Raw genomic sequence first — 72,089 nt, 5'->3', positions numbered from 1 at the left:
ACCAAAAACACTAAGAAACCTTGGAAGCTTAAGCCTTGATCTTGGAGAAGTTTCCCTAAGGTAAAAGTTTCAAAACTTGACTTTTATATAGTTTTTTAACCATAGATCTTTCTATAACTAACTATATATGTTGTTAGGGGAATTGGTTTAAGGTTTTGAAAGTATTTTCAAGGTTCTAAAGCTAGTAGAAACATCAAAACCTAAAGCAAGAATAGCAAGAGGTAAAAAGTTTACTTTTTAGGGTTGTTTTTCTATAGTTTTTTTTAAGCATTATTTTGTGTATTTAAAGCTTAAAGTTTCTTATCGAATATGTAATAAGGTTATGGTAGTTTCTTGATAATTCTTATGATGCTTGTATGTTAATATTGAAAATAGGGACCCAAAATCCCTAAGGGTTTTGTTGAAAACCCTAAAACAAAAAATACAAATTTTGAGTCGTGACTTCCAGGGGGTCAAGCTTCTAATATATACTGATTTTGTAAAACTAAATTATACTGTAATGTTTTTTAGATGGATTACATGAATTTCAGATTTTGAAACACTAAAAAAAGTTTAGAAATGAGTGAGTTAAGGTATTTCAAAGTTTAGGTAAAAACCATTTTTATTGTATTCTTAATTTCAGGACCAAGTTTGGACAGCCACTGTACGGGAAAATTAATACATTTTTTGCTAAGATTTGGTGGAGATGTTCTTGGCATATTCTAGTATGCCTATGAAAAATTTAGCAACAAAATACAGAATAGTATCAGAGCTATTAAGTGCCAAAGTTTTGAAAAAAAAGTAAGGACTTGAAAATAAGATCATTTTTACCTCAATGTTTGAAAAATGTTTTCACAAAAAAAAATGATCATTTTGACCTAAGATTTTACAGAGACCTAAATAGCATACCAAAGATTGAAGTGGGAAATCTTGGTAATAATTGTGTAAGTAAATTTCAACTCAAGACCTAACAAATTATGTAGTTAAAAATGTGAAAAATGAGGTTTTCACACTTAGTGAGAATTATTTTTATTCTTTCTAAAAATAAAAGATTTAATTTATCTTTAAATTTAATAAATTAAGAGAGGGTTTAAAACCCTATATTTTGAGAAAATAATTAAGTAAATTAATTATTTAAACTTGATTAATTTACTTCGGAGAATTAACTAGTCAACATAAGTAATTATTAACAATTATCCTAATTAAGTTAAAATTAGGTTATTTTCTAAAAACAATTTTTAGAGATTAAAACCTTAAGAAAAATAAAAGAAAAATTAAGAGATTATTTTCTTGAAAAATAATTGAGGAATTTAATTAGTATTTTATGGATATAGTTCTGGCTAAAATATCTTTTATATATTTAATCGACTTGTTGAAAGTACGGGTTAATAGCGGAACATTTAAATAATAAGATTTTTATCGGATTATGTGAAATACTATTGCAATACCCGAGCCTAGGTATCGAGACCATAGGATATGTCTCGCCGAGACTTAGGATTTAGTCTCAAATTTTTGCATATGAATTTCTTGAATGGGTTTAAAACCAAATAAGGATCTTTAATCCTTACATATGATTTTGAAAATGACCAAACTGCCCAAAATAATAATAATGAATTATGAATGCCATAATTAATCTGAGTATACTGTATGGATAATTATAGTATTGGCTAAGCATAACTAGACCGTACATTGAAGGGTGAAATCCTTCGAATAGCTAAGGACTCCAAGTAAGTCAACTTCTATTGTGTGGCTACAACATGAAATGACTAGTGTTATGTATGTTAGTATAGAGACACATGCACATGTATACACTGCCATAGAAGGTTTACATAGAGACATTAGTCTAGTTGGTGCTAATTCAATGCCCTAGGTAACTTGATGGTTACCCTTGTGGGGTATTTACTTTTGGATAAGTAGGGATGCCCTAGGTAACTCGATAGTAACCCTTGATGGGGATAATTATTGGCTGGATCTTAGTGTTGAGACTTGGTTCTCCCCTATTGATTAAAAAATATGTTGGAGGGCATAGTACGACCGAATTGTCAGAAATTGTTGAGCATTAGTCTCGAATTATATTGTGATATATTATATTTGTTTGCTCTAGGATTTTCATAGTGCAGGGATTTATTTGTTTATCTGGTTGGTATTTGAGCATGAGTTGAGTCAGTTCTACAGACAACCCACATGTACATTTCGCAAAGATATACCAAAACTTACTGTAAGTATTGTCTTTTCATATTCTTTCCTTAACATTCCTATATTTACCTCGATTCTATAAATTGTAGGTTATAGTTGATATACTTGAGATAGATGACCCAGTGACAGATAGCTTACCCATGATCCCTATGCCTAGGATTAATTACTATAGACTTTTTAACGATGAGAATCCTCGATGCTTCGAGTAGGATCAACGACATCGATGTGTCATTTGGAAACAGACACATTACAAGATAGAATTCTTTGATAGGACCAACAAAACCAAGTGATGGGAAGTGCGATATGTCGACACTTGTTTGAGAGGCTTGACACATATATGGTGTTGTCATAGACATTGGTGGTGGGTTCTCAACACATGGGATGACTTTCGTATGCAAATCGAGCTAGCGTTTGGGCCATGGATTGGGCTATCACTGTGGTTGATAGCATACCTTGAGGCAGGGAAGTAGAGGTAGAGGAGGATCCCGAGCAGAGTGACTAGGATACTGACATAGAGCTTGATACGTGGATGGATAGTATAGATTAGGTTATGCTATGAGAGTTTTGTTGATACGTGGATGAATAGTATAGATTTGGTAAAGAATTTGCAAACCTACTAGGTTGTAGGACTTTTGTATAGTTGTAGTAGGTGTATGTAGAAACCCAGGTGTATGCAGTTCTGCTAACTATAACTTTATGGCATGATCTGTCATGATCATTTGGTATTGCTAGGTTATATCCCTGAATGTTGTGACTATCTATGTTGATATTAATTTCTTGCCTTTATGCGCTTAGGAGCTTTTTTTTATTTTAAATCAAACAAATGGAAAGAACAAGAGCTCTAAGTGGAAGGGTGCTGCTGGCTGGGGCCAGGCTGCGCCTGCCGCTATAGCTCCAACCCAAGCTGCTAGAGTTTGAGAGATAGCCGAGTAGATGAATAATCTGCAAAGGCTAGTGGAGAGGTAGGGAGCCCAAATTTATAGAGGGAAAAAGAGACAGGAGGACTTTGATGCCCCCTAAGCTTAAAGGTTTAATACCCTTTTGGGACGACTCCTCATGCCACCCAATAATGCTCAAAACAACAATGTACCACCCTCAAACAAATAAATACCACCTGAAAACAATGAAGAGCAGAACCTTGGCCCGCAGGTTGTCATTGAGCAACATGCACTGCCAGTAGAAGCACTAATAGCTGTCCGAGTGAAACTTGTCTTAGAAAAGGTTCGGTATCTAGAATCCACCTACGGTTGAGGGGACCATTGACCCATCAGTGGCAAAGGAATTGATCAGTATCTTGGAAAGGATATTCGACTTCATTGGAACTACTGAGAGAGAGAAGGTAGTTTGTGTGACCTATATGTTGAGAAAAGATGCCAGCATATGGTGGGACGCAACCAAGAAATGGCATAATGTTCCCGAGATGGAATGGTCAGAGTTCTTGACCTTGTTCAATGCCAAGTACTTCAGTATGGTAGGAATACGTTCGAAAATTCGACCAGCTGTTTATGTTCGCAAAGAACCAGGCGAACACCGAAGAGAACAAGATCTGGAGTTTCATGAAGGGCCTGTGCAAAGACATTGCCAAGTGTGTAAACACTGGTAGGACTGACCTGGAAACGTATGCCAAAGCTGTTGAACGGGCTCTTCACCAACAGTCTTGGGTCACGTCGGACAAGCAAAAACCACAAAAGAACGAAGAGTGGAGGTACACTCCTAACAACCCTGGACAGTTTTAGGACAATCAGAATAGGCCAAGAGGAGCGTTCAACCCAAGGTTTGGCCAGAACTCGGGGAGGACAGACAATCCAAGAGGTTGAAGGCCGAATGCTAGGGGAGATACGAAAAGAAAAGAGGGACCTCCCAATCAAGCAATGGCTAGTCCCAACAAAAAGCCCAGACGTGAGTTTGAACAATTACCATTGTGAAACAAGTGTAACTAACACCATATGGGGTAGTGTGGGGAATGTTATAACAGTGGAAAGTCAGGGAACTTTGCTAAAGAGTGCTGAATGCCAGTCAAGGGCAACAAAAATGACTAGCAGAAAAAAATTAGAGCTCTACCTCGAGTTTATACGCTTACGTAGAGCGACAAAGGAACTGGACTATCTGTTATGGTGTCAGGTCATATTTCTATTGCCCAAACCTTGGCATATGCATTATTGGATACTAGTGAATCACATTCTTTTGTTTCTTCATCCTTTGTTGAAAAATTAAATAGAATGCCTGAGCCTATGCCTACTATTTGTGGTGTATTCTTGCCTTCGGGAGAGGATATGCTAGTGCGGACATGGGTTAGAGTCGAACCAGTTTGGGTAGTAGGTGGTGAGTTGGTAGTGGATCTATTAGTCTTGGATCTACACGAATACAAAGTCATATTTGGGATGGATTCATTAAAAAAATATGGAGTCGTTGTCAATTTCAAGCGCAAAAAAGTGGTCTTCACCCTAGAGAGAGAAGAACCATTCGAGTTTAAGGGTACAACAAGAGAAAAGAAGTACCCCATGATTTCTGCGATGAAGGCGAGAAAAATGTTGAGTGACGAATACATCAGTTTTCTAGAAAGCATAGTGGATAAGGATAAAGAGACGGGTCAACAACCTTCTGATGTACAGATGTATTTCTCGAAGTTCTCCCAAAGATTCCACCAGACCGAGAGATCGTGTTTGAGATAGAGCTAATTTCGGTAACTGCGCCGATCTCAAAGACTCCCTACAAGATGGAGCAAGCTAAACTCAAGGAGTTCCAATCGTAACTGGAAGAGTAACTAGACAAGAAGTTCATAAGGCCAAGCCATTCTCCGTGGGGAGCCCCGATCTTATTCGTGAATAATAAATATGGCTCAATGAGAATGTGCATTGACTATCGAAAGCTAAAAATAGTGAAGATCAAGAACCGATATTTTAACGCCCTACTACCTTAGAGTCATTACCATGTGATTTACAAATGTACCATTAGCTCGCTAATCGAGTTTTTAGGTTGAAAAGGGTAATTAAATCAAAATAAAGACTCATTTGACGAACGTTAATTATAAAAGATTTGGATATTCATTAAAGTCATAAAAGTTATACATTGGGATCCCAAAATACTGTTTCAAAAATGTATTACAATTCAAAAGTTTAAATACTATCGACCTAAGTGACAAAACCAACTATTTACAGCATATCCCGCAAAACAACCCCGGCCGTGGCAGCCAGGTAGGTCGAACATGTACACGTCGCTCCACCCTCTCAAACTCATTGTTCATTGACCTTTCCATTGCCCTTACCTACACCATTAAGAACTTGTGAGAGTTGAGTCCCAGCAAGAAAACTCAACACATAGCATATAACAAGTCAATTCAGTAATAAACAACTTAAAAAAATGGTAGATTAAACATAAAACAACCTATGCCGACCCAGGTGCTTTACTAGGCACTGGGTTCACGGTCTTCACCAAGCGGGTGAATACAACACCCTTAGAGGGTCTTGCCCTAGTGGCCTACACTCAGCGTGCTTAATGCAGATCCTAGGCTTTGTCGTCCTCGACCTTCACCATTCCCAACCTTCGTAGTTCCCGGACTTCGCCGTTCCCATCCTTTGCCATTCCCGACCTTCTTCGTTCATTCACAATCATGCACAACATATCATAACAAGTCATAACATTTACATAAAACACTAAGCACAGATATTCAGGCCATGCCCTGCTCTATGCGCACAAACAATTTTCTAAACTTTTGTCCGAGTGCTAGCAGTTAGGCAAGCAAGCATCACATTTGAGAACGATCCTCTCCCAAGCCCTTGTGGTAACCTAATCACAACCCACAAATAACATTCTCATTACTATTCGATTCCATAATTGAACCCTAGAACGAATCCCGTGCCCTCGGGACCTTCAATTTCCCCCACACGGGGTGGTGAAATTGTCCCCTGAACCTATGCCATAAAAATACCAAATTAAGGTCCCTAAAAATTACCTAGCGTTGTGGCACCACCTAGGGCCCCCTTCCCTGGATCATCCCAGCGCCGTGACTCGGAAGAATAGCACCGCGGCACTCCCACGCGAACCCAAAAAAAAAAAAAACTGGGTTTTTCCACCATTTCTCCAAACCTAAGCTTGCCCAAAACATTCCCCAAATGTAACCAAGTTCCAACTGGACCCAAAACTCTAATAAACAACATAAACAACAAATATGCATAAAAAAAACCCAAACTCGCATCCAAACTCCAAATCACTCAATGGTTTAAAAAAATTCCTAAAAACTTAAACCACACCATAAATTCCCTTAAAATTCAAAGGAACCCTTACCTTAAGGAGGAATTCAACCCTAGGCTGCCTCGCATCACACTCTAAGCTTAAATCCTTAGATTCACAAGCTTAGACTTCACAAATATCATGCCAAATTCCAGTTTTCAACAATAAAACCCAAACTTTCAAGAACAAGTAAAAGACCCAAAACCAAAGATGAAACCTTACCTTTGTCTCCAAATTCGAAATTCGTAGATGTACATGGCTGTAAATCCCTTTATACAAGTTGAATTCACTCTCAAATTCTTCAAAAACTAGAATCTTCAAGCTTGTTCTTGGCCTTTGTCCTTCTAGAGCTCTTAGGAACTAAGTGAGTGTGAATGGGAGTGTAGAGTCCAAGAACTTTACTTAGCTAAGATAGATAGTAGTATGATAGTATTTATAGCATTATCTTTGTTACTATGGATTTTTGGTTCAGACCGGGAATTATTTGGACACTCATAGTAGTACTTATAGATTTTCTAAGTTTAATCTATAGTTTAAGAATATTAAGTATAACCTAAGGTTTGTTTAAAGTGACTGATATTAAGGATTATATTTATTATATTATAAGGTTTAGACATCAACCAATAGGATTTTAAACACATGTTATGAATGGTGATTAAGGATTAAGTATTTTTGGGGATTAAATCTAATAAGGAGTAAAGTTTGAATGTTACAGGGTCAGTCAGCAGCTTTGAGTACGTTGAGGGCTTAGTCAAGGTTGTTTACTCCATTCAAACTTAGCTAAAAATGTGTAATTTCGTGTTTAAATATTCAGCGTGTGCCGATATATCGCAGATATAGGGGGCGATATATCGCAGCACGTAGATACGAAAAACACGAATCGATGCACGGTCGCCTCGGGCATACTGGCCCAGGCGATATATCGCCTATAGGGGGCGATATATCGCCTCCTTCAGCATATGTTCAATTGTTTTTGAATTCTTTTCCTTTCAGCCATTCAAACTTCTTCATAAGTCCAGCATCTTTTGAGCGAGTCTTCAGCCTCTGCTGAACGATTATTCAAATGATTTTCACCTAAAAAGCCATTATTTTTATTCAAGTAAAATCAAGATCTTTTCATCTCCAAACTCTATAAATAGGACCTAGTACCCAGCCATTATTCACCATTTGCTCTAAGTTCAGAAGCTGCTAGTGTTAAGTGAGTGTGAGAGTGTAAACACCTGGTTTGGGGAAAAACTATAAGCTTAAACATCATAAGCTTATCAAACACTTTGGGAAGTGAGTTCTATAGTATTTCGGTGGAGGTTAGATTGATCTTGCAAATCTTTGAGGTAACCAAAACTCTAGTTCCTTTCTGTATTATGTTTCCTTTCTCTTAGTCTTCTACTCAATTTCCTAACCTCATTCTTATTTTGGTTAGGGAATCCAAGTTCTTAAGCACTTAAGTTGTGGTAAGCATATTTTCTTTTAATGGTTTAGTCTTCCTATTCTCTTTCATTTCATCTCTTTCCTTCTTTCAACTCACTCTTGTTCATTATGGTTTTAGGAGTGTTCCAAAAGTCCCAACTCAGTCCATTATATCCCGGTAACTTTGGTAAGGAAAATAGGCTAGAATCTATATGTTTATGTTTATGCTATTTTATGTGTTATGTTTTCATATGTTATGAATATGTTATTGATGTGTATGTTGTAGGCTTGGGCATATGCCCTATTTGACTAACAAGACCCCAAAAAGATTGTGGGCATAAGCCTATTTAGCTGGTAGGACCCCACTAATCTCATGGGTATAAGCTTGTTTAGTCTATGGGACCCCAAGTAATAATGGCCATTATAATAAGTGAATTATGTGTTATGATATGTCTTTACGTTATTATGAAATTATGTTTATGTTTATGACTATGTGTTAGATTTTTCCTTGCTGGGCATTAGGCTCATTCCTTTCTGTTTATGTGCAGGAAATAAGCTTTAGAGGTGGAAAGATTCGTGACGCTTAGAGGATGTGTATCGATGGTGAATGGAGTCAAGGGGCCGAGCGTTATTCGATTCGAGGATGTAGTCTTGTTTATGTTTTTATGGTTTTAAATGTATTTTCCACATTTTCTATGTAACTCTTTTTAGTTTTTAAGTTATTTTTGTTTTAAAGACAATGGGTACCCATATCCTACTTATTTTATGAAAGTAAACTTTGTTTCTACAAGTTTCTGATAAATTATGGTATTTTCGCAAAAATGTAAGTTTTATGTATAGTTTCGTTAATGGTCCAAAAAGTCTAGAGTAGTGGGTCATTACAGTTGGTATCAGAGAAAACGGTTCCTTCGCATGAAGTTCTCCTCGATACACATGCTCAAAGCTCCGAATCGGACCGCCAAGTAAGTGTTTAAGTTACAAGTTACAAGTTACTTTGTCTATGTGTATAGCTAACAACTTTAGTGTTTATGTTTCAGTTAAAAATGAATGGAGCTTTAACCTACCAAGATATCCGAGCCATTAAGGCCTTAAAAAGAATAAGGGAGCCAAGAAACACCATAGGAGCCTTAGAAAGGATTACACGAAGGTTGCTTTTGTTTCACCAAGCAATAGGTGGCCTTCAAGAGGCTAAACAAATAATGCTAAGATCAACGGAACAATATGTATTAGTGATTAGGTTGTTTAAAGATTTCCATCCTGTAATAGCAGCCTTAGAAGAAATATGGGAAGAAATGAATGATGAGGATGAATCACCATTAGCAATGAGATACTACTTCCTCTTAGTTAGGTTCACCGCAAAATTTGAATTTCAATTCACCAAGGAGCAAAAGAATAGGATTCTCACAAACCTTCCTAGAGGGCATTTTGATGCTCATGATAATGATGACTATGAGGCTATAGATGATGATATGTTAGATGACGGATCGGATGTAGAGGATCCCGATTTTTAGATTAGTAGTTTTTATTTGTTTTATTTACTTTTATGTTATGATTGTAATAAGTGAAATTGTTTTCCAAATGAATAAACATGCTATTTGAATTTCATGTGTGAGTTTGAAATTTTTTTCACAATCATAATAAATACTAAATAAAATGAATAATGACTGAGTTCGGTGAGGGTGGATACGAATCAATGAACCTGGTTTCCTTGTTGAGAGTTAGGGGGCCTTAGTAGTGGGAACGATTTTACTGATCCCAGCCCTCCCTCAATATGGTTAACTTTGGAACAAAGATAAGTTTCGAGCCTGAGAATTAAGTCATATAGGATTATTAGAAACACACTTAGAAAATAAAGATGACTTGTTTTTCTAAGTATAGAAACCCACTCTAATAATAAATAAAGACCTATATAATTTTTCATAAAAAGTCATAATAAATAGGTCCGAGATATGTTTGTTTTAGAATAAGCTTTTGCCTTAGAGCCTATTAGGAAAAAAGTTCTAACATGTTTCTTTTAACTGTTAGAACTCTGCTACGATGTCTCTCCGAAGATCTGCTCGCACCAACGGGAACGCTTCCAACGATGTTCCAGCGACCAATGCGGTCCCTACCGTTCGCCGAAGGAGAGTGCGTGTTACTGCTCGCCGCAATGCGCCGGCACAGCCAGCTGACAACACTGCAGAGATTGCCAGACTGCGACAGCAAGTTGAGGAACTTCTGCAGCAACAACGCCAACAGGCTCAATCTCAGCCTCAGCCTCCGCCACAGCCACAGCCGCAGCCGCAGCCACAGCCAATGGCCCCAACACCCCAACAAGTTGGTCCGTATGGGGGATGGCCTATGACGAACTACGCTCCTTATCCTGTACAGCATATGGAGCCAGTGTACGAGAGGTTCCGCAAGCAGCACGCTCCGAACTTCGAAGGGACTACGGACCCCTTTGAAGCAGAAGAATGGCTAAGGAATGTGGAGCCGATCCTAGCCCACATGAACCTCAATAATGCTGACCGCATATCCTGCGTCTCACCTTTACTCAAGAAAGATGCCAGGATATGGTGGGATTTGGTCCAGCAATCCCACGATGCTGCCACTATGACGTGGACCCGATTTGTGGAGCTCTTCCACAAGAAGTACTACAATTCAGCAGTGCTTGCTACGAGAGTTGAGGATTTCACCAATCTGAAGCAAGGGAACTTAACAGTGGCGGAATATGCTCGTCAGTTTGATCGCTTAGCCAAGTTCGCGGCAGAGTTAGTTCCGACCGATTATCTGAGGGTGAACAAATTCGTAAGAGGACTCCGACCAAAGATTGAGATGGGGGTGAAGCTAGCAAACCCGGGAAACACTTCATATGCCGACGTTCTTGAGACGGCAATTGAAGTAGAAAGGTTGCAAGCCAACGTGAGCAAAGAAGAAGCCAGCAAGCCGGAACCTAGGCAGCAGAGCCAACCTCAGGCCAGTCGGAACAACAATCAGTCCAGCAACAGTCAGTCCAACAACAACGGTAACGGACAGAAGAGAAGGCATCCTGACAACAAGCAAGCCGACAACAATAAAAGGGCACGACCAAGTAATGGGGGAAATAGGTCGGGCTACGTGGAATACCCGCCATGTGCCAAATGTCAGAAGAAGCACCCCGGAGAATGTCGTGCCAACACCAAGGAGTGTTTCAACTGTGGTCAAGAAGGGCATCGTAAAAGAGACTGTCCTCAGCAAAATCCGGAAGGAAAGAAGGACGAAAAGATGGTTCCTGCTCGGGTTTTTGCTTTAACCCAAGGAGAGGCGGATGCTAGCAACAAGGTGGTCACAGGTCAGGTTTCCATCCTCAATAAATTATGTCATGTATTATTTGATTCGGGAGCCACCCATTCGTATATTTCGTTAGGAATGATAGATAAACTAGACAAACCTAGTGAAAGATTTAGAACTAGGTTTGCAACCGAGTTGCCTTCGGGCAAAGTAGTTCTATCATCACGAATTGTACGAGGCGTACCAATCAAGATTGAGGACAAGGAACTAGAAGGAGACCTGATAGAGCTGGTGATCAAAGACTTCGACGTCATACTAGGCATGGATTGGCTAGCACGGCATGGCGCAACGATCGACTGCAGACGCAAGAAGGTGACATTCGATACTCCTGACGGCCAGAAACTGTGCTTCATGGGACAAGCTTCAGGACTACGCACACCGTTAGTATCATCTCTCAAAGCTCAGAGAATGATGGAGAAAGGATGTCAAGCATTCTTAGCCAACATCACGAATGTGGAGAAGGAGACATCACTCAAAGTTGGAGATGTTCGAGTCATACAAGAATTTCCAGAAGTTTTCCCCGATGACTTGCCAGGATTGCCGCCAACTAGAGAAATAGACTTCACGATAGAATTAGTACCGGGCACCGAGCCTATCTCTAAGGCACCATACCGGATGGCACCTACGGAACTCAAGGAGTTAAAGACGCAGCTACAAGAACTCCTAGACTTGGGTTTCATTAGGCCAAGCCATTCACCATGGGGAGCTCCGGTACTATTCGTGAAAAAGAAGGACGGAAGTATGCGCATGTGCATAGACTACCGTGAGCTGAATAAAGAAACTATTAAGAACAAATACCCGCTACCTCGGATTGATGATTTGTTTGATCAACTCCGAGGCGCGACTGTATTCTCTAAGATCGATTTACGGTCCGGGTATCATCAGCTCAAGGTAAAGGGGGAAGATATTCCTAAGACAGCCTTTAGGACTCGTTATGGACATTACGAGTTCTTGGTTATGTCTTTTGGTCTTACTAACGCGCCAGCCGCGTTTATGGACTTAATGAATAGGGTCTTCAAGGACTACTTGGATAAATTCATCGTTGTGTTCATCGACGACATTTTAATTTACTCCAAGGATGAAGTGGAGCACGAGGAACACTTGAGGATAATTTTGACGCGATTGAAGGAGCACCAACTCTACGCGAAGTTCAAGAAATGCGAGTTTTGGCTCTCACAAGTGGCGTTCCTCGGGCACATCATATCGAAAGACGGAGTTGCAGTAGATCCATCGAAGGTAGAGGCCGTGAAAGATTGGCCTAGACCAAAGAACGCGTCGGAAGTAAGAAGCTTCTTAGGGCTAGCAGGTTACTATAGAAAGTTTGTAGAGGGCTTTTCTAAAATAGCCACTCCACTCACCAACCTGACCCGGAAGCAACAAAAGTTTAACTGGAATGATAAGTGTGAGGAAAGCTTCCAGTTGCTTAAGGATAAGCTTTGCTCAACACCAGTACTTAGTGTCCCAACACCCAACGACAAGTTCGTTGTCTACTGTGATGCATCAAAGTTAGGATTGGGATGCGTACTGATGCAAAATGACAAGGTGATAGCCTACGCGTCACGTCAGTTAAAGGAGTATGAACAACGCTATCCAACTCACGATATGGAGTTGGCAGCGGTGGTCTTTGCGTTAAAAATCTGGCGCCATTATCTTTACGGAGAACGGTGCGAGATTTATACGGACCACAAAAGTTTAAAATACTTCTTTACTCAGAAGGAGCTTAACATGAGGCAGCGCCGGTGGTTGGAATTAGTAAAGGATTACGACTGCGAAATCCTATACCACCCGGGGAAGGCAAACGTAGTTGCTGATGCACTTAGCCGAAAAAGTTATGGGAACTTAGCAGCCTTATTCGGAATAGAAAAGCCACTACAACAGGAGCTTATCAGTACCGGAATAGAAGTGGTTGTAGGCAAGCTGGCTAACTTGTCTATCCAATCGAATCTGCTAGAAGACATACGGAATGGTTAGAGACATGATGCTTCGCTAGCAACGTGCATGGATGCAGTCAGAGAAGGCAAGACTACAGATTTCTCAATATCCAGTCAAGGTTTATTGAGATATAAGGATCGGGTATGCGTGCCAGACGATCAAAGTATTAAGAAGACGATCCTAGAAGAAGCGCACAGCACCCCATACTCGGTTCATCCAGGGTCTACCAAGATGACTCATGACATCAAGGCAGTCTATTGGTGGCCAGGGATGAAGAAGGACATAGCGGAGTATGTATCTAAGTGTCTAGTATGCCAGCAAGTGAAAGCGGAGCATCAGCGGCCTGCAGGATTATTGCAACCGCTTAGCATACCAGAATGGAAGTGGGACGATATAGCCATGGACTTCGTAACGGGTCTGCCAAAGACGAATAAGCAGCATGATTCCGCTTGGATAGTCATAGATAGACTAACCAAGTCGGCTCATTTTTCTTCCTGTTAAGACTTCATATACGGCAGACCAACATGCAGACATCTACATCCAGGAGATTGTACGATTGCATGGAATCCCCAAGACGATAGTGTCAGATAGAGGATCAGTATTTACGTCAAGATTTTGGAGAAGCTTACAGCAAGCTATGGGTACTAAATTAAGCCTTAGTACAGCTTTCCATCCTCAGACAGATGGGAAGTCCGAGCGTACGATTCATATTTTAGAGGATATCCTACGCGCATGTGTACTTGATTTCAGAGGATCGTGGAACAAGTACTTACCACTGATCGAGTTCTCATACAACAACAGCTACCAGTCAACGATCGGAATGGCACCTTATGAGTTGCTATTTGGACGAAGGTGCCAATCACCGTTGCACTGGGACGAGGTAGGAGAAAGGCAGCTTCTAAGGCCCGAAGCTATTAGACAAGCTCAAGAAGCAGTAACGCTTATTAGACAGCGTATGCTGATTGCTCAAAGCCGTCAGAAAAGATATGCGGATACCAAGCGACGCGATGTGGAATTCCAAGTTGGAGATCAAGTCTTCATGAAGATATCTCCTATGAAAAGTGTCAAGCGGTTCGGAAAGAAAGGCAAGCTTAGTCCCCGATTCATAGGTCCTTTTAGATATTGGACAAAGTGGGAACAGTTGCGTATAGACTAGCCCTACCGCCAGCACTAGCCGATAGTCACAACGTCTTCCACATCTCGATGTTACGCAAATATGTGTCAGATCCATCTCACGTCCTCAAGTACGATACGATAGCACTCCAGAAAGACTTAAGTTACGAGGACCGACCGGTTAGCATCCTAGATAGAGGGATGAAGTAGTTACGGTCTAAGAGCCTTCCTATAGTCAAAGTCCTATGGAGCAATAGTTCTGAACGTGAGGCAACGTGGGAGTTAGAGGAGGACATGCAAGGCTGGTATCCGGAGTTATGTGATAAGTAAATTTCGAGGACGAAATTCTTTTTAGTAGGGGAGAATTGTAGAGTCCAAGAACTTTACTTAGCTAAGATAGATAGTAGTATGATAGTATTTATAGCATTATCTTTGTTACTATGGATTTTTGGTTCAGACCGGGAATTATTTGGACACTCATAGTAGTACTTATAGATTTTCTAAGTTTAATCTATAGTTTAAGAATATTAAGTATAACCTAAGGTTTGTTTAAAGTGACTGATATTAAGGATTATATTTATTATATTATAAGGTTTAGACATCAACCAATAGGATTTTAAACACATGTTATGAATGGTGATTAAGGATTAAGTATTTTTGGGGATTAAATCTAATAAGGAGTAAAGTTTGAATGTTACAGGGTCAGTCAGCAGCTTTGAGTACGTTGAGGGCTTAGTCAAGGTTATTTACTCCATTCAAACTTAGCTAAAAATGTGTAATTTCGTGTTTAAATATTCAGCGTGTGCCGATATATCGCAGATATAGGGGGCGATATATCGCAGCACGTAGATACGAAAAACACGAATCGATGCACGGTCGCCTCGGGCATACTGGCCCAGGCGATATATCGCCTATAGGGGGCGATATATCGCCTCCTTCAGCATATGTTCAATTGTTTTTGAATTCTTTTCCTTTCAGCCATTCAAACTTCTTCATAAGTCCAGCATCTTTTGAGCGAGTCTTCAGCCTCTGCTGAACGATTATTCAAATGATTTTCACCTAAAAAGCCATTATTTTTATTCAAGTAAAATCAAGATCTTTTCATCTCCAAACTCTATAAATAGGACCTAGTACCCAGCCATTATTCACCATTTGCTCTAAGTTCAGAAGCTGCTAGTGTTAAGTGAGTGTGAGAGTGTAAACACCTGGTTTGGGGAAAAACTATAAGCTTAAACATCATAAGCTTATCAAACACTTTGGGAAGTGAGTTCTATAGTATTTCGGTGGAGGTTAGATTGATCTTGCAAATCTTTGAGGTAACCAAAACTCTAGTTCCTTTCTGTATTATGTTTCCTTTCTCTTAGTCTTCTACTCAATTTCCTAACCTCATTCTTATTTTGGTTAGGGAATCCAAGTTCTTAAGCACTTAAGTTGTGGTAAGCATATTTTCTTTTAATGGTTTAGTCTTCCTATTCTCTTTCATTTCATCTCTTTCCTTCTTTCAACTCACTCTTGTTCATTATGGTTTTAGGAGTGTTCCAAAAGTCCCAACTCAGTCCATTATATCCCGGTAACTTTGGTAAGGAAAATAGGCTAGAATCTATATGTTTATGTTTATGCTATTTTATGTGTTATGTTTTCATATGTTATGAATATGTTATTGATGTGTATGTTGTAGGCTTGGGCATATGCCCTATTTGACTAACAAGACCCCAAAAAGATTGTGGGCATAAGCCTATTTAGCTGGTAGGACCCCACTAATCTCATGGGTATAAGCTTGTTTAGTCTATGGGACCCCAAGTAATAATGGCCATTATAATAAGTGAATTATGTGTTATGATATGTCTTTACGTTATTATGAAATTATGTTTATGTTTATGACTATGTGTTAGATTTTTCCTTGCTGGGCATTAGGCTCATTCCTTTCTGTTTATGTGCAGGAAATAAGCTTTAGAGGTGGAAAGATTCGTGACGCTTAGAGGATGTGTATCGATGGTGAATGGAGTCAAGGGGCCGAGCGTTATTCGATTCGAGGATGTAGTCTTGTTTATGTTTTTATGGTTTTAAATGTATTTTCCACATTTTCTATGTAACTCTTTTTAGTTTTTAAGTTATTTTTGTTTTAAAGACAATGGGTACCCATATCCTACTTATTTTATGAAAGTAAACTTTGTTTCTACAAGTTTCTGATAAATTATGGTATTTTCGCAAAAATGTAAGTTTTATGTATAGTTTCGTTAATGGTCCAAAAAGTCTAGAGTAGTGGGTCATTACAGGGAGAGTGTTTGAACGTGTATGGCTTTTCATCAGCCAAGGGTTGTCTAATTAATGCCCAAAAGACCATTCTACCCCCTTCCTCTAACTTAGTTCTAGGCTAACCCTTAAGGGTATCTAGGTCATTTCACCGTTTTATAAAAAATGCAACCTTTTTATTATTTTTTTCAGTAACAACTCTAACCTCAAGTTACTAATAGCTACCAATCTCAATAGATACAAAATACCATATTTGTGACTCTCTGCTAAGACTGGGAGACAAGATCTCCCAATGATGAAAACATCGCACATAGCTCAGAATCATATTCTCAACGGGTTCAATTTACAAAAATGCCCACGGTTACCAAGAATGAGGCTTTAAACATAGATAAATTCACACACACATTATTTACATTTATGCCCTCAACGGGCCAAAATTACAAATATGCCCCTATTAACAAAAAGGGACCCACATGCATATTTAATTTACCTAAACATGCATTTCTAATCATATAATCATTTAATCCACCTAATAACATAATTAAATCAATTATTGCCCTCCGACAGGTTAATCAAGGCACTAAGCCTTATTAGCAAATTTGGGACGCAATAGGTATCCATTGCCAAGGATCGATGATCTTTTTGATAACCTGCAAGGAGCGTTAGTATTCTACAAATTAGACCTGCGATCACGCTATCATCAACTCAAGGTTAAAGAGATGGATAAACCAAAGACAGCCTTCAGAACGCGCTACAATCACTACAAGTTCCTAGTGATGTCCTTTGGACTAACCAATGCGCATGCATCATTCATGGATCTCATGAATTTCATATTTCACGAGTCTTTGGATAAGTTCGTCGTCATGTTCATTGACGATATTTTGACATAATACTTGAAAAGCCAAGAAGAGCATGCAACGCATATAGAACTAGTCCTCAAGCATTTGCAAGATGAAAAGCTTTACTCAAAGTTTTTGAAGTGTAAATTTTGGCTAGAGAAAGTTATTTTTCTCAGGCACATGGTGTCAGGAGACGGAATTTTGGTAGATCCCACCAAGATAGAAGCTGTTAAGCAGTGGATGTTATATTATTTCATATAATATAATGTTAGATTAAATAATGTGACAAAATGTGATTTGTCAGACAAATGTGATTTGTCACACCTTGTAACATATTATTGAGAGTCACAAAAACTTAGACACATGTGTGAGCCCAAATGTGACATATTTTGGAGATACAAAACCAGTTACAAATTTGTAAATCCCAAATATTACCCAATAATGTGTATATTATATGTTATACATTTGAGATTGGATTTTACAAAGCCATGATGACATATGGCTATTGGAGACATGTTTTTAACTCCCAATAGGTGTTTGGAGGTTACAAAATCATGTGGGAAAGGATTCGGGACGTTTTGGAACGTTTTGGAAAAATGACTTTTTTGTGCTAAAAATGGCCTGTGGCCGCGGCCATTCAGTTTCAGTGGCCACAGCTTGGGGGACAGAAGCCAATGGTCGCGGCCACTGAAAAGTCCTGGCCGCGGCCAGTGAGGCTGACAGCCTATATGTTTTTTCAGTTTTTTCCAAATTGAACGGTTCTAACATCCCAAATAACTCCCAAATCTCCATTTTAATTCCATAAACATCCAATTAAACATCGGTAACAATCATGGGGGTTGGTGGAATTTGAAATTCAAAGGGATATCTCAAACTCTATAAATAGGAGCGTAATGCTCAATTGTAAGACACATCATTTTCTATCCACAAAGCACTTGGCTGGAAAATACACCATAGAGGCTTGATAATTCCAGAGAGCTATTTCCTAGACAGATCCCTTAGTGCTTAGAGAATAAGGGGAAATAAGCTTTTGGACAAAGGTTTTGAACCTTGTTCAAGTTGGTGATCCCCACTACTCTACACTTTGGTTGTGTGGGAGTTTGTTTTTTCATTGATCTTTTCATTCTGTTGTTCTTCTTGTATTATTATTGTGTTGAGTTTGTAATCCTCTTCTTCTATTTCTATTTACATATTTATTGGTGTCTTTTGTTTTAGGGTTTTAGTTCTTATAATTCTCTTCCTTCTCTTATTTCTATTTACTTGTATTTTGAGCAATTGAGTTGTAATATTTATTTAATCAATTACCTTGTCTATTGTAATTTTTGCATAGAGTTGTATATTGGTTTTTCCATATTTCCATTGAGCAATAATATATATTCTCTAATAGTGGAAACCTCCGAAAAATGCTCATGAGGTTAGACATTTTCTTGGGTTAGAGGGATATTACTGGCAATTTGTGGAAGGATTTACCAAAATCGCTGGACTGATGACCGCCTTCACCTGCAAAAATAGTGAGACTTCATGGTGTACCCAACTAAATTGTATTTGATCACAATAAACGTTTCACCTCGGCATTCTGGGATAAAATCCAAACGAGGTTGGGAACTAAACTAAAGTTCAGCACCTTTGTCCACCCACAAACAGACGGTCAAAGCGAGCGAACAATTCAGTCCCTGGAAGATATGATAAGAGCATGCATGATCGACTTTCAAGGGTTATGGAATGAGAAGCTTCCACTGATAGAGTTTGCATTACAACAACAACTATCATGATTCCATCAAGATGGCTCCATTTGAGGCTATGTACGGAAGGAAATGTCGATCACCAATTCATTGGCACGAGGTTGATGAAAGAAAGTTTCTCAGATTGGATGAGTTTGGTCAGGTTACCGAGGACATCAGGCAGATAAGGCAACGCTTGGAAACTTCGATAGATCTACAGCAAAAATATGCCAACTGATGCAGGAGACCCCTAGTGTTGCCCAAAATATTTGCATGATGACGTGGCATGTTTAAGAGGCACATGAACAACATGTGATTGGTTATTAATGAAGGCCTAGGACCAGCGACCAGAGTATCAAGAGGAAATTAAAGCTACTCGATAGGCATAGATGGATATGATCAGAGCTACTCGTTGAACCGAGCCTCAGAAGCCATTATGAGTTAGATATTCCCAAGATATTTGATTATTTCTATATGTAATATCATTATTTCTGTTACTATTTTGGTATGCTTGTAACGCAAGTCAAGGACGAACCATAGGCCCATATGTACATCCTTGAGCTTATAAATATGACTCATGGGATTCATTTATTTTACACACAATATTTTGTATTTAGAAAGAAATAGTGAGTTTATACACACAATTTGTAGCTATCCTTGAGACTTCTGAAACTCAGTAAACCCTTGTTTGCTGATCACCAGTTTTTGGGGTTTTTACATCAATAAAATCACTAAGTGGAGGTAGGTTACAAATCTATGGGGCTGAACCACTATACTTTTTTTGTGTGGTTTACATTCTTGCATTCAGCTCTATAATTCTTATCACTTATTGTGATTCCATCTCGTTGACCAAAATAGGGGTCAAAATTTTGGCGCTCTCATTGAGAGTTGAGCTTAAGAATTCCAAGAAAACAATGGCGAAGAACTCTAGGAGAGCGGATCAAGCTAGATAGACATTAGAAATAGCGGAGGACGAACCACAGGTGGAATTGGAAGAGGAGGAGATGGACTCTGAAACCTTGCCAACAACTTTGGGAGTGTTATAGGATGAGTTAGCAACCTTAAAAGCTAACCAAGAGAACGTGGTTGAAACTATGGTAATGCAACAAATGGAGATCGACTGACAATGCCAAGAATTGAACGAACGATAGGGAGATGTGGATCGTCGGCAAAGAGACACTACAACAACTTTCTAGTTGGCTCGAGGAGAGCCACCTGCTCCACCTGCACCAACCTCTTAGCCAAATCTACCACCAATCCCTCACCCTCCTCAATATTCACAATCAAATCACCCCTAATATCCTCCAAATCCACAAAACCCAAGGAGTCAAAGTGACCGGAATAACATCTAGTTGCTCAGCAGGAAAGGCAGAACCGAAATCCTGATAGGAATAATGAGCAGTCACAACCCTCTCATGCTGGTCGAGGTAATACGCAAAAGCATAGGCAGAATAGGGACGAGCAGCGTCCTAGAAGCCCTAGACGTCAAGTAGCTGACGAATAGAATCCTCCTGGCAGGGGACAATGTCCCTAAGGAGGCAAGAGGCAAATGGACTGAGGCTCTGTAGTTCGAGATCCCCCACGATAGAGCAATGTTTGGGGACCCAACGACCAACACAAACCTCCGCCTGTTTATCGAGACAAAAATGAGAGAAGAGAGGGGGACAGTGCGTACAACAGGTCGCGTACTCATAGGTCACAGTTATGAGACGGTCATGATTACAATGAAGCAGACTCTAGTTATAATAGGAGAAATAGTGGTCAACAACAGGAGGAAAGGAACAGGCAGCAAAACCCTCCTCCGATGGACAACCGACCAACATGCCAGAACGTTGGGGGCATCCCAAACAACCCAACGTCTTTGACCGACTAGGTGAAAGCGAGCAGAGGCGAAGGGATGAGGACCTAAGGGACGTACATAATGGCCAACGGGAAAGGCACGATGAGTATGCCCCACTTGCGGTGGCCGCTCCTGCCCCTGCTATAACAGACGTTGTTCAGGTTCAAATAGATGCCCTGAATCAGGCTATTCAATAGGTGGTCGGGAGTAAAATGTCCCATATTGAATATCACCGGAGAAAGGACACCACATTCATCAACAAAATTACTATGGCAAAAAGCCCAAGAAAATTCAAAATGCTAGCACTACCCAATTTTACTAGAAGAGAATGTTGGGCTTTTATGCCCTAATTAAAATCGAATTTCTTTGTAATCTCATTTTTTTATCAATAAAAGAATAGAAATAATTTTTTGACTTGGTTAATCACTCTGCTCACATGTTTTATTTAAATGATTATTAGTTTAATATAAACTTCTATTAAATCCCGACCACATAGCTAATCATATTTATAGTGACCTACTCATAATGGAATATAAATATTATAATATGTTCAAAATAAGTTAGTCCTAATATTAGTTAGTGCACAGGATTTACATTGACTTACCAATCTACGATATGATCTACTTACACATTGCAGTGTTATGCTCTTTCCTGTTCATTAGCAAAGCAGATAAGATTGGATATATTTGTTACAACAGACAGGACCTATATTGACAGTATATAGGATAGGTAAACATAACGTTATTTTATATTCTAGTCATATCATATAGTTGATCATAGGTCAATTCAATCTCAATTATGAGTGGTTAGTATTCTAATTAATTATATTATTCGAGTTCTTTGACTAGTTCGTTACCAGCTTACACTACGGACTAGCCCATACTTACATTTTGGGAACTTGATAGTATAATTTAGTGGGAGTTTTAATCATAGATATGAACATCTATAGCTTTTGATGAAGAAGTGAAATGATGGTTTGCTTTTAGTTTGGTTCAAGGTGTGAAATGATAGAGTTCTCATTTATGTAATTAATATTAGTTTAATGAAATATCATTTACAAGGAACTAAGTGTTTTACGGATAAAATACAATGACGGGATAAAATGGTATTTTAGCCCCATCTCATTGTAGACCGTCTATAGAGGATTGAGTGACAATTATGGTTAATTAATAACCTATGTATATTTCTTATAGAGCGTTCTATGAATTCAAGAGTGTAATTCCGAGTCATTAGTGGAGTCACGAGGAATTAATAAGTTAGTAAATTTATTTGTTAGATTTATGATAACTTATTGGTGCTTGATTTCATGGGCTCGTGGTCCCCACTATACCATGGATAAAATCATCTAGATATTCTCAATTAATTGATTTAATTATCAATTAGAATTATCAAAGTTGACGAGGTAAATTTTGGATAGTTTCATAGAATTACACAATTTAGAGAAGAAAAGAGAAATTAGGGAAGATTTATTAATTAAGATAAATTGGTATCTAAAGTATTAAATAATTTTAAATCAAGGTGAAAATTATAAATAATTAATTCAATAAACGATTTGAATAATTATTTAATTAATTAAATCAATAGAAAATAATATAGGCCTTGATTTTAAGTCTGATGGGCTTATAATCAAATGGGAAATTCCACGGGCCTAAAGCCCATGATAATTTCGACCTAGGGCTGTTAATTGACTATTATTTTATTGATTTTTTAATTAAATAAATGACCTAATTGAGTTTATAAAAGGAATGATAAGTGAGAGATGAAAACACAAGCATAAGATTTATGAAACACAAGTTTCTAATAGGTTTTAGATTCTCTCTAAACATAAGTCATTTTCTAAGCCTTGTTGTTATTTTATCTTCTTCTCTCTGTATATGTCTCATGTGTTGAGAATTGCCCACTCTAGTCTAGGTGATTCTAAGGATACTTTGGAAGGTTGTGAAGAAAATTGAAGATCGTTTTAGTTTCTTGGTAGTACTCTGGGAAAGAAAGGATACAAGGGTTAGAGAAATTTAAGGATTGACTCATTCATTCCACTGCGTATAATGTAAGTATTTTTATCATTATTTCTCTTTTAATTCAATTTTAGAAACATGTTCTAGGTTGTCTCATATTAACTTGTTTAATATTTGATCTACATGAAATTAAATAAAGATCATGTATAAGTTTCCCAACAGAGACAACTCAATATCTCATGTGAATAAGTTTGAGATACAAATGGACATCAATAAAGTATCCAAAGATGATCAATGCAGGATCTTTCATGCTGCTTTATCCGATGCTGCCTAGGAATGGTACTTCAAATTTTCATCGGCCAGCATAGTTTTATGGGAAATGTTTGTAAATAGTTCTATAGATAATTTTACAATGGTCGGATACATCCAACATAGGCCAATCAACTGGTCGATATAAGACAGAAGAAAGGATTGCTGCTCAAGGAGTACATCCAGAGGTTTATGCGAGTCGCTGCTCGGGCCAAGGCTGTTGGAGATGAGGGAAAGATAATGGCCATCACAGTTGGTGTCCAACGCCAATCTCCCCTTTGGAGCAGCCTACGGAAAAATGGATTCAAGAGCACTCAAGAATTTATGGATCGAGCAAGCAAGTACATCAAGCTGGAAGAGGTTATCGCCAATGAAGGAAAGTCCCCAAAGGCCAACCAGAGCAAGAAGGAAGACTCTACCAAAGCCGCTAATTGGTCTGGCAAACCCAACGACACTAACGACAAAGTTAATAATAAGAATGGAGGAAAAAGGGCAAATATCTAACAGACAACATTTGATAACAAGCACCACAAGCAGAACAGATATGAGTTGAGGTTCACTAACTACACGACCCTGGTTGATAGCAGAGCCGAAGTGTATCAGGCCAACCATTCCACAGTCCCTTTTATGAGACCAGCCCCGATCAGAAAGAACATATCCAAGAGGGACACAAACAAGTTCTGTCTTTTCCACAATGACTATGGTCATGATACAAACGAATGTAACCAGGTGAATGATGAAATCGAGTTCCTTATACGACAAGGACATCTGAGACGATATGTACAAGCAAGGGAAACTCTCAGGAAGGGGCTAATAGAGGGAACGAGTAGGCACCTGTACGCCAATGCTCGCCTCCCCTGCTACCAACCCCAATTGCTGGTACTTTTCTAACTATCTGCGGGGGACCGCATATATCTGGTGACAGTGGTAAGGCAAAGGAGAGATATGGCAGAACCCTACGTCACGAATAGGACATAGAGATGCAAAATTTTGAGGAGCAAAATCCAAAAAATGCTTGAATAGAGAAAGAGGTTATAACTTTCTCTAAGCTGGACGCACATCATGTCCGATTCCCTCACTCGGATCCTTTAGTCATGGATGTTAAAATTGCCAACATGATGGTAAAACAAGTGTTGGTAGATACTGGAAACTTAGTAAACATTCTATTCACGTCTTCACTAGAAAGAATGAAACTTTTAGCGCAAGACTTAGAACCATGCAACCAAACCATCTACGGTTTCTCCGGTGACCGATTATCACCAACAGGGTCAATCAAACGTCCGGTCATGGCAGGAACGACCCCCCAAAATAGGACATTACTCACTACTTTTATATTAATTGATTGTCCATCCGCGTATAACGCCGTGATAGAAAGACCCATCTTGATAGATTTGTGAGCAGTAACTTCAATCTAACATCTGGCCATAAAGTTCCCAACTGATGCTGGAGTTGGGTGTGTGTTGGGAAATCAGCGTGAGGCCAGAGAATGTTACAATACCTTGATCACAAAGTCAAGAAGGGGTGGATCGGGGAGAGGAGCAGAAAAAAGGTTGCTAGTGCTAAATGAGTCACAAGCCCAATCATGTGAACAAGTCACCAAATAGGGCGTTGCCCAAAGTGAGGTTAGCGACTTAGATCCTCACTTTGGGGATTTTGAGGAAAGAATTAGACCCATGGAGAACCTTGAGGATGACCAACTAGAAGAAAGGATCCAACCAGAGTTTTGAAAGTCGGTAAAAACTTAGAGACAACAATCAAAGAAAAGTTGGTGGAGTTTTTAAGGAAGAACCAGTAGATCTTTACCTGGTCGCATAAAGACATTGTAGCGTTCCAAATTTGCTAATAAGTCTTAGGGCCTTGATTAGCATTTCGGGAGGGAAATAATTGAATTAACTATGTTAATATGTGAATTTGATAATTATGTGATTAGAAATGCATGTTTAGGTGAATTAAATGTGCATGTGGGCCCTATTTGGCTATTAGGGGCATATTTGTAAATTTAGCTCGTTGAGGGCATAAATGCAATATTTGTGTACATTGTGATTGATACCACGAGCGAGTGGTGATATATTTGTGTTGCACGATCTAAGACGGTCCTAGGGAGGAATTTAGCAAGAAAGCCATAACGGGGTCGAATACCCAACTCGGGCGGAGCCTAAGGGTATTTTGGGAACGTAATATGTGTTTGGGATTTATCGAGTAACGGGTAGTAGTTAAGTAATGATTTGGAAATGTCGGGATTAAAGGAGGATTTATAGGAACACTCGAGGAATTAGAGGGACATGGCTAATGAAAAAATTTCCCTTGGTGGCACTTGAGGGATAAGGATAGGCTTAGGGGTATTTTAAACTTTTTTGCTAAGGGATAGGCTTCTATCTAGGCAGCTTGGATTCTAGGAGTGGTTAGAAACAAACAGAAAGAATTTTCTTTCTCTCTCACGTGTAACTCTCATTCTCTCTCTCTTGGGTGTTTGTGAATTTTTGAGGAATCTTGATGATTTGGGCTGAAGAATTGGTGGTTTGCAAGCTTGAGGAGTTGAGGAATTAATTAAGGCCGAAACTATCTCAAAGGTAAGAATCAGAACTAGTTTTATGTCGAATTTCTCTATTTTGTTGGAGTTTTGGGGGGGTTGGAACCTAGATAATTGAACTTGGATTATAGTAGGATTTTGTTTAGTTTTCTTAAGTTTATGTGCTGCTATAAGTTTGGTATAAGTGATTTGGGGTTGAATTATGGCTTTAGCATAGGATTGGGTCAATTTGCAGGGGATTTAGAAGTCTGAAAATGGAGGTATTTTTTGCATTTCAGGCTCGAGCCGTGGCCCTGTTCCTTAGGCGTTGCGGTCTGCTTGAGTTTATAGGCTAGGGGATTTCGGAAAAAATTGCCCAAGCACTGTGGCGTAAGGTTTGGGTACGGCAGCCTGTGTCTCCCAGTAGAGAGGCATTCTTTCCTCTGACTTGTGTGTGCCACGGCCCTTAAGGGGGGCTGGGCCATGGCTCGGATGCAGAAATTTGGCAGTTTGAGGGTTTTTAGCTTGGGAACTCGAATGTTAAGGCTCAGGAAGGATCCTACTTCCTGGTTTAGTAGAATCCAAGGTCTTGGAGGCTAGGTTAATATTGGTTTAAGACTTGATGGATGGTTATTATGAATTCATTATGACTAGGTTTTCAACGAGGCTTATATTAGAGGACTATGCTCGGGATCACATTGACTCAGATAGCTCGGAACACAGGTAAGAAAGCTGTTGTACCCATAGAGCTACATGGTGTGTTGCGTTGTATGTGTTTATATCGAACAAGTGGATGTGATAGATTGGAAAGATTCGGGAGCGGCATGAGCCGGGAGAAGCAAGGGGTGGGAGAGACAAGATCCAGGAGCTGCAAGAGCCGGGAGCGGTAAGATCCGGGAGCAGCAAGAGCCAGGTGCGGCAAAAGCCGGGAGCGGCAAGAGCCGGAAGCGGCAAGAGCCGGAAGCGGCAAGGGGTCGGGATCGGCGTTAAGCTGAATGCAAACCGCCAGGGTGAGACCCTCTAAGGGTGTTGTACACACCTATTCGGTTAAGACTGCGAACCAGGTGCCTGGAAGCGAACCTTGAGCAGAGGAGACCGCTGTCGTGATATTATACTGCTAAGTTGTTATGCTATAGTGCTTATGTGTTGATATATGGCTATGATGCTATATTGTCGTACTTATATGCTATTATTCTTCTATGATGTGATATTGTTGTGTTATCGTGCCATTGTGTATTCCCATAACAGTTTATAGATTGTTTATTACCTCGAATTAAGTATTTTTTTTGTTGAGATAAATGATAGTATGTTGTGCTTTGAGGTTCTCTTGTTGGGTCTTGGCTCACGGGTGCTCTGTGGTGTAGGTATTGGTAAGGAGATCGATCAACCATGAGTTAGAGGGTATGGAGCGGTGTGTACATGTTTGGCATACATGGCCACCACGGCTGGGGTATTTTGAGGAGCTGGTTATAAATGTTGATTTTGTCGCTTAGGTCGACTGTAAAGTAACTTTTTGAGTGTAAATATGTTTCTAAATAGTATTTTTTTTTGTATCCAAATGTAGCCCTTACATTGATTTAATGGAATGACCAACCTTTTACACCAAAATCTTATTTGAACGAGTTTACATTTTAATTAACTACACTTTTTGGTCTAATACCTCGATTAGTGAGCTAGTGGCAAATTTTAAAATCACATGGTAATGACTCTAGGGAAGTTGGGCATTAAAACTTGGTATATAGCATGCCAAGGTTTATGGTTCCTGGAAAATTGACTTAACATGTATGCTCGTTGCCAGAGACAAGCTCGACTCAGGGTCGGTTGGTATTGAGTAAAATATTAGTCTAATTGCTTATTTGAATGGCCTTATCTGCTTGCTACTATAGGGAGCATGAGAAACATATATATTTGTGCTTGATATTCTTATTATTTGTGGCCATTATGTTTGTCTAGTCTTGCTTGGGAGTGGTTTCGGAAGGGATTACCATATTTGATGTATTGAATCATTGATTGCAGATAGATTTAGAAGTTATGCATCAGAGATAGTTAAGTGGTGCAAGCATTGTTAATGTGGTGGTTGCAGATAGTAGTCGGGGCCAAAATCTTCCAATAGCCCTCTGGGATTGGCAGCAGGTGGTTAAGACAACGGGTTCCATCCGGGAACGTCACTCCGTGTGTTTCTACGACATTGGCATCAGTTCTGGTTCAGCCTGAGGGTGGAAATAGGTGGAAATTGTTGTATGAAAGATTCTAGAGGCACTATCCTCTAGATTTTTAGGGGGATTTAGATCCATTTAGAGCTGAACACTGGATGGGAATGGTTAGCTCCATCCTAAACTATATTGGAGCAAAAGGCAATGATAGAGTGGCTTGTGCCACGTACATGTTACGGGAGGATGCCCAAACATGGTGAGAGGTTGTATCCCAGACCCAGAATGTTGTTATGATTGGTTGGGAGTAGTTCAGACAATTGTTCAACGAGAGGTATTATGGTGATGCAAACTGAATTGCGAAGACCAATGAGTGTATGAATTTGGTTCAAGGAGATAAGACGGTAACAGAATATGTCAACAAATTTGATGGGTTAGCTAAGTTCGCATTTGATTTGATATAGATAGATGTAGCTTGAAAGAAACGATTCATTCGAGATCTAAACCCTGGGGTGGCCCATATAGTTAGGGTTGCTCCAATTCATGAGATTTCCACCTATCCTCTGGCAGTAGGGAATGCCCTTGCCATAGAGGACGCAGGAGGTGTGATATGGAATGAGGGTGCCATGGGGAAGGAAACTCAGGCAATGGTAACCCCATTTGTAGGAGCAGGTAGGGGCGGAGGACCGAGTAGTCAGAATAGAAAGACCCCTGATAGTTCTACCACTGTTGGTCCTGATGTGAGGGGTCATAATGTTCAGGGCAGTCGCCAGGGCGGCTATGAGGTCTAGAGAAGTTATCTAGTGTGCGTCAGGTGCAGGAGATGCCATTTGGGAAAATGCCCAGCGAAGACATATTTTCTGTGTGGAATAGCCAGGCACATCATGGATCATTGTCCGGAATTGAAGACAGAAGAATCTAGAAGTATAGATAGCTCGACCTTGGCTCGAGAGTCTGCCTGGAGGCAGCCAGAGCCTAGAGCTGGTTCCTCGGAAATGAAAGGTTGGTCTTCTAGTCTTGTTCTTGATATTGTGTTGATTGAGTTCAGTATTACATACCTTTTAGTAGAGATATAGACATGGGATACCTACCGTATGAATAGAATATTGTGGGGCAAGAGATTTTGCGTTTGATAAAAGTTGGTAATCTACAAGGAATGAAACAGAGTAGTACAGGCAGAAAATTTGTAGTAAGAATTGGTTGGGATTGTATATGATGGCCTTGGTATAGTCCTAAATATGGATTAGTTGGCAGATGAGGGACAATTATGGATTGTTAGAGAGAATGGTGACTTTCGAGTGAAAGAGGAGCAGACTCGACTTTGATTGCGAAATGTCTAGCCATGGTGGTAGGTACCACTAGGATTATGTCAGGTAGATCGGAGGGAAAATGGATGGGTCAGTGGAATTTAAAATGGGTGTAAAAGGATTTGTCAAGATTGATGTCATGACTAGGAGATGGAGTGTACTACAGGAATAAGGCAAGAATAAAACTAGCACTAGAAACATTGTGAAGAATGGTGTTAATTGAGTAGCTAGAATTAAAGGTTCAGTCAAGGGAGTTTCTTAACTTAAAGGTGATCAGACGGAGCATCTTACAATAGGGCATATTAATACCATGGGTTAAGGAGAAGGCCAAGTTTGTAAGAGTACATACTGTATATGGAAGCCAAATAAGATAATTGCTAAAAGCAGGTATCTACTGCTGAGAATGAAGGATTTATTTGGATAAGTCATATGTAACTCAGTCAGGAATGACTTGGACTACTTTAAGTTAGAACAGAATATAAAAAATCCCTGAATTGATATCACCGAGGATGAGGAAGTGGGGATTATAGGTAAAATTCCAGAAGGAATAAGTTTCGATTTCTCCAGATGATAGTTAAGGTTTACCTAATGGGAAGTGATGGTATTGCGCATGAATCAACTAGGATTGAGACCACAAGGCAATTATTAAAGAAGCACTTTAGGGGATTAAAAACACGGTGAGACCGGTGAGGCACCACGACTTCTGTCTAAGACGCCCTTGGGGAGTTTTATACCCTCAATTGAAGTAATATAGAAATCTAAAGTTTGTTTGAATGGATAGTGGTGTGATGGATTCCCATAGATGGGGATAAGGGGTTGATTTGCACGTCGTGGTATGAGGGTACACACAAGACAGACAAGTACAGGAGGACGGCATAGTGGACACCGTCCTTGCTCGAAACATGGGATGTTAGTGTGGTGCATCAAGGATTAAGGTGTGCCCTTGTATACATTGGAGGAGTGATTGTCTATACCCTATAATAGATGAAAGGATAAGGACATAGATGTTCTACATGGGATGTCAAGTTGACAAGTGGTGCTGGTTAGCCACAGTGAGGGTGGAGAAATGATGGAGATTTATCCGAAGCCTATGATTGATGAGTAAGAGATACACCTCTAGAAGTAAACAGTGAAACACCGGAATAAGATTTTGTAGAAATGGTTAAGAATTCAACTACTTTAGCACATATGAGTTAAGATATGTGAATTGGGTGAGAGATCTGATGGGTACTGGTACTGAAGATAAGACACGGGACACGCTTTGGGTACTGGTACTGAAGATAATGCTTCAACATCTTGAACAAATATCAGATGAAGCTTAATCCTCTTAAGTGTTCTTTTGGAGTTAGATCAGGGAAAAATTTGGGATTCATAGTAATCTCATGAGGAATCAAAGCTAATCTCGAAAAGATTCGAGCACTGATTGAGATGCAGTCACCAGCCAAAGTTAATGATGTATGAAGCATGAAAAGGAGAATCACGACTCTGAGTAGATTCATATCTATGTCTACGGACAAGTGCATCCATTTTTTTAATCTTCTTAGAGGAAACAAAAAGTTTGAGTGGATAGAGGAGTGCGAACAAGCTTTTTTGGCACTTAAGGCCTAGATGTCGCGACCGCTCATTCTGTCCAAGCCAGTCGACAAGGAACTTTGTACATCTACTTAGCCATAATAGAGTATGATGCCAATGCTGTTTTAGTCAGGGACAAAGACAACATTCAAAAGAAAGTATACTACATAAGTAAAATGCTAGTGGGAGTAGAATTACGCTATCCAGCTATAGAGAAATTTGCTTACTGCCTGATATTAGCATCAAGAAAATTACAGCCCTACTTTCAGGCTCATCCCATAGTAGTTTCATCCCATAGTAGTTTCTTACCGACCAGCTACTTTGGAAAATCTTGCAAAAACAAGAAGCCACTAGTTGACTACTAAAATGGGTAGTTGAGCTAGGGAAATTCGAAATTTCTTATGCACCACGGGTAGCCATAAAGGGTCAAGCCTTAGAAGACATCGTAGCTGAAGCTCAAGACCAAACTATAGAACCTGAAGCTCAAGACCAAACTTTCGCCTGGAGACCGTTCATAGATGGGTCATATAATGAGCATAACTTGGGGGAAGGATTGATTTTAATTACCCTTGAAGGGCATCGGTTTCACTCTACAATAAGATTCAACTTTACTGCCTCCAACAATGAAGTCGAGTACAAAGTAGTGCTCGCAGGTTTGAGACTAGTAAAAGATATGAACACAAAGTCATTAGAGATATACAATGATTCTTGGCTAGTTGTTAATCAAATCATTGTAGAATATCAGGCTAGGGGTCTTAAGATGGATGCATATCTAAACAAGGCAAAAGAGTTGCTGACACAATTTGAGAAGTATACTCTACAGCAAGTACCTCGTGAGTAAAAATCCAACGTCGATGCATTAGCCAAACTAGGAAGCGCCAAAGATGCTGACACTTTGAGTATAGTACTAGATGAACGTTTGACAACTCCCAACATTCAAGTAGAAGAATCCTCCCTATTAGTACAAGTGTTCGACAGGTGGATGACTCCATTTATTCAATATCTCGAACAGGATGGTTACCTATAGACAAGAATAAGGCGAGGACACTACAAAGGAAATCGGCGTGCTTTATCTTGCTTGATGGAATTCTATATCGACGAGGATATTCAATGCCTTTATTGAGATTTATTTCCAGGGAAAAAGCTAAGGAATTGATATGAGAAGTACATGAAGGGTTCTGTGGAGATCATGCTAGGGGGAAAAGTTTGTAAATAAAGATTCTTCGACAAGGATAAAACTGGCCTACAATGATCGAGGATTCTATGGAATTTGTTAAGAAGTGTGATAATTGCCAAAGATTCTCCAAGATACCCCAAGCAACCCAAAATGACCTTAAACAGAAGCAAAGCCCATTGTCATTCGCAGGTTGGGGAATAGACCTGATCGGATCTTTGCCCACAGGAAAAGGGAATGTCAAGTACGTAGTAGTTACTGTTGACTACTTTACAAAGTGGGTTGAAGATGAACTTCTCAAGACAATCACGACCAAGAAAGTGTTGGATTTCGTTGTCAAAAACATTGTATGCCGATATGGATTGCCGAAGAAGAATATATCAGATAAAGGCACACAATTTCACAGCGACCTGTTTACCACTACTACAAAAAAGGCATTTTAGGACTCGCACTTTTTAGGACTCACGGGGCGCGAGTCCTCTATTTGAGAGCCTGAAAAATTGAGATTTTTAGGAAAGAATGTTGTGAACCCTAAAAGAATTGACACAAGCCCTAAAAGAATGGCCGGAGTAAGTGGTGGCGCCAGCACTCCACGGTGCCCATTAGGTCGAATTATTTAGTGGGTTTTCAAGCCCAAGATGCAAGGAATATGGTGGTGGTGGTGGTGGTGGTGGTGGTGGTGGTTCATCTTGTGGTTGCTCGAGGTGGCTGAAAAGTGGTCAGAAAGTTTGGGAAAACCCAAAATCATAGAAACTTCGATTAGCAGTTTAAGGGCCTTAAGTCGCGCTTGAGGGGCTAAGCTCTAGGGTTGGAGGTTTCACAGGGCGACGCATGGCGATGGGCGGTGACGGCAAGGTGGCCATTTGGCCTTGGTAGAGACAAGCTAGAGAGAGAGAGAGAAGGAGCTTTGGGAGAGAGAGAGAAACGAAGAGGGAGAGAGATAGTGATTTGAGTGACTTTTGTGTTTTTTTTTTATATTATTGAGTGATTTGAGGGATTGGAGGAAATTTGTGATTTTTTAAAATTCAAACTTTTAGGACACACATAAGTTTTTAGGGCTTGCACCATGTGTCCTAAAAAAATTCCTTAAGGACTCGCAATGAGTGTCCTAAAAAGTCCAATAGGTGTTTGTTAACAAAAAAAATTCAAACTTTCAGGACACGCATAGTTTTTAGGACTCGCTCCGCGAGCCCTAAAAGAAATTCTTTATGGACTAGCAGCGCGAGCCCTAAAAAGTCCAAGAGTTGTTTTTAGGGCTCGCATCTAGGTGAGTGCCCTACAAAGGTGTCCTAAAAGGGTGTTTTTGTAGTAGTGTACCGATTTCTGCTAGTGGCATGGCATAACGAAGAGTTTTTCATCAGTTTCCCATCCACAAGCCAATGGACAGGTAGAAGTTGTAAACAAAACTCAGAAGGAAATGATAAAGTAAAGGCTCGAAGAAGCAAAGGGAGTGTGGCCAGAACAATTGCCCGAAGTACTCTGGTCGTATAGAACAACACACCGAATAACAACAGGCCATTTGTCGTTTTGGCATACAGATATGAGGCCATGTTACCAGTTGAGTTAGATCCACCCTTGCATAGAAGAATAACACACGACCAGAATATTAATAACCGGTTATTAATGGAGTCTCTGGTCTTAGTTAAAGAAAGGCGCTAATAAGCCCGACTATGAGTTGTAGCTTACCAGCAAAAGGTCGCTCGATATTTTAACTCTAAAGTACGCGAAAGAAATTTTGACGTAGGAGACTTGGTACTTAGAAGGGTTTTTCTCAACACTCACGATCAGGTTGCTGCAGTACTTGGACCAAACTGGGAGGGTCCGTATCAAATTGAAGAAATTCTTCAACTAGGGACAGACAAAATTGCTCGCTTAAGCAGAGATCTCGTTCCATTCTATTGGAATGGAGAACATCTGTGCAAGTATTATCAGTGAACACTTATTTTTAAAGAAGTGTTTTGTATTAATTTACTTTTTACAAGTTTTTGAACAACGGCTAGTCAGTTAGATGGTTGGTCGCTTATAAGTGTAAGATCAATTTTTGATCACTCTTATGGACACAAATATTTTTCCATTTTTTACGAGAAATAAAAGGAATTGTCCACAGCTAGTTATTCTTGCCAATTATTGTATTTATTTCAAGTATTTGCTCATTACGTGTTTTGTTTTGCTATATTATCATTGATTGTTTATAAGTACGCGAGCAGTAATGTTCGAACAAGTATTGTTCAATGGCAAGTGACCGAGAACCTTATCATCCTTGATCACTTGGGGGCATATAATGTACTAAGTGAGCAAAGCATATTTTAAACGTATGTAAACACACGAGAAAAATAAGGGAAAGCATACTACGACACTTAGAGTATTTTTAAAAAAATTTAGCTAATTTTTTAAGATAATAAAGTGTTATGCTAGGTTCGGTCATACGAGCAGATATTATAATAGCAGTTGTAATATCAAAAAGAAATATCTTTACACCGGGAGCAATTCTTCATGGATGTAATTAAAATACTAGAAGTAAATAAAACTGTCATAGACAGCAAATTGTCTTAACACCGCGAACAGTCTGTTCAGGTGTTCAAGTTACATATAAATTTTCTATGTTTAATGTGTTCCTGCGGGGGGGGGGGGGGGGGGGGGGGTCCTGCTGAGGTTACTGGTCACAGTCGTTCCAACTACTTCTTCTTCGGCTCTGTCAACTTGTGTCGCGAAGGAAAATTCAAGAGACTCCGGGGCATTCTTCTCCTCCTCCAAGCAAGCAGCAGACCAGACAAGCTCAACTTGTTTAACCTGCTCAAGAAAGAAATCAAAGTTCGCACTTTGATTATTCTTTTAGATCATTTAGTTTGAACCTCTCCAAATTACTGGCATTTTGCTCTTCAAGTAGTTTGACCTAATCCTCCAGTCTGTTGGCCTCCTTCATGTTGGTGACCAGATCTTCTTGCAGCTTGACTGCCTCCTTATAGTTGGTCTCAGAGGCTTTCTTTTTTCCTTAGCAGCGACAACCTTAGCAAGATCTTCTTTTCTCTTCTTCAGCTCCTCATTCAAAACAACAGCTTTGTCCTGGCTTTGGCCTCCAATGCCTTGACATTGGCCTCAATCTCCTCAACGCGACACCAACTGTTATTCATGGCCAAAAGACCCTACAAATAGTTGAGAAATGAAGTTGTTAGAGTTAATAAAAGGAAATGTTGTTTGACCAAAATAAAATACAGGAAAGAAACTTTCACTGATTACTTCATTGAACCCATGAGCAAGGACCTGACTGGGTCTCATCAAAGGGAGAGAAGCAAAGCCCTCTTAGCTGTAGCAGTGCCTGGACACATACTGGAGTTTATCAATTTTTGAGCAAGAGCTGTTGTTCAACAATTGTGTCACCAAGGATCCTCTCGACTGGTCAATGGAAGGCTCAGTGCGAGGATGAAGAGGAGGAGTTGTTCTGGAAGGAGTAGGAGCTCGAGGGTCTTCTAGTCGAGCCTTTTTTCTCAAAGGTTCCCCACTGACCTTTCTGACATCTTTTCTATTCGACTTCCTCGAGCTAGCAGATTTTCCCCCAGAGGCATAAATGTTGAACGCAACGTTTCCTTGCATGACTACAAGAATAATAAGAACGAGTAGATATATCGAAAAATAGTGTTGCATGATAAGGAAGCCAACCAAAAGAAATTCTATGTACTATACCTGAACTACAATTATTGGCCGCTACATGATCTAAGGAACTACAACTACAATCATTATCTATCTCGAAGAAGTCCAAGCTAAAACTACTGATAAAAAATTTAATGTTGTCGTCCGCATCAAAAAGATGATAACAGATAGACAATTTATCTAAAAGTGAAAATTTTGTACCGTTCTCATTGGAGGATTCAAATGTAGGACCAACATATTCAGGTAATTTTTGTTTCCCCTCCCATGTTGGGGAGAGATATTTACTGGTCGGACATTGGGGTTAGGCTCTTGTATTGTCACCCCCGTTGGACAACGCCTTTGGGGTTGTGATACATCTTTTTGCTGTTCAGGGTTTTCTTGTACATCAGTACCATCTCCGGCAGCACTCCCCATGGTCGATTCCCTCACCACTTGATGAGGTTTTAGAAGGCCGACCAGCCTCAAATTGCTTGTCGTGACCATCTCCTTGAAGCTTTTTTCTATATGCGTCATGTTGGCCAAAGCCGCAACCCTTATCTCCATCTCTGGAGTGGCTTCTGGTCGGCACCATGGACCTAGACATAATGCAGGCCGACTAAAGACAGAAAAAATAAAAAGCTTCTAGAAGAATGTCGAACAGAGACTAAAGAATTTACCTCCTCGCGTGAAGGCCATGTTATATGCGACCAGATCATTCATGAGGAAGTACTTTCCCACATTGGATTTATAGGTTATATCACTCAAGAATGTGGAAGTGGAAGAAGCCCGTGTTACTTTGGTTGGGGTTGGATTTGAGATCAAACAGGTAATTAATCTCGTGAGGGGTAGGCATAGGCCACGTTTTATTGTTGTACAAGATGTAAAGTGTTGAAAGTACTCTATATCCGTTGGGAGTTATTTGAAATGGGGCGGCCTCGAAATAATTAGCTACTCCTCAGAAAAAGTCGTGCAAGGGTGGAATTACCCTCGCTTCTTTGCGATACCTCGACTAGGTGCTAAATGCACCTTCGAGCATGCTTGCCCTCTGGTTCGGTGTAGGCTTGTGTAGAGTAATCCCAAGAAGTCCGTACTTCTTGGGATATTTTTCCACCATCCTGGCCATTATGACGCTTGGAGGGGCGATGTACCTGGGTACCTCTGCTCGTGGACCTTCATGTGGATGAGCCCTTAGGTTGTATTTTTTGTGGTGCAACATTTAAAGGTTAAGGGTCGCTTGAAGGACCCTCATTGTTTGTTGTTGGATGGATGGTAGGTAAATTAGTGGTTTTTCTTTTTCTATGGGCTGTGTGTTTAACACGACCCCTGTTTGGGTTTTTTTTTGGAGGTTCTCATGGAAGGTTGGTCGAAGGAATCAGGGGTGGTGCCAAAGGCTTTGGAAAAGGTAGAGAAGTTTGTTCCTGATACTTGAATAGAAGAGCAAGCAGATCGCTACCTATTGGTCTCTCACCTCCCCAGGGATCATGCATGAATATCTGAGAAGAGCAAAGGGGAAGTGAGAATCTACGACTAATAGAGAAAGTAGAAAAAGAAAAGTAAGGATAGCATTGTTCATGCATAAAAGTTAAGCTTTTACACGACCAGCAACCACCTGATAAAAACACAACAAACATGCGAACAGGTTGGAAAAACAGATCAAAAAGTGAATATGGAATGTTTTTTCGGAAAAGCTTTTCAACTCCGCAAACGGGCCAAAGAAACCCAGTTTTTCTGAAAACCCAAAATTGAATTTTCACTTCGATTTTGGACCTGAAATTAGTGTAAATAACCCCCAATACTCTTTCTAAACATTGTTTTATGCACTACATTGCCTACAATGCCTATTTTGTCATAGTGTTTCTAGTTGTTTTTTGCCTAAACCCGATTTACCCAGAAACTCATCATGAACATTCAAAATCCAGTTTTGAAAATAGACATATCATGGCCAAAATGTATAAAAAATGCTACAAAGACATGAGGATGGGTTCGAAAACTTACTTGGAGCACATATTGTAGAAGAAATCACGAAGGTTTTGCTCGAAGACGCCTCGAATGACACTGAAATATATGGAGTTCTTGGAGGTTTTTTATGAGTGTTCTTGATGAGAGAGAATAATCATATAAAAATGAAATAAAGGAAAGAGAGTGGTATTTATATCGGTCAAGAGTGTCTGATGATATTTGAGGGTTTTTGCATGGGAAATAGCGATAGCCATCGAATAGTTTCTAGGAAACTAAAATGGTCATGATTACTTTCCTTTTCGAGGGAGTAAGTTCAGTTGGATGTGACAGGTCAGCGGGAATGCTGGTCAAATAAGTTTATTAAATGCTGATCGCAATAAAATAAACTTGGGGGGAAAATGTTTTCCAAAATGTATGGATGATGACGTGGCATGTGTAAGAGGCACATGAATAGCTCGTGACTAGTTATTAATGAAGGCCCAGTTGACTAATGACAAGAGTATAAAGAGGAAATTAAAGTTGCTTAATAGGCTTAATGAATATGCTAAGCAGGAGCAAAAGAAAAGGTGTAGATGCATACGACCATAGTTGCTTGTTTAACCTAGCCAAATTCTTAGAAGCAGTTATGAGTTAGATATTCCCAAGACATTTGATTATTTTTATATGTAATATCATTATTTCTGTTACTATTTGGTTATGCTTGTAACACAAGTCAAAGACGACCCATAGACCCATATGTATATCCTTGAGCTTATAAATATGACTTATGGGATTCATTTATTTTACACGCAATATTTTATACACAGAACTTGTAGCTATCATCGAGACTTGTGAAACTCAGTGAACCCTTTTTTGCTGATCACAAGTTTCTGGGGATTTTACATCAATAAGATCACTAAGTTGAAGTAGGTTATTACTAATCTCTGAGACCGAATCACTATAATTTCCTTGTGTCGTTTACATTCTTACATTCAGCTCTTTAATTCTTATCGTTATTCGTGACTTTGTGTCATTGACCAAAACAAGGGTCAACACTTTGCGTTTGAGGTTGGTGATAATGTTCTGGCAAAGGTAGCTCCGCTACGAGGGGCTATGCGGTTCGGGAAGAAAGGAAAGCCTAGCACAAGGTTCGTTGGACCTTTTTAAATCATAGAGAGGATTGGGGAAGTAGCTTTCCCTTTTCTCTTATGCCCGCCTTGTCTAAGGTGCATGACGTGTTTCATGTATCCATGTTGAGAAAATACGTGCACGATCCCTCGCATGTACTTAACTATGAGTTGATGAGCATTGATCCTCAACTCGTCTATGAGGAGAAGCCGATGATGATACTAGACCGAAAGGATAAAGTGTTGAGGTACAAGACCGTAACATTGGTAAAGGTGCAGTGGTATAACGACAACATAGAAGTTGTGACCTGGGAAACAAAAGACAAGATGAGGGAGTTGTATCCTCATTTGTCTTAAGTTTCGAGGATGAAAACTCTATAAATTGTAGGCATTGTAACGCCCTGCATTTCGGGTACCTTTAAACGACTCGGGTCGAGATTTTTTTCCCTGAGTTAAGAATATTATTTTAAATAATATTATATTTGTATGTAATTTATTTCCATGAGTTATTTCTAGCCATGTTATGAATTGTATGATTAAAAGTCAAGAAAAGACTTTCGGTCTTAGATAGACACAAAAACCCTAATCGAGTAAAAATCTCAGAAAATAAAATCATAAACTATGGCAAAAATATTTTGGGCATAAAATACATGCATAAAAATTAAAGTTTGGTCAAAAATAATAAACCTAAGAGGAAATAGAAATTTTAGGGCAGTTTGTGTTAAATGTATAAATTTTTGCCTAACTGTGGAATTTTATTCCATAAATGGACCTTAGGTTAAATTGTATTGTGTGATTAATTAAATTAAATGTTAGAGACATTTAATTTAATTATTATGTGTTATGTTTTTTTTAAATAAAACTTTATAAGAGTGAAAAAGATTATAGAAAATTGATTTAAGCTGTAATCACATCAAATTAATGTCAATGACACAGTGACATAAAGTAAAAACACTTAAGTGTTTTAGATATATATATTTTTTGTCTAGGCTCTTCCACCCTCCCCAAAACCGAACTCCCTCTTCTTCCCTCACTCTCATCTTGTTCAAAAAATTTCTCTCAAGTTTTCTCACCATATTCAACTACCAAAAATACTAAGAAACCTTGGAAGTTGAAGCCTTGATCTTGGAAGAGTTTACCTAAGGTAAAAGTTTAAAAACATGACTTTTATAAAGTTTTTTAACCATACATCTTTCAATAACTAACTATATAAGTTGTTGGGCAAGTTGGTTTAAAATTTTGAAAGAGTTTTGGAGGCTCTAAAGCTTGAAGAAACATCAAAACCTAAAGCAAGAACAACAAGAGTTAAAAAAGTTTACTTTTTATTGTTGTTTTTGTATGGTTTTTATTTTAAGCATTATTTTGTGTATGTAATGCTTAAAGTTTCTTGTTTGTGATGTAATAAGGATATGGTAGTTTCTAGATAAACTTTATGATGCTTAAATGTTGATTGTGAAAATAGGGACCCAATATCCATAAGGGTTTTATTGGAAACCCTAAAACAAAAACAAAAAAAGGTTTTTTGAGCGTTGACTTCCAAGGGGTCAAGTATCAACTGTATAAATTATTTTGTAAAAAAAAATTATACTGTGATTTTTTTGAGATGGATTATATGAATTTGAGATTTTGAAACACTCAAAAGCGTTTAGAAATGAGTGAGTTATGTTATTTCAAAGTTTAGGTAAAAAACTATTTTTTTGTTTCTTACTTTCAGGACAAAGTTTGGACAGCCACTGTATAGGGAAAAACACCGTTTTTACTAAGATTGGGTGGAATTTTCTTACCATACCGTATTATGCCTCTATAAAATTTTGTGTGTTACCAAACGGTTTGAGTGTTATTAAGTACCAAAATTTGAAAAAAATAAGGATTTGAAAATAAGGTCATTTTACCTTAATATTTGAAAAATATTTTCACCAACCAAAAATACTCCTTTTGACATAATATTTTTCAGAGACCTAAATGGCATATCAAATATTGAAGTGAGAAATTTTGGTAACAATTTGGTAAGTAAATTTCAAGTTATGACCTAACAAAGAAAGTAGTTAAAAATGTGAAAAATGAGGTTTATACACGTAGTAAGAATTATTTTTATTCTTTCTAAAAATAAAATATTTTATTTATTAATAAATTTAATAAATTAAAAGAGGGTTTAAAACCCTATATTTTGAGAAAATAATTAAGTAAATTATTTCTTTAAACTTGATTAATTGACTTCAGAGAATTAACTAGTCAAGATAAGCAATTATTAATGGTTTTCCTAATTAAGTTAAAATTAGGCTATTTTCTTAAAATGGTTTTTAGAGATTAAATCCTAAAGAAAAATAAAAGGAAAATCAAGATATAAATTTCTAGAAAATAATTGAGGAATTTAATTAGTATTTTCTAAATATAATTCCGACTAAAATCTTTTATATATTAACTTACATGTTGAAAATACGGGTTAATAGCGGAACTTTTAAAGAATAAGATTTTTAGCGGATTATGGAAAATAATTTTGCGATACCCGAGCCTAGGTATCGAGACCATAGGATAGGTCTCCCCGAGATTCAGGGTTTAGTCTCAAACTTTTGTATATGAATTTCTTGACTGGGTTTAAAACAAAATAAGGATCTTTAATCCTTACAAATGATTTTGAAAATGACCAAACTGCCCAAAATAATAATAATGAATTATGAGTGCCATAATTAATTTGAGTCTACTGTATGGATAATTACAGTATTGGCTAAGCATAACTGGACTATACTGTTAAGGGTGAAATCCTGCTAAAAGTTAAGGACTCCAAGTAAGTCAACTTCTATTGTGTGGCTGCAACACGAAATGACTAGTGTAATGTATGTTAGTATAGAGACACATGCACATGTATACACTGTCATAGAAATTTTACATAGAAACGTTACTCTAGTTGGTTTTGACTCAGAAAATATGATCGGTAGAAATCCGTCATATCCTAGACGGCTGATCCCTGTCACACTGCTTGTTTGATTTTATTAAGTCCAGTTCACTACCACGACTAGTGGCCAAGAGGAGAGGATTGCTGGTTTAGACCTAGGGTCACCAAAATGAATGGGACCTAGGGGCCTCCATGCTTACTTAATCATTGAATGGTTAGAACCCGAGCAAGTGCTCTAATAAATCATTCCCGAATAGCAGTGATGAACATTGGCCATTCAGTGATATTGCCTAGAGAAACTAGGGTTTGCCAAGTTTGAGTGAGGTTGAACACCTTAGGGGTAATTGCTCACTAGTACCACTGATTAACACAGAAGTCTCTGTAAACCCGTGTAACTTTGATTACACTCTTCAATAGTATCAATATCCTAGTTAACTTGATGGTTACCCTTGTGAGGGATCTACTTTTGGATAAGTAGCGATGCCCTAGGTAACACTACAGTTACCCTTGATGGGGATATTTATTAGCTAGGTCTTAGTGTTGAGACTCGGTTCTCCCCTATTGATTAGCAAACATGTTGGAGGGCGTAGTACGCCCGAATTGTCATAAATTATCGAGTGTTGGTCTTGAATTATACTGTGATATATTATATGTGTTTGCTCTGGGATTTTCTAAGTGCAGGGATTTATCTGAAATAGTTTGCCATTTGTTATGAGGCGTAACCATAAGTTTTCTAGGACGCTTTTGCCTTCTTGAAATTGATTGATTAGGGTATGGATGGATCCTGAACCCTAATTTTGTTGACCTATTGTTATCAGTGGTCAGTGACTTGGTCAGTGACCACCAATCTTCTCTACATACTTTTGTTTTGAAGTTGAAATTACAAAGTGTTTTCACTTACCTAGTTGTTCCCTGTTGTAGGTAAGAACAAGGGCAAAGCAGAGCAATGAGCGTTGGAGTCTACTTTGTGGATGTACATGTGGATCGACCTTTTGGGAAGCTATTTTATTTTTCGAAATGCTGTTTTATTTTCCAAAACAAGGCTTGTTTAACTTTTCATAAACTATGTTTGAATTAAATATTAGTATGGCCATACGACTTTAAAAAGTTTTCTTATACGGGATTTTGAGATATTTCCTTAAATGGAAACGTTTATATTTCCACATTATTGAGTCTTAAAAATATGGGACGTTACATTTCCACTGTCATTCTAGGGCTATGCCATTCAATGTGCAATGTACATATTGAATTTCGTTCCATCCATGTCTATCAAGAAGACACCGTTGGAATTAAGGAATGGTACTATACCTAGTTTACACCATTTTCATATTTAGGGGTTTCCAGCACACGTGCTAAAAGGAAATTCTAGAAAGCTTGACTCTTCTATTGAATTGTGCATGTTTCTGAGATATTTCAAAGTGACCACAGGTGGTATAATCTATAGTCCTAAAGAAAATAAAACATTTGTATTGAAAATTGTTACTTTTCTTTACTAAGTACAAAAATGAAAATGATACTTTTATAACTAAGTATAAAAATATTTGACAGATAGCTATAAATAAGAATTCTTAACTCAACTAGGAAACTATTTTCTTATAATTCAAACTCAGATAAACTCTAATAAAAATCTTTAAAATATATGAAAGTAAAACTACAATTAATTTCTAATTATATGAAACATGTTTGGAATCATGCAATAATCTAAAATACAAGCAATGAAGCAACAGTTCAGAAGATGCATATTAAAAAGTTTAATCTATTAATTACCTGTTCTACACCTTGAACTGAGGACCTTTCCTTTCGGGAGGCATCACCATGTTCAGCTTCAGCAGCTAAACTGTCATGGACGTCCACAACATCCTATTAACAGTGGCAAGCATGAGAAGTAAAGGCAGTGAGAATATTTACAAAAGCAATTCATAGGGCTTATAATAACAGACCAATTTCAAGCCAAAAAATATTCTAAATGTTATTGCTGCAGTGCAGGAAGAAAATCCACAATAGCAAGAATTACTAAGGGGCCACAAATGACAAAAGAAACAAGCTCAACCTTGTAACTGCAGATTAGTAAAGGCAATGACAATTAAGATAAAAACAACACAAAAGAAACTACCATAACCTGATTCGAAGGAGAATCATCTATGAGCCCTATCTTTTCATCATCTGCACTATTGGTTTCGGTTTCATGGTTTGGTTTCTCTACACCTTCAACATTTTCATGCTTAGCTTCATCCTCATGTTTGTTTTTCTCCTCAGTTTCTTTCTTCTCTCTCTCTCTTCTTTTCTTTCTATAAGCATTCCTTCTCCTCTGCCTTCTCTATTTGTTCTTTATGCTCTGAGGTGAAGAAAAAGTAGAGTTATATATTTCCCATAAGATGCATGCAACATGAATGCATCTTAACAATGTGCCTTACTATTATCATTGTGAGAGATACGAAAAAGAGAAAATGAAAGAAAAATAAGAATATGCACAGTCTCTATTTAAATATATTTTGTGACATTCTGAAACTTTCACAAAACTTGAACACAAATGTTTCCTTGTTCTCAAATTTTAATGCACTCTAGTTATGAAATATAAAATTGGTAAAATATATGCAGTAAATTGATTGCCAATTAACAAGACTCCAGCAATCATCCCTTAGGGGACATCCGATAAAATTGGAACGATACAGAGAAGATTAGCATGGCCCCTGCGCAAGGATGACATGCACAAAAAAAGACTCCAGTAATCAAAACCATAACACAAGAAAAAGAAAATGACAATTTGTTCTTCCTTATGATACTACAACAAGTAGATGCAGCTGTTTCGCATATGTATATGTAGAAAGAAAAAATTCTAACACTGTACAATTTCCAGTTCTCGTGCTGCTCAAAATAAGTTGAGCTTTCTATGGGTTTGGAGAAAAATAAAAACATGAGAAGCCTATTACTTACACATGGAAAAAAATAAACTTTGAAATGTACACCCCCAAGACCCATACTTATTTTTCATTAATACAAAATATTACTTCATTGAGCATTGGACTAGTTAAAGCAGATTAGAGAAGACACGTATCTAGCTCAAAACAACAATTCAGTAAAATGATCTAATAATTCTATATTACATCCTACATCCACGCCACATTTAATAAAACATGATAATCAGAGAAAAAAAAAGGCTCATTATGATTGAATTCCCATTACTAATTCAATGAGATTTTTTTATCCCTGATCAATGACATAGTTTCTTCTAAAATCACAATCCTCTCCAAAGAAAGAACTCAAAATATAAGAAAAATAAACTAGGGAAATGGAACATGGAAGGAAAAACTAGTTCTTGCATCTATACAAGTTATTAAAGCAATAAATTTAAAGCTACTTACTGCATATACCATCATTCACTCTAGAAGAGAATAACACTTTAGGAGCATGCCCTGCATTTTGACAATAGAATCTTCCATTTGGACAAGCAGATGTTCCTACAACCCACCAAACAAATATGCATAGCATTTATCAAAATTAGTAAATCATAAAGACACCCAATAGAAAAGTATAACATTTCACCAAACAATGGAATGAAAAAAAGGGAAAAGAAAAACCAAATGAATGATATACAAATTACAGTAAAGTTAGCAAGTATAATAACAAAAAAAAACCCATCCCCATGAGAAACCATATACATCTTTCACCTAATATAGATAAATAATCAAATTCAGTAATATATAGGAGAGGAAGATAATACTAGGCTCGTCGGTGCCATCGGGGCAATCGCAGAAGTTGTCGTTGAACTGGGTTTTGGTGAATTTCTTGGATCCGTCTTTACATTTGATGGAATCAAAAGACTTGTAGTATTTTTCATCTGAGTAATGAAGCCAACACCGTCAATAATCAATCATTCTTCTCATCATGTTGATCCCCATCCCTGCCATTGAGCCCGCATCTGAGACGAGGAAGACCACAAGCCCAGACCCACACCTCTTCCCCGTCACCGTCGTAGCCTTGCCGTAAATTGATCGGGACTAATAGCATAGGATCCTCAGTTTGTGAGAGAAAAAAAAGTGAGAAAGAGAACCATTTAAGATAAAACAAAGTGAGTCCTAAATTGTGTTTTTTCAGGACTCTCAATGAGTATCCTAAAAGATCCATAAATATTTTTAAGGACTTGCATTTATGTGCGTGTCCTAAAAAAGTGTCCCATAAAGGGTATTTTGTAGTAGTGTCTTGTGCATAGCTGCTTGAATGGATTATGAGATATGGAAAATGGACGTTAAGACCATTTATATGTCTTAACCAGAAGGGTTCAAAATAAAAGGTAAAGAGCAAAAGGTTTACAAGCTTCTTAGGTCCATGTATGGACTTAAAGAAGCTTCCGGATCTTTGAATCTGAGATATGATGACACAATCAAAACGTATGGTTTTGAATAAAATGTTTTCAAGTCTTGTGTCTATAAACAAATCAAAGATGACACCATGGTATTCCTGGTTCTTTATATTGATGATATCCTACTGATTGGAAATGATTTAGGAACATTGACAAAAGTAAAGAAATGGCTACTCGAGCAATTCCAAATGAAATGTTTGGGAGATGCAAACTATGTTTTAGGCATCCAGATACTTTGGGATTGACAGAACAAAGTTTTGGCTTTGTCTCAAGCTACTTATATAGATAATAGATAAGGTACTTGAGAGTTTTGGTATCCAGGAAGGATGATATGCCAACCCATCATGGAATTATCCTATCTATGAGAAGTGTCCTAAAACACCTCATGAAGAAGAGGATATGAGACAATATCACTATGTCTCAACAGTAGGAACTATGATGTACGCCATGTTGTGTACAAAACCTAACATTTGTTATGTAGTAGGGATGGCCAGTCGTTATCAATCCAGTCCTGGATTGAATAATTGGATAGCAGTAAAGAATATTCTCAAGTTTCTTCAGAAAACTAGAAAATATATGCTAGTATATTCAGGTGGTAACCTGAACCCCACTAGGTACATTGATTCTAATTTTCAATCAAACAGAGATAGTCAGAAATCGACTTCATGATCAGTGTTCACACTTGGTGGAGGAGTTGTGGTATGGTGTAGTATTAAACAAACCAGTATCATAGATTCTACCATGGAAGCTTAATACACAATGAATTGTGAAGTAGCTAAAGAGGTTGTGTGGCTCAAGAAGTTCTATTTTCATCTGGAAGTGGTTCCAAACATGGATAAGCCACTAGTCCTTTACTGTGATAACAGTGGGGCGATAGCTAACTCGAAGGAGCCAAGGAGTCACAAGAGTGGAAAGCATATCGAGAGGAAATACAACTTGATCATTGATATTTTTCACGGAGGAGATGTTACAGTTATGAAGATAACTTCAAAACATAACCTTGTCGATCCTTTTGCTAAGACTTTGTCTACAAATCTTTTAAAGGTCATGTTAGCAATATGGGTTTGAGGGAGATGCCTCATTTGCTTTAGGGCAATTGGAAGATTGTTGGGATTAGTGCCATTTAAAGTGTATGTATTGAACAATGTCTTATGAATTAAATAATTGAAATGAATTTTTGCATATACTTATTGTTTATTATTATTATTAGAATAATATTATATGAATATCAGAGGATTAAGATTATAGGGAACAAATTTAAACAGTTCGTAGTAAAAAAAAGTTTTATGGAATCTTTGGATTAAATACTAAAAGTATGGTTCACTAGTATTATGAATACATGTAATATATATCCGGATTATTGATGTAGTAGGACATCGTAGTGGAGGTACTTTGTATAAAGTGGTTATACATGAACGGGACCCGATATGTTATTAATACTTAATAATATTGGTTACTTTATAAGTATTAATTTAACATATCAATAAGATGATCATATAAAAATTGATCTTAATCTTGAAGTTCCTTGAGTTCCTTAATTCACTCGTTATGGTGTGTCACAATGATCAGGCTGAAAACTTTTATTTTGGGAACTCATTGATGTAGATGGCTGGGGACATAATATAGAGATATGGAATCTATACATTTTCCAGAGGAATTGAATAATGGTTCTCTTAAGGGTTGGCTTTTGAAACTGAAAGGTTATTGAGCTCAAATTCATTAATAAATTTATGAAATAACCTTCACTAGTAAAGTTAATGGTGCCTAAGGAAACAATATATATAATTATAAGAGTGCAGTCTCATATTTTTAGTGGAATGATATTGAGATTATTAAATTAAGGTTATTATTTTATAGAGTTTTAATTGATAATCTAAATTTATTTGAGCTTGAAATTATAGGTCCATAGGCCCCTGAGATGACTCTATCAACATTATTCAAGGTAAGAGTAAATTGGGAAAAATCAAGAAAATGACATATTTGGAAGAAAACATTAATACTTATCAATAATGAGCTTACACCTTGCGAGCCTACATTTCTAGACTGTTTATTCATTCTCGAATTTTCAGTGCAAAAAGAGTCAAATATGTAATTGAGATAAAATATTTAATTAATGTGGAAATTTTCTAAATTGGCATTTTTTTAATTAAGGCAATTTTCGAAAAAAAATATTTTTTTAATAAATAAAATGGCGATTTAAAAAATTTCATTTAAATAATTTAAATAATTATTTTTGAATTAATTAGTTTTATTATTTAAATGTTGTGAAAATATATTTATGATAATTCAAATTAATTTTGATTTTGAATCAATATTTATTCTTTAATTAATATAATAAGATAAGTTATCAGGTTTAGATATTTTTGAATAAATATATTATTAAATAATATTAAAAGAAAATGAAGCTACATGCCAACCACAGTCCAAAGGTTGTAGTTGGCGTGTACAAAAATAACAAGATCAAGATTGGATGTTGATATTTTTCTTTTCTTCTATTTATTTATTTAATAATAGATTTATAGTTTGAATTTTAAAATTTGAATTTAAGTAATTACTTTATAAATGTATCAGAAATATAGTATGAAAAAAATATATGTGATACATAGAATATTCTACAAAGCAAAATTTCTTATCTTTTAGTAATATTTCTTATCCCTGAAATTTGTCTCAAACCTAATATTCCAAGATCTCATGTGTTGAGAATATCTTGTGGATCAGAAATATTTTCCTACTGTTACTTTATGTGCACCCACACGTCTTGAGATGTAGAGATACTTCTTGGAAGATCTTGGTCTAAGTATTTTAAAGAATGTTTTGGATTGAATGTTCATCGAAGATACAAAAAGATAGCGAGGATTCTTGATAGTTCTTCAACTGGTAAATACTCATCTTTTTCTTTGTTTATGATTAGAGTTTTGCATGTTAATGGATCTGGTTATTTAAAGTTTGTTTAAATAAATTTTTTTGAAATCCCTGGGCCCAACACTCCCTTGGCTCTGCGAATATGGTAAACCAGGTACCAACACTAATTTCACTATGTATTTAACTAATGCTAACTACCCCCCACGTGGTTAAATACATCCTCCATCGCTAACCTGAATGATATTAGTGCATAAAGTTCTTTTCAGTTTGAACTTTATCTTTGTGAAAATACTATAAATATTTATCGAAATGATGTATTCTTAAAAGATTGAACCAAGCATGCATAATGATAAAATCAGTAGTATCTCACACACCTCTACCTGATTACTCATGGGTTTCCCACTTTGCACGCTCAACACTATTATGGCCTTATGCTCATACTCTCTTGAGAGGCGAATTCACCTCTTTGTTCATATAGGTGATATTCTTACAACATATTTGCTTCCTTTAGAGATGAATATTTCTCTTCAAGTGAATTTCATTAAAAGTCTTTGGCTTAACCCTCATGTCCGGTAGAAACCAACATTAGCTTATTCTAGATGAGACTCTAATTTGTTAATGGTGTCAACTTTTCCCTTATCAACAACTTGTTCTTACCCTTTGAACTCTACACTTAATGTATAGAAGCTTTGAATTGGGTTTCCATCATTGGGGAATCTATTTGTCAATAAGTTTTAATCACATCCTTCTATTTGTGGAGTTAACCAAATCACTTCGTAGAATTTTGGTAAATGGACCCGTTAAGTTCTCACATGATTTGACATACGATATTCATATAACTCCTTCATCTATCAATTCTCCCACGTACTCATGTCTACTCATGTCTTAGACTTATATGTCTAGACTTCCCATTGTATATTTTATTGTAAGCTCTAATCAATGTGGCTTGATTATCATATTGTATAGAGATTGTCAATACATCAACTGCAGCTAAAGGCATCTCCATCATGAGATTTCTAAGCCATTCGACCTCTTTTCTTGTTACTGCTAGAGCTAAAAACTTGGACTCCATGGTTGAGTGACATATACATATTTTTTTCTTTGATCCCCAAGAAACCGCACCGCCACCAAGGGTGATGTAACGTCCCAAAACTCCTAATAAAATCAAGGGTTTGGATTAGTGTGTCGGGAGGGCACGTGGAACAAATATGTGGATTATATTAATATATAATCAAGTATGTGTGATTACGTGTATGAAATGTGTTTAAAGACCCACTTTTGTTAAAAAATGGAATTTTCGTAATTTTGACCCATTGAGGGTATATTTGTATTTTATGTGCTATATGCCTGAGACCACATGATTATGTTGATATATTTGTGTTATTCGGCACGAGTGGATCCTTGTGGGCAATTTTAGCAGAAAGTAACAATGAGGACAAATACTTGGCTTGGTGTGAGCCAGAGGGTATTGTGGTAATTTGGTATATTTTGAAGAATTATTGGTAAATGAAATTAATTTGGAGGAATATTTGGGTTTAGTGGATTAATTTATTTATTTGGATATTAGAGGTATAATTTGAGGTTTAGTGGGAAAATAAGCAAAATGACCAAATGCCCTTGTGTCTAGATTTGAGGATAAGTTAAGCTTATGGGAAAAAGGGGCATTTGATTTGATGATTAGTGAAAGAAAGGCATATGATGAAGCTGCTTGCAACACCCCAAACTCCAGGGACCGTTACAGTTTGCCTTGTAACCAGTGCTAAACTCGCTAATCGAGTCGTTTGACCAAAAACGTGTAACTAAGTATGATTAGCAGTTTAGGGATTAAAAAATTTGGTTAAGATGTAATGTTTCATTAGAACGTTTACTATATACATTGGGATCCCAAAAATATAATTTAAGAGTCTACTACAAGAAAATATTTACACCAGGCCGATCTAAGCGGCAAAACAGGGTTTAACCCTAGTTCCTCTTTCAACCCTCGGTCGTAGCGGTCGAGCAGCCGCATATGTACACTTCGTCACCTAAGCTCTCCAGCTCAAGGATGGTCCAGCTTTCTTTTGCCTTTACCTGCACCAGATAGCACCCGTGACCCGAAGCCCAGCAAGAAAACTTAATATGCTCGTTAACAGTAATAACATGTCTTCAAATCATAAGGCACACGCCTAGCAGAGGTAGCCCTATTCAAACAGGCAACCAAATCCACATAACGATGGGTATCCAGGATAAGAAATCCTGCCCTCTTGAGTGGATGACTATCAAGTCAATCTCAATCAGATAATGGATTTAAGACTGGTGGTTCTGGTAACCATATCGGGCTGATAGCCCCGAATAGAAGAGTAACAGTGGTACAAGTCACTAAGGTGGGATCTGTTCCCTTTGTAAATAAGTGATCCTTTCACTAGCTTAAACAAGATAGGTATCTGGTGAAATAGTCACCAGCATAAACCTATCGAGTAGATAAGTAATCCTTTCACTAGCTTAAATAGGATAGGTGCATGATGACTAGTCATCAACATAACCTTCCTCATGACCGTAGAGTCATAACCATGGAACTCTGTTCCCTAGCCATGTGACAAGCAGTCACCTAGGCCTTAAGCCTTGGCTCTGAGTAACTAGTCCTAGACTAGCCAAGCGCTTATAATTTTCATTGACCTTCTAGTCAGTCTAGCATTAATACCCCATATGAGTCATTCAACGCTGATATCGATTAGATCTAATCTTCATTCGACCCTGCGTTCAAGACGCTTATGCCATTTCTGACTCTTAGGTCAGTGAAACATGACCAGTGTTCAACCCATTGTGAACTTGACTAGTAAGTCACAGCTTCACAGATGGATCTGACACCATTGCCGATTCTGACTAAAAAGTCAGTGTCGTACACAAGTAAGCAATGCCACCAAACATATATCACATGTCAAATATCCGAATACAGGGCACTCAGCATGCTTACTCAATAATTACTAGCACAACTAGGATCATGCATAAACACAGAGGCTCAAGCTCCGAACAACATCATACTTTAATCACATGTTTCTCGTGCATTACATTTAAACATCCAACATGCATCAAGAATGACCATGCATGTTGCATATACACAGGCTACAGTTTTCTTACCTCTAGTTCGAGCGAGAATTAGAACAAGAACGACCCTTGAGAACAATTGATCCTTAATCCTTTAGCGGTCACCTAGTCATAACCAAACATAACCTCCGATTAATGAAAATCAACAAAGATAGGGTCTTGATCTAAACCCCACCCTTGGGACCTCGAAACATGCCCACACGGTGAGCTGATTCGATCCCAAGCCTTAAGGATTGAAACCCCGAGCCAAAAACCCTTAAAAACACTCAAAACAGGGTTCTGAAGAAACAGGGTAGCACTACAACGCTACCCTCCTAGTGCCCCAGTGCTCTTCACAGAGCCAAAATGCCCTAGCCTCCTCTGTAGAAAGCGTTGTAGCGCCCTATACTGGATGCTGTAGCGCTACCTTCAGCCAGCATCTGCCTAGAAAGTTCTTCTTTCGATTCCACCATTTCTAACCCAAACCAAAAGCTTCAAAACAGCAAATTAAGTCCCAAATGAACCCTAATACCATCCTCACATGTCCTAGGCACCACAACCCCAAGAACCCTAGCCAAAACTCCAACCAATTCCCAACTTTCCAACCCAAAAACCAGTTGGAACTCAACTAGGAAAATAGAGCAAAAGCAAGAGTTCTAATGGCTAAAAACTCACCTCAATCTCAGCAACACACCCTCTTCAATGGTGGAGCATAACCCTAGCTTATCCCAACTTGGTTCCTTGGCTTGATTCCTCAAAAGAAGCTTGAAAATCCAAAGAGAAACGGAGGAGAAAAACCATCGGGAGAGAAGGGAAAATAGGACTCTGTTTTTGACAAACTTCTACAGCCTTAATGGCTGATATAAATCTCTAAGGGTGAAAAGACCTAAATGCCCTTAAGTCTAAAATAAAACCTTAACAGCCACCAAGGGCAAAACCGTCCTTTCACACCTATTTCGTTAGTCATAATTAACACCCTCCAATTCCCGCTATTCTCAATATTCTCACATACCAATAATCCATATCCCATTACTCTTTAGTTCCCGGTAATGCTCTAATCATCGAAATCACCTCGAGACTCACCCCGAGCCCCAAACTTAAACCCGTTATGACCAGACCGAACACTTGCATATCATGATCGTCTCATGCCGAAAGGCTCGAACAAATCCACATATAATGTGGAACCATCCAAAACTCACCCACATGCACGAAAATACACAATCACGCCCCCGACAGGCCAAATTACCAAAAATGCCCTTATAATTATAAATACACCCATATGCATGCATTCATCATCATATAATAATATAATTCACATAAACATGCATATGATCACTAAACAACATAATAAATCAATTATGGCCCTCCAGGCCTCCTAATCAAGGTCCTAACCCTTATGAGAAAAATTTGGGGCATTACACTGCCCCTTTATTAACGTTTTTCTTTCCTTCTCTCTCTATCTCTCTAGTCTCTTCTCACTACTTCCTCAACTAAGTGACTCTAAGTCAAGTGGTGCCAAGATTCTTAGAGGATCAGTCAAGGTTATTGAAGAGAGATTTGAGCTTCATTATGGGATTGGGAGCTCCCAAAACATCGTATTCTTCCTAGGAAAGTCAAATCCTAGCAGGAGGTAAGAGGTTTTTTTTTCTTTCCTTAAGAGTTCTTAATGGGTTTGAGGTTTATTGGACTTTGATTTTGAATCGTTGTGTTTGAAGGCTTAGTGCGGTTCTATGTATGTATTATTGAATATATGGGTGTTTAATTGGTGGAAAAACTGTTGAAATTTGGTTGGAATAGGTTTTGGGGACAATTTGGGATTTTTGGAAACGCATATTTCTTTGATTTTACGGTAGCGTCGCGTCGCCTGAGATGAGTACAGTGGCCCATATGAGTTCTTTCGAGGGTAGGTTTTCCCTCGAACCGTTGTGGCCTTGCGACCCTAAATAGGGCAAAATGATAGGGAAAGTTCTTTTTTTTGGAGCATCGCGGCCCTTTAGAGGGAGCGCTTGACTGAAAATGCACGAAAGTTGAAAAAGGGCTTCTCAGTTCGTTAGAGTCGCGACACTAATACAATGTTAGGGTACATTGGTTTAGGGATTTTGGAACTCACTTGGGGGCTCAAGGGATGATTCCATTACACGGTTGAAAGGAATGGGAGGTCCCAAACGCTAGAGTTTAGTTGTGAAACTTGTGAGTGAAACATAGTTCTTAATAAGCATGCCATTTATGTTGTGACTAGGAGTTCCGCAAGGCTGGGGAAAGAGGATCACACTTGAGGTCACCTTGTCGTTAGCACAGGACTTGATGTAAGAAAAGTGGCATATGCACCTAGAGCATATTGGTTGTCATGCATACTAGTGTAGAATTATCTGTAGATGTGGTTAATTCATCCGTTGTAGTGTACATATTTGTGAGTGGTTGGTGTAATTGATATTCAGCCATCATGAATTAACATGGGGTCGGTCGAAAAGCACGTGTAACGTAGGCCATGAAAGCGAGTTCATTTTGATGGTGCGGTCCCCACTCGATCAGAAATGTTGTTTTTCTTGGGCCATGTAAATGATTCATATGATTTAAATAAATATACTTGTGAATTGTGAAGTGTGGTTACGTCTTATATGATTAGAATAAATGCATTTAGTATATGTGTTTATTTATTATGAATAATTGGATTATTATTATGACTTGTGGGGGTTTTCTTGTTGGGCCTCGACTCATGGGTGTTCTATGGTTCAGGTAAAGGCAAGCCATAAGTTGGAGAGCTTTGGAGCGGCGTGTACATATTCGGCCAACTTGGCCATCACGATAGAGTGATATTTGAGGAACTTAGAACATTGGTACGATTTTGCCACTCATGTCAACTATTTATTGTAATATTTAAAGCAACTATCTTTCGTTTAAGAAATTTTGGGATCCCATGTATATCTTCAAACCTTTTAAAGAAAAGACTAAGTTTATTGACCAAATTTTTTAGTCCCTAAACCATCATTTAATTTTAATTACACTTTTGAGTCCAAATGAATCCCTTATCCAGTTAAGCACTATTGTAAACACACAGTGTGACGGTCCTAGATTAGAAGGACGTTACAGGTGAACACCCAACCGGTTGTAAAGATATTATCTTCTACAACGGATATCCAACTTGCATCGAGATATCCTTTAAGTATCTCTAGAAACTTCTAATATTGGAGATACAGTTCTTTGGTTATTTTGAGGTATCCAAAAACTATTTCTACGACCTTCCAATGCTTGATATTTGGATTGCAAGTAAACCTACTTAGTTCATTAATCGCAAATGAAATATCTGCTCTTGTACAATGTGTGGCATACCTTAAATTCCATATTGCATTTTCGTACTCTAATTGAGCTATCGCTCTCCATTCACTTGTAGCATTCTGAAACTTCTAATAGAATTAAGTGCTTTGATTAGCGCGCTGAGAAGGTGCGTGGGGTAATTAAGTGTGAATTGATTGGTTTATGAGATTTATATGATTATATGGTTGATGCATGATTATGTATATTAAATGTGTTTAAAGATCCGCTTTTGTTAAGAAATGAACATTTTTGTTATTTGAACCCATTGAGAGTATCTTTATAATTTATGTTTTATGTGCTTGGACCACATTATTAGAGCATCGCCAATTGAGTGCCAAATTGGTGATGCATTGCAAAAATATAGTTCACTTTACAAAAAAGTTGCTCCAATGGTGTGCCAAATTTGACACATGCTAAAAGTTGTGCCAAATTTAGCACACAAAATAGCATGATGCAATCACCATAAATGCTACACTTTATTATTTACATTTATACCATTTTCCTTATTTTAGTATTATTTTTAATAATCACCATTAAATACTAAAAATGTTACCTTATTATTTTATTATTATCTCTAACTATCAACAATAAAATATAAAGAAAAATTAATATTTTTTGTATATTTTCTATAAATATCAAATAAGCATTAATGAAAGATTGAATTTTTTTATCAGCTGTTACAATTGTACATTGGAGTATAATGCTTAAAATTGTGTTAAATATGCCACAAAATGATTTTTTGTGCCAAATATATCACAATCTTTATATCTCCCATTAGAGATGGTCTTATGTGGATATATTTGTTTGGTGGATATTAGTGATAATTGGGAAATAAAAGTGTTGATGCGGTGTTTCATCAACAGGGAATTTAGAAATCCGAAATAGAGAAATTAAACTTATAGTAAACCGACTGGAAAGAAATATAAACACACATAATTTACAGGTTCAGTGTTTAAAATCCACCTAGTCTACGAGTCACTGTTATTGATCTGTTTAGGAACCCTGGACAAAATTATTTATGAGAATTTCAACAAAGTTTTTGCATACAGAATGTCGATCCCTTTTACTATAAATTCACCTTGTATTTATAGGAAATTATGATGAACAATATTGGGTAATCAGACTATAAATAGTAACGTACAATATTGGGTAACTTCCCAAATATATGGAAATTTAAATATCCTAATAAAGCATATTGGCATATTGTAACGCCCTAGATAACCAAGACCGTTACACTGTGTGTTTGAAATAGTGCAAGACTTGCTAATCAAGTCATTTACATAAAAATGTGAACCTAACGACACAAATAGATTAAGTTTAAAAGATTTTGGTTATAAACGAATAATTTTCATTAAAATAAATGTTTGATACATGGGATCCCAAATCAAGGTTTAAATAACATAATTACAAAATTTCCAAATCTTATAAATAGCCAAGCCACTCTAATGGAAAAATACACGTTTTAGGTTTCCGTCCCTGTAAAATCCTCGACCGTGGCGGCCGAGCAACTGACAATGTACACCTCACCCACAGAGCTCTCCAACCCATGGTCAGCTCATCTTACCCTTGCCTTTACCTGCACCACGTAGCACCCGTGAGCCAAGGCCTAGCAAGAAAACTATAAAATCATAGCACAATCAATATCTATAACCAAATAGATCACAGAGCATAACCAAATGATTTACAAGATATTAATCAATTATCCAACAAAAGATGGCATTCACTTAATCAAGAACATCAGTTGACAAACCAATGACCCAACATCCAGATATTCAGCATATCATATACATCAAACTAACAACAGTACACATGTCATGCAATAACTAGGGTTGACGCCCTTAGGCCACACCCTCTATTTAATCCACTATCTTTGGCTCACTTAGGCCAAGTCCAGTGTTCAACCCACTGACTCTGGTCCGCTTAAACCAAGCTCAGTGATTATTAAGCTATCCTCAGCTACTAGTGGCCGAGCTACGCCCTGTTCGCCAATATAGATTCTGGCACTCTTAGGCCATTTATTTCATGTTCATATGGCGTAATACCATCGTATAATAATGCATACAAGTATAGGGAGCCCTTAGTCCCAATATATTCACATGGTTTACACAATCATATAATAGTGCATACGAATATAGGGAACACTTAGTCCCAACCTATCCACATAAACTGGTGCAGTTTTCTTACCATTAATTCCGAGTGCTTTGACTAAGAAAGACGACCCTCAAGCACTATCCTGCCCCGAGCCCTAGCATACACCTAGTCACAACCATGATAAAGGATTTCATCAATAATTTTATAAAAGTTTCCGGGTAGAGTTCTAGCCTCCGGGATATGAAATTCCCGCGCCTAAAATCTCCAAAAGGCCAAGAATGCCCTTAAGAGTCGCAGCCCAAGCTTCCTATGCCACGGCTTGCCCCTGACCAGAGGCTCAGCCTCGCCCAAAAATAGACACGGGCCACGGCTCAGCATTCCCCATGTCGCAGCCCGCCCTTCTTCGTTAGCTCCCATCTGCTTCAAAGGGCCGCGACACACCAAGAACTGAGACATGGCCCGACCCCTTCGAACCCAGAAAATCCACCATTTTTAACACTCAAACCTCACTCAAATCCATCCAAATTCATCCTAATGATACAATCCAATTATCCCAAACATTCTAACATGTTTTCAGCTGCATAACCCAACAAAAACCTAGTCTAGAAACTCATCAAAATAATATTTTAATCTTTGAAACCCACAAGCTCAAGATCAACAAAACCAGCGAGGAAATCACAGAATTCAAACACTAAACCATAAATTGGAACTTACCTTCACTGAAGAACCAATCCTCCAAAAGATTGCTGAGCTATCCCCCATATCTTTAGCCTCAATTCAGTTGTAAATTCAAAACCCGAAAACTCTTAGAACCCAGCCAAAACTATAGAATTTAGTCAGCTAAACCATAATTCAATACTTACCTAAACTCCTGGTCTGAACCTTCAGATTGCTACTAAAATTCTCCCCACAACTCCAGCTCAGATTCATGAGTTTCCAGCCCAAAAATCCTTTGTTTCTGTGGTTTCCATGAGATAGAAAGAGAGAGAGAGAGAGAGAGAAATAAGATCGGTTTGGCCTTGTTCTACCCCTTTCTGAGTTTTGTTTAATCTATCCTTAATTGATTAAGTCAATCCTGAGGCTCGGGGTACCAAAAATGTCCCCGAGGGCAAAATGGTAAAATTCCCCAATATTCCCACCTAGGCTTCTGTAACGCCCTACTTCCTTAGAGCCGTTACTAAGTGATTTTTAAGACAAAACAGTGTGCAAAGAACTCGCTAACCGAGGTTTTGAGACAAAAGTGTGACTAATTAAACTTTAAGGCTGTAATCTTAGAAAATGCGTCGTTTCATTTAAAACTGCTAGTATTAAACCTTTGGGATCCCAAAAATAAGGTTTGAAAACTATTTACATCTTGAAATAAGTTTACAGTTGATAAATCATAAAATCATAGATTATTACAGCCATTTTCAAATAAACCCCCAACCAAAGCAGTCGGGCAGGCCAAACATGTACGCGTCGCTTCACGCTCTCCGTACTCATGGTTGGTTGACTCGGTCTTTGCCCTACCTGCAACACGGAGCACCCGTGAGCCGAAGCCCAGCAAGAAAACCCATGCAGAACATAACATATGCAATGTATACAGTTTTATCATAACAGATAATCCACAGATAAACAAGTCAACCATTAGACTAAGCAAACACATGTATCCACCGGGCCCCGCCCTGATTATAGCATAACACATGAATCCACCGGGCCCCGCCCTGATTATAGCATCCCATGTGCTAGGTGTTACTTTCGGCCCACGGCCACCCCGGCCTACGCCGTACTCGGCCCACGGCCGCCCCGGCCTACGCCGTACTCGGCCCTTGCCGTTCATTTCATCATAATCACACATATAGTACATTTGAAATAATCATTCACACACATCATGATTCATTTAAGGTTTAAACATTTGCACATAATACAATCTGGGGCCATGCCCTACAATCACACAGTGGGGCCATGCCCTATTCTCGGGTGTTACGGTTTTCTTACCTTAATTCCAAATGCTTTAAATAGAAAAATGACGGCCCCCGAGCACGATCCACTTCCCGAGCACTAGCTTAACACCTAGTCACAACCAAGATAATGGATACCAATAAGATTAATCTCCAATGAGTTTCTAAACCAAGTTCTAGTACTCGGAACGTTGAAATTCACCAAACATTGTAAAAGACTCAACCCCGAGCACCCTAGGTTAAATTCCCAAGCCCAAATTCTCAAAATCCCAAAATTCCTTAAGCGCCCCGGCATGGCCCAACCATGCCGCGGCATGGCCCCCAAACAGGGCCACAAAAACGCCCAGAAACAGGTAAGGGCCGCGGCCCTACAAGGACCATGCCGCGGCCCGCCCTCCATCCTCAGCATAACTTAGCCTTCAAGGGCCGCGGCCCTCCAAGAACTATGCCGCGGCTCGACCCTTCGAACCCAGAAAAACCCACCATTTTCAAGCTTAAAACCTCACCTAAAGCCATCCCAAAGCTCCCAATTCAAAACCAATTAATAATCACAACATTAGGATGGTTTAAACAACACAATTCCACCAAAAATCCAACCTAACACTCACCAAGATCCAAATTCCAAATTTCTGAAATTTCAAACCTAAAATTCAAAACCAACCATAGAAATTCTCAATTTCAACCATCAAACTTTAATTTAAACCTTACCTCAGTTGTAGAATCGTTTCCCAAAGGATCCCATGACCTATCTTCAAAGTTTCAAGCCTCAAACTCCACCTTGAATATCAAAAACCCATAAACATTCACAACCCAACAAAATCTCAGAAATTTAACTTGAGAAAAAGAATTAATTGCTTACCTTTACCCTGATTTGTTCTTGGTTAACTCTTGAGCTAAACCTCCAAATCCCACCATCAATTTTCAGAAATTCAAGCTTGATTTCTCCTAAGATTTCTGTGGATTTCATGAAAGAAAGAGGAAAGAAAGAAGAAGAGGAGAGGGTGGAGGCTGGGTCGGTTTCTCTAAGTCTCCAAATGGTTTATTTGTTTTGTTTTTATAACTTAAGTTGGTTACCTCAAGGTTCGGGGTACCAAAATATCCCCGAGGCAAAAATGGTAAAATCCCCCAGTATTCCCGCCTAGACATCCTAACCTCAAATATATCTCCAATTATTTATTTTCATAACCCAATATCAAAAATACTCCATGACTTGCCCAAAGTCAATTATAATGCCCCGTTGTGACTTTCCCCGCTATTCAGCTCTAGGATCGCCTCGTGCCGAAAGTTACCAATCACGGAAATACCCACATACCACTGTGGTCTCAACAATCATCACATATTAATACAGTTATGCCCAACATGGCCAAAATTACAATTATGCCCTTCAAACACAATCCGGGCCTACATGCATACTAATATACATAGTCATGCATCTCAAATAATCAAATAATCAAATAGTCACATAACATGCTTTAAATCATAATCATGCATTTAATTCCTAAAACCACACATAAATCCCAACCTGCCCTCCTGGCACACTAATCAAGGCCCTTAAGCCTTATTAGCGAATTTGGGTCGTTACAGCTTCCTAACCTCAAATATATCTCCAATTATTTATTTCCATAACCCGATAACCCAAATAACTGTCTAATACCCAAAATACCCCTTGACTCGCCCCAAGTCAAGTATCAGGTCCTGTTGTGACTTTCCCGCTACTTGCTCCCTAGGATCGTTGCGTGCCGAATGCTGCAAATATAAATATATCCAGATAATAATGTGGTCTCAATAGTTTATCACATTTATGCCCTAACGGGTCAAAATTACAATTATGCCCTTACAAGCTAAACGGGGCTCGCATGCTTATCTAATACTCATAAACATACATTCCACATATCCATATAATCATAGGATCATGCATATAACATAATCATGCATTTTCACCATTAATTCACATAACTTCCAATTATGCCCTCCCGGCACACTAATCAAGGCCCTTAAGCCTTATCAGTAACTTTGGGTCGTTACACATTTACATCAATCCATAAATGTATATAACGATTGCGTGCATTTCTTGCGCATATCAAGCATTCGAGTTTGTAGGGATCATTCCATGTGAGTCGTTGAACCACCCCAAGCTAGATTCCATTCTCGAGCTAGACATGACTACAACATGATAGCTTGACTTAGAAGTGCTTAGGCTTGACACAGGCAATCTGGATGCTGGGTACCTTGATCTCTGTCATTTGCATCTCTAACGGTGTGGAAGATCTCGTGTTATTCCGGACTCAGTGACACAGCCTCAGAGATTTTTGGTTTGGAGTTAATGAAACATATCTAAAGTCTTACCTCCTTTATTTATTTCACGCTAGTTGTACCCCGAGCTAGATAGTTGAGCTCGTGCTTTTTGGGTACAACATTTACCCCCAAGCCCCTGCGCAGGCATGATGTCACTTCTAACATGCACAATAAGGGCTTTTTGGGGTCTATTATAAGAAAACGTGCCCACCCACTCACTCGAGTATCGGACACTTGTCTACTTGTTATAGGTGTCTGTTTGGGTTTTGAGTACTGTGACAGTTGTCTTGTCAACCTTTTGTCGTCGTCTGGTTTATTTAATACTGACCTTCGAATCTCTTCTTGCTTTAATCGTGCAGCTCATATTTGTCCCCGAAGTGTACGTATAAATAGAAGGGAAAAATATGTGCCTAGCCAACTTTGCATTCAAAATATTCCTTTTATCTCTTTTCTTCTCAAAGTATTCAAACTCTCTGAAATCCTTTTCTCCCCATAAATTCTCGCACCTTGACGCTAGGATTTATAAGGAATTTTATGTTCTTCCTTTCCTCGTCGATAAAAAAATCAATCTGTAAGTATGCTCCTCCCTGGTTTAAATTTAAATTTCTCATTTTCCAATAAGTTTCTATGAAATTTTCCAGTGGTTTTGCCTTACTTAGATTATGTATTAAGCCTACACTTGACTCATAGAGGCCTTAGGTCGTGTAATAAAGCCATAGAAGTATAGGTCGCCATTTCTTTCGTTATTAGAATCAGGCAACCTTCCCAGGTCACCTTTAATGGGTCATTTTGTAATCACGCGAACTAAAATCTTCGTCATGGCCCCTCAAAAGAATAACATTGTAACAAGCTTCTCTTCTCGAGGCAAGGATAAGCAAGTCACCCCTGAGACCCCCATTCCCCCCTTTGGTCCAATGGTGTAGAAGGAGATCGAGGTAGGACCTGATGGTTTCTTTGAGGTCGAGAGGATCATGTCTCGAATTACTTCTCAACCAAAAGTGAATAAAATTATGCTATGTCACGGAATTGAGATGAATCCCAAATTATATGCTTGACCTCCATTGGAAGGTGAGCGAAGCTGCACCCCGTTGGAGAACAACTTTGGGGCCTGGAGTGATGAACACCTGAAGGTAGGTGCCTTTCTCTCACTGGATCACTACTTCACGGACTTCATGAATTACATGAAGCTTGCCCCTTTCTAACTCCCGAAAAATTCCTATGGCCTCCTTGCGGGGTTAAAATGTTTATTCCTGAAGAACGGATGAGAGGTCCCAACTCCAGAGGACATTTCGTATTTTTTTCTTTCTGAAGACCAATCTAGACACTAAAAATCGAGGTGATGGTTTCTACTACCTCACCCAGTTTCCCAAGTCTGCCAGCATCATCTGTAATGACCCAACTACTCTAGACTTTTGGACCATTAACGAAAACTATACCTACTAATTCTTAATAAAACTTACAAGTGAAAATACCATAACTTTATTAAGAAACTTGTAAAAATAAGAGTTAAACTTACATAAAATTTAGGTTAGGATATGGGATCCCATTGTTTTAAAAACAAAACAAAACATAATTTAAAATAAAAAGGAATTACATAACAAGTGCAGAAAAATACATGTAAAAACCATAAAAACAAAACTACATCCTCGAATCGTAACGCTCGGCTCTTGAATCCATTTGACCTCAATACACATTCTCCAAGCTTCCAAGAACCTTTCCCGCCACTAAGACTATTTTCTTGCACATATAAACAAAAAAGAATGAGCCTAATGCCCAGCAAGGAAAATCTAACACATAGTTCATATACATAAATTTCATAAGAAACATAAAAACATAACATAACACTTATATCATACACCTACTATAATGGCCATTATTACTTGGGGTCCCATAGACTAAACAAGTCATATGCCCATTAGATTAGTGGGGTCCTACTAGCTAAGCAGGTCATATGCCCATAATCCATTTGGGGCTTGTTAGTCATATGGGTCATATGCCTAAGCCTACAAACATACATAACATAACATAACATATTTCATAACATAAAAACATAAGATAACATATGAAAAGCATATAACATATAAATTCTATCCTATTTTCCTTACCAAAATTACCGGGATATGAGGACAGAGTTGGGACTTTGGAACACTCCTAAAAACCATTTATGAAAGGGTGAGTCTATTGAAGAAAAAGAGATGAAAGAGATGAAGGAACTATACTTTTAAAAATATACTTACCAAAACCTTTTGCTCAAGAACTTAGATTTCCTTACCAAAATAAGAATAAGGTTAGAATAAGTAGAAGACTATGAGAACTTTTAAAGAAAAAGTACAGAAACGAACTAGAGTTTGGGATACCTTGAAGACTTATAAGACCGATCTAAACCTTGAACCGAAATGCTATAAAATCTTACTTCCCAAGTGTTTTGATAAGCATATGATGATCAAGCTTATGATTCCCAACCCAAGTGTTTACACTCTCACACTCACCTAGCAACTTGCAGCCTCTGAACTTAGAGTAAAAGATGAATAATGGCTGGGTACTAGGTTTCATTTATAGAGTTTAGGAATAAAGAGATCTTCATTTAACTTGAATAAAAATAATGGCTTTCTAAGTGAAAATAATTTGAATTATCGTTCAGCAGAGGCTGAAGACTCGTTCAAAAAGATGTTGGACTTATCAAGAGGTTGAAGGGTTGAATGGAAAACGATTTCAAAAACTTTCAAATTATGCTGAGAGGGGCAATATATCGCCCCCTGTAGGCGATATATCGCCTGGGCCAGTATGCCCGAGGCAGTCGTGCATCGTTTCGTGTTTTTTGTATCTTCATGCTGCAATATATCGCCACCTATAGCTGCGATATATCGGCATACGCTGATTATTTAAACACGAAATTACACATTTTTAGCTTAATTTGCATTGAGTAAACAGCCTTGACTAAGCCCTTAAACGTTTTCAAAGCTGCTGACTGACCTTAGAGTATTCAAATTTTAACCTTAATAAATTAAATCCTCTAAATACTTAATCAATATTAAACCCATACATAACATGTGTTATTTTCCTATTGGTTCTTATCTAAACCTTATAGTATAATAAATATTATCCTCAATATCAGTCATATTAATCAAACCTTAGGTTAAAATTAATATTCCTACACTATAGGTTAAACTTAGAAACTCTACAAGTACTACTATGAGTGTCCAAATAAATCCCAGTCTGAACCAAAAATCCACAGTCATAAAGATAATACTATAATTACTATAATACTACTATCTAACTAGCTAAGTAAAGTTCTTGGACTCTACATCATCGACCTCCCCAGCCATTTTAATGAATTCAAAGACCAATTCTTTTTGTCAAACAAATTCTAGAACTGCGATTACTATTATTTCAACCAACCTCGTAAGTATCTCTGCTCTTAAACTCTTCATTTGATCGAGTTATTTTAGCTTTTGCTAAGTTTTACTTATTTTGATTTAGTGGTTATCTTGCGCATCTATTTACAAGAGAGCGAAGCAGTCTGAGACCCTTGGGGGTCAATACCAAACTTTTTCCAATGCTTTCACTAAGGAGAAGGAGTTCATGGAAATGGTGAATGATGCCACCACGGTGGCCTGCCAGTTGATCAGAGAGGATTAGAAATTGGCCAACAAGCCTCGAGGTCCTCCTTATGAGCTTCCAACAATCATTGAGAAGGTTGAGGAAGAAGAGGAGGTTGCACCGTTGGTGCATAAAAGAAAGATCACAGAAGGTGGGAAGAATTCTGACCAAGGTCATTCTGAATCTGAGGCAGCAGCCAACAACTCTGGCCATGGTAATCAAAATGGAGAAATAAATTGGGTTGCTACCAACTTGTGAACTGTGAACTGACATCCTGAAGACCCAACCTGAATGTGACTTTACATTAGTGTATCAACCAATTTTTCGTTCGCCATGATTTTGCCAACCCTAAATATACCGTAGTAGTAGATAACACTTTACATTTTAGGCCCACCATTTTTTAACAATATGGTAAAAAATTCTTGCCATGGGATTCCTTGCGTCATGGTTCCTTTACCCCAGGTATTAGGTAGGCCAAGTATGAGCCTAGTCCAGATGAGGAGCCCGGACATAGTAGGCCCCATGAATTAGTATTGCTAGAATATCCCCCTTCCCCAATAATCAAATAGTTAGAGGCTATATCCAACCCAATCCATAATTTAAAACTAATCATATTAGTTTCCTCCTCTACTTCGGAGGGTAATGTTCCTGTTCTATTACTACTTATTGCTTGCATAGTTAGAATTGTAAAACTCTATTGTAACATTTATGTTTGTCCTTGCAAAAGAAGATATGAACCTCAACGACATCTTCAGCACTGGCCCTAAAGTAAAGAAGCCGAGAATCTTGAAAAATATTACATTTGGAACTGGAGTTGGTACTATTTCTCTAGCCAAAGCAAGGGTAACAATTCCACAAAGAATCAACTCTAGCCCTCTGCAATTACGACTTAGGATGTTCCTCCCCCAGCTCCTCTTGATCCTTCACATGTCTCGCAGGTCGTCCAAGTCGCAACTCCAACTACCACGATCCTAGGTCCCCCCATCGAGATGGGGAAACATACAAAACCTCTATGTGGTTCATTTCAAGAGATTGTGAACCATATGCTGAAGCATTCGAACTTGGTCAGCACTAGAGAGTTGCAGGCCATAGAGGTAAGACCCTCGATGATCGTCCTTGACTTTGCGTTGGGTATGATTCTGACCGTAAGTCTTATCCTTATCCTCCTTCTTCATTTCCATGTTTTCACAAATTCACCCCTCTTTAATCATTGGTTGCACTCTTGCATTGTAATGCCCCAAAATCCCTAATGCGGTTTAATGGCTGGATTAGTACGCCAAGAGGGCCATAATTGTTTAATTATGCCATTAAATGATTATATGCATGTTTATGTGAATTATATTATAATATGATGTTAAATGCATGCATGTGGGTCCACATTTCATTACAGGGGTGTTTTGGTAATTTGGCCCGCTGAGGGCGTAATTGTATATTTGTATGCATGTCGGTGACCTATTTTTGAGACCACGGTATAATGTTGGTTTGTTCAAGCTATTCGGCATGAGACGGTCTTGGAATATTAATTAGCAGTCTAGTCATAACAGGTTTAAGTTTGGGGCTCGGGATGAGTCTCGAGGTGATTTTAATGATTATAGCGTTGCCAGGAATTAAAGGGTAACGGGATATGAATTATTGGTGTCTAAGAATATCTAGAATAGCGGGAATTGGAGAGTGTTAATTATGATTAACGAAATAGGTGGGAAATGTCAATTTTGCCCTTGGGAGCCTTTAGAAACCCTTATTTGACCTAGGGGTATTTTGGTCTTTTCACCCCTAGGACAGATATAAGCCATTGAAGGCTATAGAAGGAAGAGGAAAATAGAGCATAGATTAAAGCTTCTCCCGTACCTATTTTCTTCCTGTTTTCTTTGGATTTTTGAGCATAACTTGAGGATTCAAGATTGGGAAGTAAGTCTTGAGAGCTTGGGAGTGTGTTCCACCATTGAAGAGCATCATAATCTGAGCTTAAGGTAAGTTTCTAGCCATTAAAATCCCTGGTTTGCTCTGTTTTAGTTTTTGTTTTCAGCTGAGGTTTTTAGGTTGGATGGTTGGTTTTGTTGGGAGTTTTTTTCTAGGGTTCTTGTGGTTGTGATGCTTGGGGCATGTGAGGATGGTTTTTGGGTTCATTTGGCATCAAAAATGAGGTTTGGAAGCATGGGAATTGAGTTGGAATTGAAGGAGTCGAAGGAAGAGATTTCAGGGGAGATTTTGGCTGGGTGTAGCGCTACAACGCCCACTAGAGGGTGCTATAGCGCTACACAGGGTTCTGTTGGGCAGTTGGGGGTTCTGAGTATAGCGCTGGGGTGTTAGTGAGCAGCGCTGTAGCGCTTCTCTGTTCCTCCAGAATCCCGTTTTGAGTGTTTTTAAGGGTTTTTGGCTCGGGGTTTCAATCCTTAAGGCCCGGGATCGAATCTACTCACCGTGTGGGCACATTTCGAGGTCCTGAGAGTGGGGTTTAGGTTAAGACCCTTTCATTGTTGATTTTCATTAATGGAGATTATAATTGGTTATGATTAGGTAACCGCTAAGGAATCAAATGGTCGATCGTTCTCAGGAGTCGTTCTTATTATATTTCTCGCTCGAACTAGAGGTAAGAAAACTGCACCCTGTGTATATGACATGCATGATTGTTGTTGAGGCATGTTGGTTGATAAATGTTGACATTGATTGCATATTAAATGCTAGCAAATGTTGTTTACTTGTGTATGGCACTGATTAGTCAGGGACGGCACTGGTCACATATTGCTGACCTGAGAGTCAGAGACGGTATAAGCATCCTGAACGCAGGGCCGATTAAAAATTAGATCTAATTGATATTAGCATTGAATGACTCTAGGGCATTAATGCTAGACCGACCCCAAGGTCGATGAAAATTATAAGCGCTTGACTAGTCTAAGCTAGTTAATCAGAGCCAGGGCCTAAGGCCTAGGTGACTGCTTGTCACATGGCTAGGAAGCGGAATCCCACAGTTATGACTCTATGGTCATGCAATAGGTTATATTGTTGACTTGTTCATCGAGCAACTATCTTGATAAGCTAGTGAAAGGATCACTTATTTGTAAAGCCCCGGTGACCCTATCGTCACATGGCTAAAGGGAGTTGAACCCATCTTAGTTACTTTTGCGACTGTCACTCATCTGTTTTGGACTGAAAGTCCTGAATGATTATTATGATCATTTTTGATATTATATTCATGCGTTATTGTGTTTTCTTGCTGGGCTTTGGCTCATGGGTGCTATGTGGTGCAGGTAAAGGGAAGAAAAGCTCACCCAACCTTGAGTGGAGAGCTTAGGTGGTGCTGTGTACATATGCGGCCGCTTGACCACCACGGCCAAGGAGTTCTCAGAGCAACAAGGGGGTTTACCCTATTTTTGCCGCTTAGGTCGGCGGGTTGTAAATTTGAAACAGTAATGACCACTTTGAGTTGTAAATAACCTGTAAATGTTTTTGATGGGCCCATGAACAATTTTATGTATTAAATAAAATATATCCTTCCTTTTGATTGGTTTTCCACCTTAGCTTATTAATAACACTTAGAAGCACGTTTTTAACCAAAGGACTCAGATAGCGAGTTAAATTGTCGGTTCACCGTTCACTGTAACTGCTCTTGGGTAACCAGGGCGTTACATGCATGGCTCAAATATGTGGTATTGCTTGGATCTGAGCTGTGAGCTGAGGTGGACAAGGCCAGGACCGCCTTGGGGGAGATGAAGGTCGCCTCGGAGGAGGCCAACGCCATGAATTTTTCCTTTGACGAGGCCAACAATGTCCTGAAGACCTCCCATGAGAATGAGTGAACTTCCAAAGTGCATGTTTTGGAGGTAATCTAGTGTCGAGACTAGCTTCAGCTCGAGGTCGACGATCTTTTGAAGAAGCTTGCGAAGGTCGAGGCCAAGGCCAAGGATGATGCCGTTGAAGTAGAGATCTATATGGAATAAATGTTCTGTCGCGCCAGTTGCCTAGATATATAATTTTTCGGTTTAATTGCACCCTTTTTGTTATGAATTGTTACCTTTTGTTTTGGGGTTTTATGACTTTCTTATGGATATTTTTTGTATGAATTAGCCTTCAATGGGACATGCTTGTAATTCTAATATAATTTTGGTTTAGCTTGAGTTTTAAAGCTTTTATGTTATATGACATGTTTAGGCTCGATAAGGATACTTAAAGGGACGCGTTGGTGTGTGTGGATCATTGCTGCCATCGAGGTAAAAAGAGTGGACACCTGCATGCAGGGTGTATGCTCGACGTACTCATTATGGTAGAACTTGTATTAAATAGTTATGTTTAAGTATGAATATGTTAGTTGCATGACTATGTTTAAGTAGCTTATATCTAATGTGGTGTATGTGTGTTACATGTATATGTGATAGTTTGCGTGACGTGCTTACATTATTAAATGCATGTCTACGTTACAAAATTGCATGCTTACATTATGTTGAAAATTGCATGCTTACATTATTATGTGCTCATAGCACTTGACCAACATAATTTGGGCTATGATATAAATCTTTTAGTCATGTTTCTAGGATTTTGAATTAAGATCCTAGTATTAGTAGTAGTAGTAGTAGTAGTAGTAGTAGTAGTTAGTAGTAGTTTGTAGTATGTTAGATTCCGTGGATTTTGGTTCAAGTTGGGACTTAGTTGGAAACTCGTAGCATGACACTTCTCATAATCATGTTTATTTAAGGATTTAAGTATTTTTTAAATTAAAGAAAGATCTAGAAACTCTAGAACCTTCTAGAACCATTAAGATCATGACACTTGTCATAATCATGTTTATTTAAGGATTTAAGTATTTTTTTTTAAATAAATAAAAGAAAGATCTAGAAACTCTAGAACCTTCAAGAACCATTAAGAGCATGACACTTGTCATAATCATGTTTATTTAAAGATTTAAGTATTTTTTTTAATAGGATAGTTTCACTCCTCAAACTCTATAAATATGACCTAGTGCTCAGCCATTTTCTTCATTCTTCAAGCATTTGATCAGAGCCTCTAAGGTGCTAGTATTACTATAGAGAGATGCACTTGGGTTTGGGATAAAATCTTTATCATTCTAAGCTTTTCTAAACACTTGGGAAGTGAAAAATAGTGTGATTTTGGTATTAAGGTTTAGATCAATCAAGGTATTTCTATTCCTAAGTTCAGTTCTTTATAATCCTTTTGTTTTCTTTAGTTTCTTTTATTCAGATCCTAACTCTTGTTTATGATTCTTGATTAGGTATTTAAGTTCTTGAAACTTAAGGTCCTTCTTGGTAAGTTTCTTCTTGATGGTTTAGTTTCATATTGATCTTCATTATTAGAGATTCTCACCTTTTCTACAGTTGGTTTATAGGAGTGTTCTAATCCCGTTAACTTGTTCCTAAATATCCTGGCTTTTGGTAAGGAAAATAGGATAGACTTTTTGTGCTTTTATGTTATGTTATATTTATGTTATCTTAATGTAATGTTAATCTTATGTTACGATATGTGTATGTATAGTATGTTTTATAGTCATTGGGCATATGACTTGTCTAGCTAGCAAGTCCCAATAATTTTGGGCATATGACTTGCTTAGATAGCAAGCCCCACAATATTTATGGGCATATGACTTGCTTAGTTAATAAGCCCCAAGAAGTATGATGGCCATTATAGTCCTATATCATATATGTTTTATTAGTTATACGTTTATAGTATATGTTTATAGCCTTTTGTTTTATATCTACGATTTTTTTTCCTTGCTGGGCATTAGGCTCACTCCTTTATTTTTAGTGTGATGCAGGAAAATAGATATGGAGGCGGAAGGATTCTTGGTAGTTTGGCATGCATTAGTTTTCTATGCTCAATGCATTTTTCCTTTTCATTTATTTATTATTATTATAAAAGATAAGTAAGAAAATAAAGAGGTAAGTTTTATATGAATACTTGTACCCATTTTGGAAAGTTGGAAAACTAGGGAATGAGTATGGAAGGCCTTACTTGGTTTTATATGAAGATTATGTAGGGAGTGGTCAGCTAAGGAGGGAGAGGGGATCAAGGGATTGGTTTCCATTTATGTTTGGCAAATGAATCACTTGAGTTGTCAATCCTATCCTTTTTTCTATCAAGGTAAAGATTAGGCAATCAAATCCTAGAAAATACCTTTGCCTTAACCCATTTGCTTTATGAGAGGTTCTAGGGTTTTATAACGAATAGGGTGGGTTTTGAGAGCCCCATTTGGAGCTGGCCACTTGCAGTAGAGAAAGAAATAGAGTGCGTGGGAGAGAGGAAGAGAGAGAAGGAGAAAGGCTCATGGGAGAAAGAGAAAGAATAAGGAAAAGAAGAAAAACAAGATTTCAATCCTAAGGTATGCCTTGATTTTCTCGGAGTTGCTCGAAGACACCTCAGATCGTACAGAAATGTCTCAAGATCTTGGATGTCTTTTTTGAATGTTCTTGAAGAGAGAGAATGGTCAGGGATATGTGACATGTAATAATGATATTTGAAGGTTTTTGCATGGGAAATAGTAACAACCGTCAAATCATCTCTGGGAAACTAAAAAGGTGATGATTACTTACCTTTTCAAGGAAGAAAGTACAGCCGGGTGTGACAGGGCAGCAGGAATCCTGGTCGAGTAAGTTTATTAAATGTTGTTCGCATTAAAATAAACTTGGGGGGCAAATGTTTCCAACTATATTTGCATGATGATGTGGCATGTTTAAGAGGCACATGGACATCACGTGACTAGTTATTAGTAAAGGTCTGATCGACCGACAACCAAAGTATCAAGAGAAAATTAAAGTAGCTCGATAGGCGCAATGAATATGCTGAGCAACAGGAAAAGAAGGGGTGCAGATGCATACGACCAAAGCTGCTCGTGGAACTGAGCCAAACACTCAGAAACGGTTACAAGTTAGATATTCTCGATATATTTAAATATTTTTTTTATGTAAATAGCATTATATGTTACTATTTGGTTATGCTTGTAACGCAAGTTAAGGATGGCCCATAGGCCCATATGTACATCATATGATTCATTTATTTAACACGCAATATTTTTTATTCAGAGAGAAATAGTGAGTTTATACACAAAACTTGTAGCTATCCTCGAGACTGGGAAACTCAGTGAACCCTTGTTCTTTGATCGCAAGTTTTTGAAGTATTACATCAATAAAATCACTAAGTGGACGTAGGTTATTACCAATCTCTAGGGCCGAACCAC

General features: G+C 38.2%; 1 non-coding gene across 1 annotated transcript; it reads left to right on the top strand.

Annotated features, from left to right (window-relative positions):
- Positions 1-44,013: 44,013 nt before the first annotated feature.
- On the top strand, positions 44,014-44,114 carry LOC133827651 (U6 spliceosomal RNA). Its single transcript, XR_009890302.1, has one exon. It is a non-coding gene; the product is annotated as a U6 spliceosomal RNA (small nuclear RNA).
- The last annotated feature ends 27,975 nt before the right edge of the window (positions 44,115-72,089 follow it).

This window comes from Humulus lupulus, chromosome 3, assembly GCF_963169125.1.
Source record: "Humulus lupulus chromosome 3, drHumLupu1.1, whole genome shotgun sequence".
Taxonomy (NCBI): Eukaryota; Viridiplantae; Streptophyta; class Magnoliopsida; order Rosales; family Cannabaceae; genus Humulus; species Humulus lupulus.
Note: the sequence above shows the minus strand (reverse complement) of the source record. Positions and strands in the feature narration are given on the sequence as shown.